The 72,089-nt window shown below is 27.5% G+C and overlaps 4 protein-coding genes and 1 pseudogene across 5 annotated transcripts; 3 read left to right on the forward strand and 2 right to left on the reverse strand.

Moving 5' to 3' along the window:
- Positions 1–9,877: 9,877 nt before the first annotated feature.
- On the forward strand, positions 9,878–10,999 carry LOC145833540 (radial spoke head protein 3 homolog B-like). Its single transcript, XM_082940709.1, has one exon. It carries the CDS (start codon positions 9,878–9,880, stop codon positions 10,997–10,999), a length of 1,122 nt encoding a protein of 373 aa, XP_082796835.1.
- A 1,242-nt stretch (positions 11,000–12,241) lies between these two features.
- LOC145833541 (radial spoke head protein 3 homolog B-like) lies at positions 12,242–13,486 on the forward strand. The gene has a single exon (XM_082940710.1). It carries the CDS (start codon positions 12,242–12,244, stop codon positions 13,484–13,486), a length of 1,245 nt encoding a protein of 414 aa, XP_082796836.1.
- A 349-nt stretch (positions 13,487–13,835) lies between these two features.
- On the forward strand, positions 13,836–15,263 carry LOC145833542 (radial spoke head protein 3 homolog B pseudogene; annotated as a pseudogene).
- Positions 15,264–19,432: 4,169 nt separating this feature from the next.
- Positions 19,433–26,687, reverse strand: LOC145834639 (uncharacterized). 2 transcript variants are annotated; one of them, XM_082942121.1, is made up of 6 exons: positions 26,477–26,687; positions 23,064–23,319; positions 22,461–22,703; positions 21,681–21,764; positions 20,862–20,997; positions 19,433–20,237 (listed from the first exon to the last, which is right to left on the reverse strand). In XM_082942121.1, exons 1-6 carry the CDS (start codon positions 26,656–26,658, stop codon positions 19,729–19,731), a joined length of 1,410 nt encoding a protein of 469 aa, XP_082798247.1. In that variant the 5' UTR covers positions 26,659–26,687; the 3' UTR covers positions 19,433–19,728. The 2 variants fall into 2 exon arrangements, with proteins under 2 accessions (XP_082798247.1, XP_082798246.1); XM_082942120.1 differs by having other exon boundaries at positions 19,433–20,240.
- Positions 26,688–40,783: 14,096 nt separating this feature from the next.
- Positions 40,784–43,074, reverse strand: LOC145833543 (polyadenylate-binding protein 1-like). The gene is made up of 6 exons (XM_082940711.1): positions 42,903–43,074; positions 42,582–42,772; positions 42,214–42,342; positions 41,656–41,790; positions 41,188–41,430; positions 40,784–40,840 (listed from the first exon to the last, which is right to left on the reverse strand). The coding sequence occupies exons 1-6, from the start codon at positions 43,072–43,074 to the stop codon at positions 40,784–40,786; spliced, it is 927 nt and encodes a 308-aa protein (XP_082796837.1).
- Between the last annotated feature and the right edge of the window lie 29,015 nt (positions 43,075–72,089).

The raw sequence follows: 72,089 nt of genomic DNA on the forward strand, positions 1-72,089 counted from the left end.
TTTCCGTTGTATGTTATTTAAGACGACTTTAGTCTTAGAGTCTCCTTATTAAGATAGAACTTTTTGACTTTTTATTTATAGTTTAGTAATTTTAATTTTTAAATAATAGTTTTAGTCTTGAAAGTAAACTATTTAAGAGGAAAGATTACAATTTAAGGTAGTCAACTGGTTTTGGTATTTACTAAATTCATTTTGAAACAACAAGACTAAAATCTAAACTAAAAACGCTTCAGCTTTTTCTTATTGTTTCTTAAAAGTTGACACGCAGGTTTTATGCAAATAAAAAAGATAAAGTCTTAATTAAAAACTACTATTTTTAGTTCACATGACAATTTCTTTAAAAAAATCAAGTTTCTCTTTTCGCACAGTAAAACAAAAAAAAGTTTTATCTAAAAATTTTTACTTTTATTAGCGTTCAGAGTCGCAAAAAACATTTTGTACTATGATCGAATTTCAGAATTAGTAACATACCTAACCAAGCCAAGTTAAGCTAAGTTAATGATCACTTAAAACGCTTGATAAGCAACACTAACCTCTCACATTTTTGAAGTCATATTCTTTTTCATCTCCTCTGTCATTGGCTACACAAGTGTAATTGTCTCCGTAAGTAGTTATCTCAGGTCTTACCTGTAAGTCAATCACTTTGATAGTCATGTTTTATTGTTATTGTTTTAGGTATTTTGGTAATGATAAGTTATTTCTTTACATTTCAGTATTGCTTTTTGATGGTAACTTATTCTCAGCTAGTGGTAGTTGAAATATACTTTAACCAGTTGAATTGCAAACTTCAGTTAGAAAATAAGCATGTTAAAACACTATAGAACTTTAATTTAAAAACCAATATATGCTATAGAAAATGAGTATTTTTTTCCTTGACAGCAGCTAGTTTTTTTTGTAATTTCTATTATTTTTCATTCTATAGCATTTTAAAACTCACAACTTTCAGCTTGCCAATCAAAATGTTTCTCTTCTTCTTGTACCTGCTGGTAATTTCGAAATGGGGGAAGTCCTCCACCTCGAACCCGTTCAAGTACCACGTGACATAGCCCGCGTAGCTGGCTCTGAACTTGCACACGAATGTCAACCTGTCAATTCCCTTCACTCTCCCTGACAGGAGTTTAAGTCCATTGCATCCTAATCATTTTTGATTAAGACGTAAAGTTCCAGAGGTTGTACAGTTTATAATATCTTGCACAACTATTTAACCGTAATCAACTTTTTCTTAAATATTACAAAAAGTTTTAAATCAAATTATTATTTAGTCAAACAAGCGCAAAAGTAAATTAGTTTTATAAATTACATATTAAAAAATCAATCATTTTCATTTCGAGTATTTTTAATAAATTTTTGTTTAAATATAATGAGTAAAACCTTTATTGTACTTGAGCAATTTGAACAAAACACAACACGATAGAAATTTAATCATGTAAACTATATAAAAGAAACAAATAAAAACCTGTGTTACCACATATAAACACCAAAAAAGCTAAAATAAATAGAACTATCTTCATTTTCAGGAATTTTTCTCTTTACTGTTGCAAAATTTTAGCTGTAGAATAAAATTTAGGTTTCTGTTTAAAAAGTTATTTTAAAAGCTTATACCATCGCAAAGTATTTTTTTTAAAGTACAATTAATGATTTAAATAATAATAATGTTGTGTAAACTGTTGCAAAACTAAAAACTTATTAAGTTTTGTTTTCAAATGAGTATAACTAATTGTCGCATTTTTTTCTTTTGCTATATCACATTTAAATAAGTAATGTAATAATTGAAAAACATTAAAATACATAAAAGTATTATTAGTTTAAAGTAAAGACAATTAGCGATTTAACCTTCAATTTTTTTAAGTAGTTTGTTTGGGATTTTATTATGCGAATTTAGCTTAAAGTTTTTCATTAAATAAAAGTAGTAAAGGGTTTTTATTTAATAAAAACTGTGATAGTAAAATATTTTTAAGGAATTTTATTATATAACAAAGGTCGGAAAATTGCGGCAGGAAATGTACTTTTTACCTAAAAACATAATTTTTAAAGCAAAAAAAAAGTCTTGTGTATAGGGCTTACAATTAGGCTTTAATTTATTAATTGTTGATTACTAGTGCTATGGTACTGCTTATTTCATCAAATTTTGATTCAAAATAGTAACTTTTTTTTTGATTCCTTAAAAATTGTTTTAAATAATTATAGCTCACGAAAAACTTTTTTTTTTTAACTGTGCAGCCCGCGAGTAACTAGTTCTAGAAAAACTGGCCCATTAACTACAAAAGGTTGCGACCTCTAGTTTAGGGATATTCAATAACACTTTACAGTTGTTTAGGTTACTATTAGTAGTAGTTTAAAATTTAAAGTATCACCTTACAGCTCCTTACATTAGGAAAAAAACAGCTTTTTGGAAAAAATAAAATAAATATCTTACATTTAGGTATTAGTACTTTTGAAAATTCAAAGAAAACAGTTTTGTCTAATCTAAACTTATGATTAATTTTTTTCAGAGCCGTACACTGTAGGACATAAGAAATAAATCTGTTCACACTAGAAAGTCAACTGTTTTACTACTGAAGTTAATCTAATTATAAACTAGTAGTTTTTGCTAGTTAAAAAGCACTAAGCTAATTACAAACTATCAAAATTATCTTTAAAAGAAATCAGCAGGTATTACACAAATGTAAAAAAAAAATACTGCTCTTTAAGTTTTTTGTTTGTAAAATAGTTTCTACATTCATTAACGTACACAGGTGTAGGCGTTAAAAAAACTATTGACAACTGATTTTCTTTTGAACAAAAATATTTAATTATTATTTACTAGCCAATCAAAGTTTTTATATTGCTCAAAACCATAAAGTTTTGAACTTTAAACTAAGTAGAAAATTTACAAGATTTTGAAAACAACCTTTTTTTACACCAACTGATTCGGCTTTTCGTTCAAACTAAGTTCGCTATTATAAAAATCTAATGTTTACGGAAATTACACAATTAGTTGTTTACTATATACAGCTTTAGAGTAAACTGAATAACATTTAAAAATCAAAGTAAATAACGCTGCAATTTTTATACTTCCTCAAACAGCAATATTATAAAACAAACAGTTTACGGATGAAAACTTGTTTGACTGAAAGTAGCATATAACTAAAAAGTATAATTTGCTTTTTAACAGCACTACTTTTTATGTTTTAAGTGTCTTAGTAAATAAAAGTATATTAAGATTTATCAAGCTAAGCCTCCTTTTTGCAACATTTTTTATTTTACTAAACTTTCTGTGCACAGTAAAGTTTTTTTCCGAGCACACCTTCAGAATTGCTCCGATTAATGATCAGTTGCAAAACTCATAACTTTAAAAAGTACATTAAACTATTTCTAAAATATGGCTCAGTTTTGTTTTTGCATAACTTTTTTGTTTTCCTTTATATTTAAAGTCAGAAACAGCAATGAAAGATTAACATAAAGATTACAAAGCTTTGTATTCAATAATACAATTACCTATCATTGTTCTAATATCTTTACATAGATTCATAGTAAGATTTTAAAGTGTATAGTAGCTTAATGTTAGAAAAATACTTAATTTCACGTTTCTTGTTGTTTGTTCTTAAACAGTAATTATTATTTTTTGATTAATGGTCTGTGTTTTTATAGCTAATGCACTTTTTATATAAGAAAATAGCTAAAATTTTAATCATCTCATTATATTAATATTTTAGAAGATTGTATATTTTAACATTATAGAATGACAATGAAAATCGATTAGTATAATTTTATAATATTTTAATAGTTAAACAAAAAAAGGTACTTTTTATTTATAAATAAAATAAAAAATATCTATATAATATAATGTATTATGTTTTAGAAATACCGTCTGAAAAAACTCTGTAAAATTAAGCTCACTAAGTTTTAAGGCTTGAAGCAGGGATTGGAAAATTGCCTTTAATGCTAAGTTTTGTGGCCTGCGAGGTACTTTTTAGCGGAAAACTTACTTATTAAAAACATAAAAAAGAGACACAAATTGCGCAAGTCTTTTTAAAATATTAAGAAATCGATATATAATACGTGAATAAAAATATCAAAATTATTTTTCTGATTAAAATAATTGATCATTATTTCTTTTTTTACAAATGATATAATACATACTGTTTAAAGGATATTAAACTACGTAAAATTACACAGTTGTATTGAACAAAATATTAAAGTAGAATACCGTACGCACACTAAGAACATAGATTAGTTTTTTGCATATACTATATCTAATAACAAATCAATGATGTATTCACAAGGTAAACCTATTTTAAACCAATTTAGGATAACATTTTAATTAATGTTTTTACTTAAACCATATGTTCATGAACAATAACAAATTATCTGTTTAAACATTTTTATATTAAATGTTTTCTTTTAGTTTGATAGCAATTTCAAATCACGAAAATAAAAGTATTAAGTAAATTAGAAAGTTTATAGATAGAAGTATAGTGCTGTATGAACAAAAAAACATGATATCTTTTTGAATGATTTAGAAAAACTATCTAAAATAAAGGTAAAATCAAATTGAAAAAAAATCACATACGATTAGAAAGAAAAATGTACTAAAAAACTGGTTTTTAAGCATTTGTAAAAACAAAGACAAAAAAAGTAACAAATTATTTTTTAAATAGCTTATAAAAAATTTGCCACAAAATCAAGTGTTGAAAATACCAAGCAACTAACTTAATAATAAAAAGTTGTTATACTGTTCAGGGCTGCCACTTTTAAACATCCTAATTTATTTTAAACTAGGATGAAATAGCCTGATACAGTGAGTTAGTCTTATAAAAAACAATATCTTTAAACTTAGATGATATGTTTTAGATGCTTTTGTCCTAAGTAAGCATCAAGTACTACCAAATACTGATTGAAGTTTACTGAGGACGAAAACATCTTGAAAGTACTTTTAATGTGAAAAAAAAAACTTTGAACACTTTTTTTCATACGAATCTTTTTGTTGATAATATTTTTGTTATATGTAAACAAATCTGACCGTGTCCTTGACTGGTTTTATTAGCAGATTTTTTTATATAGAAACTTTTCCTATCTAAATATTGATAATATTTGTTCTTGAAAAGTATACTTAAAAAAAAAACGTAGAACAATCACAACATTTGAAAATGTTTGAGCTAAGAAATGATTATTGTTTTCAATATATACAGGTACTTTATTTAGTAGTTTAGTTTTAAAAGGACTAGCTTAAGAAGTGCTACTTAATTACAAACTAAAATAGAATTTAAAAAAGTTAAATCAATATTTTTATTTTCAAATTCTTGGACCAGTCAATAATATTTTCATAACATGGACACCTTGAAATCATTCTGTAATTTTTTTCCTTTTAAAGGATATAATGTAGCCATCCTAATTTAGCAACTGATCACAAACTGCAAAGTAAGACTATAAAGAAAAGAAGTATGAAAATCATTTATATATAAAGTTATGATTTACAATTAAAAGAAATCTTAGTCATCAAAATAAAAAGACTAGCTCGAATAAAAAGAAATTCAGAGTAACTTGATGAAAAAGACAACCTTCTTTTATTTAAATTAGAACTAATTATTAAATGAAGAGCCCTTCTGAGCCAAACATTGTTTTGTAATTAGAACTATATTAAATAAAACCCCGAAAAAATTATATATAAAAAATAGAGTTTCAGAATATGGTTTCAGACATTGTAAATTGTAAGTAGTCATAATTTTTCATTAAGGCATTTATTTTTAACTAATTATGTAACTGCATAAAAAAAAAACTCCAACAGTATTTTCTTCCTATCAAATTCTTTAGTTTTAATTGAAGTTATCTTATATTTTATTAATCTATTACTTTTTAAAATGCAACTGCTCAAGACAAAGTGTTTCATAATTGAACTTTGGTGGATTATGATAGTCTGGTATAATTTTGATTACAGATAAACAATAGTAGATAAACAATTAGTATTTCTGTTCAACCGTTGGATTTCAAATTAAATTACCTTGTAAAATTTTGTGATAAAGTGTTTCAAAGTTTTCATCAGGACATAGTTAAGTTGTAAAATTATTTAGTAAAGCGGGGAGCGTTATATTATGACGTAGTTATTGTTTTGGTTTAAAACGCATGTGTAATTTCAAAACTTTTTCAATTGATGAAAAGCGTTAACTATTCAAAAATGCATTTGAAGCATAAAGGCATATAAAATATATTAAATATATCGATTTTAAAGTCAAAAATGTCCCAAACAATAAAATATCACCAAAAAAGTATTATTAAGGTATTACAGTTTACATCGATGGAAAAATTTTGAGGCAAGTTTACTATAAGTTTCTAATTTTCAATTGTATATAAACTTTAAAATATTCTATTGTACCAACTATAATACAGTTTAGAGTTGTTTATATATATAGGTTTTTATTTTATACGAGTAAAAATATTTTTTTGAGTTTTGTAAGGTAAGTAAGCTAATCAGTTTTTTTTATGCAAAAGCTTTGAAATGTAAAATGGTAATGTCCATTACCCACAAATAAAATGGTTTTTAGTCTAAGTATTTCATATTTAAGAATTACATAATAGTTCACTAACAGGCCAAACTATACTTTTTATATTATAAAATACTTATTAATCACAGAACTGAGTTAGTTTGGCTTTCAAAAATGTAATGAAGTTTTTTTCTTATTATAAATGTTCAGAAATGTTGTTTGTAAAACGAGGTTTTTATTAATGAAAATACTAAAGTTGAAAATCAAGTTAAAAAAAAAAAGATAAATATATTCGCCAATTATAAATGAAATGTGTATTACATGACTAAAACATTATGAGAGATCGTACTTTGTAAACAAAGGTAATAAGTTATTTGTTTGATTAATTTTTCTATATGCCAATACTAGTTAGCTTAAGTAAACTTTTTGTATAGTCTTAGTGAAACAAAAACTTAAATTAAGAGTATTTTATTAACCATTGAGTTTAAGTTTGACATTTAAATAAAAAAATTAGCTACTGTCTACTAAATATAACTTTACTTTTTTTATTAAAAAACCTACAAATTATTCTTGAAGATAAATTATTTTAAGTTTAAGTGAACAAAATTAACTTTTTTGAAGTTAATTGTTCAAATTCATATTTTTTTATGGTTACACCTTTTCCTTTAGGTTATATTGTGTTTAAAAATGACTTTTTATTGTTATCATTATATTTTCATATAAAGTTAACATTTATAAACTCTTTTACAAATACTAAAGTACTATGTTTATGTTCAAAATTTTATTAAAGCATTTAAAATAAAATACACTATGACTTTACTATATTAAATTTTTTGTTGTTAAAATAGTTATATTGCTTGTCACAAAACTAATTTACTCTATCACCTTAGAACTTGGAGATTTTTTTAAATAATCTAAAATCTAAGTATTTTTCTCATTTTTTTACATTTATCACTGTAATTTAGTTTCGTAAAATCTAATGGATTTTTTTGCTTCCATATCTACTTGTAGTTGGTTTTCAGTTTTCACTAGACTGCACCGTCCGGCCTTTGACAACAGTTCCCGATACAGAGTACGAAATTTTATTTCTTCTCCTTCTTGAACTCAAAAAATTGAAATTCTCGGAGAGTTTATGTGATAAATAGCGTTTTGAAAGTCAGTATTTAATTTGTACGGAAATTGTTATTTTTGGTCTAGCGGGACTGTCTAGTGCTAACTACAAGATGGTAAAATTTAAACTTGGTTATGATGATAGTAATCGAATGAACATAGTTTGTAAATAAATATGTTGACAAAGTATTTCTAGACCAGGGTTTCCCAAAGTTGGCCATATGGCCCCATTTGGAGCCATTTCATAAATTTCGAGGACATAAGCTGCAAGGGGCCAAATGAGGGCGTGAGTAGAAAAGAGGCCATAGGGATCTATGAGGCCATAACTATAAACTTACACAAGACATTCTGGAGTAGATAATGAACAGAAAAAAGGTCTTGGACGTATTTAGGGTTGTTTATTGAGCAATCTTGTCGGAGGGGCCATAGCTACTTTAATTTCTTCGAAGTTTGGAAAACCTTGTTCTATACTGATAATTATACTATCAAATTTACCTAACGGGTAAAAACATTTCTTATAAAATAAAATAAAACCTTTATCTCATTTTACTTGTAATTCTTTATTGTATCTGTTGTTTAAAGTTATTAGCAGGCATTTGTAAAAGTGTAATAGTTAGTGCTTTAAAGGTTAAATAAAACACAACTGTTTTAAAATTCATAGCATATATCTCATTTTCGATTGTAATTCATAAACTGCAACTAAAAAAGTTTTATAAGATTGCATAGTAAGAAAAATGAACAACTGTTGTTATTTTAAGTTTTAATAAGCTTGCTGCTTAAAGAATTCAATTTAGAACGCAACACTTCACTTAGTTTTTATCATAACACGTTATTATATATCCTTTTGGACAAACTTAGAAACGAACAACATGTTCTGTTCTTAAAATACATTTTTTATAACGTTTAAAAAAAACTTCATAGAAGGGTTCTTCAAACTACGGCCCAATACGTATTTTTAGTTAAAAAAAAACTTTTTCAAAACAGCTATTTCAACACAGAAATAAAATTTTCCTTTTATTGACTTATGATTTTTTTATATATTTATAATATACCACCAGGTATTGTTATCATTGTTTTATTGTAACTTTATGAGATTGACAATTGTCTATAGTAACAATTGTGGTGTACAAAACAGATATTTGCACCTTACTTGAACAAAAAAAAACAAGCTTTTAATTTATCTGTAAATAAGCATTGGTGCTATTTGAAATATTATTTCATTAAATATTGCTTTTAAATGTTCTAAAAGTACGACTTTCAAAGTTATAAAACATTCCCGACTCTTACAGAATGTCTTTTAAATTCATAAGTCTTGTACTACTGTAACAAAATACGTTATTTGTTATCTTCGAGATTTTCGATTTTGATTTAAACTAGTTTACCTTTTAAAAGCATAACGAAAAGAGAACCCTTCCCACAAGTAAGACTAAGTATAATGACAACTGAGATATCATGTTTATTGCAGTTATTTTGAGTATATAAACTTTTTGGATTTCTTGTATTTGTGAGCTATTTTGTACGAAACAATTGTCAGACAATTAAATCCGAATTGCGATAGTATAAATCCCTAGCCATCACCATAACTAAAAAAAGCACGTCGGTAAAAAAAAAAGTTGCTGTGTTCATTTTATAAATTCTTTTTGTCTCTACCATAAAATATTATCAATATATCGTATATGTACTGTAATTTAAATAAAGAGTAGCACTAAAATTATTTGAGCAACAACACCAAAAAATTTTAATGTATTTCTTTTACCTACATTCAATTTTTTTTAATACCTATTACTGTACTAAAAACAAAAGTCTAAAAAACTTTAATGATTGACAATTAATCTTAACACATATGGTTTTGTTGACTATGTTTACTGACAAAAGATTATTTAAATAAAGTAGTGTTATAACTGTGAAAATGTATATATTTTAAAAAGTTGTTAAATTTAAATATACTTTTCGATCAACTTTAATTTTATGTAAAAGTATACTTTTTATTAGCTATAATTTTCATAAATTTAACTATGTTTATTATAATTTTTTAGGAATTTTGAAACATAGTTTTAAAAATTATGACTTCAACAAGTATGAAACATTAATACTTTTTGTAATAAACATTTTTTATTTGAAAGCAGAAATAAACAAGTTGTATGAATTTTAACAAACTTGTTTCAAGTTTAAAACATAAATAAAGTTTTTGATTTTAACTATTAAATATTATGCCATATAAAAATACTTTTTAAAATTAACCTTTAATGAGTAACCACCCTTAGTTTTTTAATGGCAGAACATTTTATAAGACAAAAAGCAAACAAATGGCAACTCAGGTGACTCAACGCAAGAAGCCGCTGTACACGTTCAAAAGCAAACCCACCGCCGCAAGGAACCACTGGAAGCGGTACAGGGAAAACCAATCTGACGAAATCTACGACAACATCATGCACGACCGGCACATCGTGCGCGGGTCCAACTGGTCCAGGTACATGGCGGTGCCCGGGAGTCCAAGCTCCAGGGAGCAGCACTTGACCTACGCCAAAAAGCACGCCAGGGAGGAGCGGGAAATGTTTTTGCAGGTGCAGCAGACCATTGAGGGCCGGCACATTAGCGGCACGACGCAGACGTTGTGCGACTTGGTGCCGATAGACAATCCCGTTGATATAGATGACTACCCGAGGAGGGAGCGCGAGGACAGGCCCCCGTCGCCAAAGTACGTTCCCAGGCTGAGCAACAAAAGCAAGCACACGCAGGTGGAAGCCGGCGACCTTTTCGTGTTCGACGTTGAGGCGAGGCCGATCGTTGAAGTGGTGGTAGGGAAGGTGGTCGATCAGTCCGTGATTGAGCTGATGGAAGAAGAGGAAGTCAAGGTTCTCAGGGAGCAGGAGCAGAGGTTCAACTACTTGCGCAACTGTGAGACAACAGCCAAGCAAGCGCTCGAAGCCCAGCACAAGAGGCTAAATGAGGAAAAAGCAAGAAGGTTCAAGCAAGAGCGGGAGGCCAAGGAAAGAGAAAATGAGCTAGCTGGTACGAAATTAGTCAGATCAGGACAAGAAGATTTTGCAGAAAATATGGAAAGGTCCACATATGAAAAGCTTACAAATGCATATTTTTGTGATCGGCTTAGACATGATATTGAAACGAATTTCTTGCCCTTTTTGTCAAATCAAACTTCTAAAACTCTGACAGTAACCGAACAAGCAAGACGTGTTCTGGACATAATAATTAGAGACGTAGTAGAAAGACGGATGCGTGGAGATTTATTCGGTTATCATGACGCATTAACTTACTCAGATTTATCTTCCAATTGTCTTGAAGACTTTGAGTCTTATGGTAGCTTTGAAAGTGAAGATTTCCGCGGTGGCGAAATTTTAGATGCACCATCACAACATGACTATGTGAATGAAAACACTTCTCACCGTAAACAGAATGTCAAATTTTAAACATTGAACTACAAAAAAGGTAAAATAACTTATGATTGCTGCACTTTGCACTGCATGTAGTATTAGCACATAAGATGTAAAATTGTACAAATTTTTATAAATCATCGAAAGCAAGTAAGAACAATTAAGGAAACAAAACACTATTTTCATGTAGTTTTTATCAAAGTTCAAGCAGTATTAGTATTATCTTTTTAGTTTTTCTATATTATAAAACTTTATTAACTTTTTATTCTATTTTACGTCTAATTTTTCTTTTAAATATTTCAACAAATTTGATACAACCAGTAAAAAAAATAAACAAAAAACTAATACAAAAAGAAAAATGTCTTTGCTGGTTTTTTGTCAAGTTAGAACAGCATTTATTTTATACCTTTTATAAGTTTTACTAAAATTTTAATTTGATTTTAACTTTTTATGGTTATTTTTTTCTAAAACTGACTCATTTAATTTTTTTAGATTTTTAAAACCTCAAATTAATGTAGCATGCAACTGGTATATACATAACCAGAAACAAATCAGTATGCTTGTTCGTTACTTAGTCAAAGATCATTTACAAGCCTTAGTCATGAGAAACATATTTAGACAGCTAAACTAATATCTTTGGAAAGTAAGCACCAAAGCTACGTGTCCCTTAAAAATGTAGTTGGATAGACAACTTTCAATTACAAACACTGGAAGTTAAAATAATAAAGGGCACACTAAGGTACCACGGAAGGGGAGATGTAGAGTTAGCTGACTTATTTAGTTCATGAAAAAGAAATTGCTCGGCTGCAGCCAGGTTAAAGCTTAATAGTCTAAAATGTATGCCTTTTTTCAAAAGAAAATCAAAATCAATCAAGTGCAGCGAGCCTTTATGTGTTTAGATTTAACAAGAGCAAAAAAATACAAGTTTTTAGATTTTGGAAGTACGTGTCACGCAGAGCTGCATATATTTTAGAACAATGGTGTAACAAGAATATGTTTTCGCTGACAAAACTGAAAATCAAATCAAATAAGAGGTAGAAATAAGAACAGTTTAATAATTTTGCTGTTGATAATTTTCCAAAGTGTGCAATAGTATTTTAGCTTGTTCTAAATTTTCCATGCATTTCTTTTAAACGTTTGTTTTTCTTTAGGTTTTTTTGTTTATTTAAGTACATTGGATTTTGTTCTTTAAACTCTAATATTACTTAAAAAAATATTTTTTACAGAGAAACAGCTTATAATGCTTTAAAAGTAAGAATAGCACACTATTTTAACACAATGCCTTCTAGAATAAAAAAAGGAGGTTTAACAGGGTCGGACATTTACAAGTTCGCCAGCAAACCTTCCCTGATCGACTTCGCCGAGAAACCGAATAAGAAAATGTTCTACTACGGCAGCCTGATAGCCGACCAGAGGGTGAGGAGGGGAATCACCTGTTCAAAGAACCCTGTAAAATGCAAGCAGAGCAAGCCAGAGGTCAAGCCTTCGCCTTTCAGCAAGTACAGGTACCGCAGCTTGCTGAGGCCGCTGAAGAGGTCGCTTGGAAGCCCGGAAGTCTTCAAGCCGCGCTACGAAGTGGACACCGCGCTGTACCTGGTCGATCACGACGACGTGCCGGAAACGACGGAAGGCTTCACTTCGGTGGATGAGTTCGTCCGGGCCAAGGAGAGCGCGTACACGCCAAGAAAAACCGGCCAGGACAAGCACAGTCAAGTGTACGGCGGCGACCTTTTCTTGTTCAAACGCGAAGTCATGCCCGTCATCAGGGTCGTCGTGGGAAAAGTCATGGAGCAAGCGGAAAACGAAGTCGTCGAAGAAGAGGTGTTGTCCGGACTTCGGAGCCGGCAACGGCAGCTGGAAGAGATAAGAAACGCAGAGGTGGAAGACGAAAGGAAGCTTGAAAAGTTGGCAAAAATGCAAAACAAAGAAAAGAAGCTGATGATTGCGCGCAGAGAAAAGCAGCTTGCAGAACAAAGAGAAGCCGCAGACAGAATAGCCGCTCTCGCCTTTTCTCAAAAATTCCTTGGAAGCTTGGTTCCGTCTGCACTGAAAGTTTTGAAACTTCAAGGTTATCTCTACGATCCGATTCAGCACGATATTGAAAAGGGTTTCATGGCTGAGTTGATGAAAGATTACGACAAACTCGATAACTTAACAAATAAAAACAAGCTGAGTAAGAAAGATATTTCAAGGTCCGAAAGCAACGCGATCATCAGCAAGACTTTCGACACAAGCTCATATCTTTCAAGGATAGTTCTCGATAAGATGATCAGAGAAAAAGTCGAAGAAAAACTGGAAGCTTATATGAAATGCCCTGCCCTCGTTTCATTTGAAAACGACTTCTCCAACAAATGTTCTTTGGAAATTCCAACGATCGAGGAAAATTTAGTAAGTCCTTCGCAACCTTCAGGGCTAAACCAAAAGGGCAACTTGTACAACCTGTCCAATATGAAAATTGACTCTTCGGCTCACAACCTCGATGCTGAACGTAACACAACCAAAGAAGAGACTAAAGAAGGATAATTAAATAAAAAAATCAAAAAACTGACATAAAACATTTACAGTAAATACTTATTTATTTTAATTAAATCAAGGTAAGCGTTTTTGTGCTAAGTACATATATCATTAAACAGTCGTTGTAAGTTTGTCTAACATTGTTTGTAGTTCGCTTTTTTCAGTATAATAATAAACAAGTGAAAAATTTAAATTTACCTTCAAAGTACAGTATAACTTTGTTCATCTTTTCATACAGAGCTCTTACGCTAAAAGTTTTTTTTTATAACTTAATCATTTTTTTTACAATACTTAAAACTAACTGCTTTAACAGAAAATAACTTTTATTTTCCAGCAGGCAAACTTGTTCATAAAAACCATGGTATCAGTTGAAACTTCGCCAAACAGCCGCAGATACACCTTTCGTAGCAAACCGTGCGTTGCCAACAGCAGCGGACCCTTAGACAGATACCGACTGAACTTTGACGAGGCACCCAAGTGGCATGGCAACATCATGCACGACAGACGCGTCGTCAGGGGCAACACGTACACGACCGAGAGCATCCCCGTGGAAGCGAGGGACAACCCGATTGAGCTGCAGCGACGACAGGAAGCGAGGAGGCGAGAAATATCGAGGAAGAGGGCGCTGAAGGGGATGAGGCTCGGAACTCCTCCGCCGGTCGCGGGCAGGAAACACGCTTTCATTCAGACCGAAAAAGTCTTTGACTGCATGAACAGTTTGATAGAAGAAAAAGAGGCTGACACGCAGACGGATCAGTCGCTCGACAAACCGCCGTCCCCGCTGTTCGTGCGCGCCATAAGCGGAGTGGACAAATCGACGCAAATAAAAGACGGAGATTTGTTCCGTTTCGACGAGGAAGTTCAGCCGGTGTTGCAAGTCATGGCTGTGAAGATCAGGGAGCAGGCGATCATAGAAGTGCTGGAAGAGGAAGAGCTCGCCTTGTTGAGACAGCAGCAGCGAGAGTTTGAGGAGTTCAGAAATGCGGGTTTGGTCGAGGAGCAGCGGCTGGAAGAACAGGACAGGAGGCTCAGAGAGGAAAAGGAGAGGCGAATAAAGCAGGAGCACAAAGTCATCAAGAAGAGAAAGGACGCTGAAGACAAGATAGCGGCGCGCGTTTTCGCTAAAAACTACGCGCAAAGTTTGGTGCCGTCGGTCATGGACGACTTGAAATCAAAAGGCTTCTTCAACGACCGGGTGTCGCGTGATATTGTCAAAGAGTTCATGCCAAAGCTCGTCGACGACGTTGCCGGAGACCTCAGTTCAAAACTGTCGCACTTAAGTGAGCCACGCGATGTTATTTCCAAAACGTCTGGAACTGAAAGGAGCCAGCTAAGCAGGTTGTTGCTGGATACTATTTTACTGGGAGTGATCAACGCAAAGCACAGAGATTACGATTCTGGCGTAAAAGAGTTAAAGGTCCCTGAACTGACGTTTCAGTTCAACGTCGAAATGGCTTCGGTCGGTGATGAAAACTCGGTTACGACAGTCGAGTCAGTGCACGAAGTTCTGCAGAGAAACAAAACGATTTCGCATGAGGAAGAGGGAAGCGCGAAAAAGACCGAACACCGAAAGAGCGAGAACCAGAAGACGAAGATTTCTTTTGAAATTGACGAGGAGCTGCTGTCGCAGAGCAGCGAGAAATCGATCGTATTCGACGGGAAGCCGGATCAGCAGACGGGGGATGAATACGGGGATACGTACGAGGAAGTGCACGTTTACGAGGATCCGAAAGATGCCATCGGAACCATCAGCGAGGTGCCGGAGGAAGAAGACGAAGACAAATAAAAGTTGAGGGTTTTTAACAGTTCTTGTACTTGAAGTTTTATTACAATATTAAGATATTACTAGTTACTACTAAACAACATTTTTTTTTTGTTTATGCTATAGTATTGCATCAATTAAACTACTGGGTGTTATTACATAGTTTTAAAAAAGTATTTAAAATTTTTGTGACAACATTAACAAAATCAATGAATAAGAAGTACATTAAAATTAAAGCTTATACATTAATACATAAAAAATTAAGAAATGTAAAATTTATCTTTTATATTTTCTAACCCTATACATTTTTTCTTTTATGCAAAGTTTCTTTATTTTTGCCTTTCTGTTATTCATGGTTGAAATTATTAATTTAGTGAAAAACAAAAATAAAAAATTAGTTGCTTTTAAATTCTTTTTAGTGACAATTTTAGTAACTAAAAGACAATTAAAAGAGAATTTATAATTTGTATTCAAGCTGTACTTAAATAGAATTTTAATAAAGTTTATATTATTCAAGCTAAGAATAAATTTTATTTTTTACATAAAAATTTCAATTAAAAGACTTTATAAAAAACTAGGAGTTAGTAAATAAAGAAGTGTAGAAATAATAAATATTTTAAAGTTTTTTATTTATTTTGTAAGACTTCAAAAATTAAGCTTATATAAGTAAATAATAGGTTTTAGTTGTTTTAAAAAACGTGTAAACTAACATTAAAAAATACTTAACTTTATTTTATTAATTGTTAACTAAAATTTATCTATATAGCGCAATAAAACAGTAAATGAAAGTTTTTGATTTTTTTATAAAGTTTTGGTTATCCGACTAAATTTGTACATAGTATAGTACTAATAGTTTTTTTTTTACAAAATTGATCAAATGCTTGACTTTAAATATATTAACGTGTTTTTTTGTATGCATTTAAATTTAAAAAACTATGTTGTCGTGTTAACACTTAAAGTAGAAAATTTTATAATGGCTCTTTATATACAATAAAAAAATATTTAAATTCATTTTTTACTCATATTAAAGATAATCTTACTTTAAATTCTAACACTTATTAACAAAAAAAAAAGTAAATGATTTAATGTATCATCTTCAATTATATACGGGGTGCTTAAAGTAGGATCTGGAGCTTACTTTCGCAAAAATTTTAATTTATCAAAAATGCTTCTGCAATGTTGTACTAAATATAAAATTATGTTTTAACTTATTATTATGTTCTAGCTTAGCCGTGGATAATTTTTGTAGTCGGTAGGCTAGGTTAACCAGAAAAAGTGTTTCTTGATTTAATTGTATTATTGAAAAATTTCGCACACAAGGTAATTTTCAAATATATACCTAATAAAAATTATCTTTCCTATTAACAACCCAGTTGAAGTGTGTTGATTCGTTGACACACAGAAACATATGTTGGTAGAATAAAGGAAGATTACTGTATAATTTGTTTTTAATAAAAATTATCATCATAAGCAAAACTAGAAAAAAAAGTCACTTAAGGTAAGGATTGCTTAGGTCGAAGTGCCGGGGCAATTCAACTAAACTCACAAATAAATTAATTGTTTAACTTATTTCGACAAAATACTAGTTCTGTTTGACCTTTTATTTTATCTAACGTAAGCTTTTAATTACCAATAAAGTGTACCTAATACCCTTTTCTGCTTATTAATTTCCAATCCCAGAATATACAGTGTGAGTTTTGAAATTCGGTTTATCGGACCAGATTAACAAGCTCAAGGGCCGGTTTTAATTGAAACTTTTTAAATATTTACGATCCGTGCGTTTACCACCCCTAAAATAAGGTCGCAGGGGAGGTAAAATTTCTTTTACAAAAAGTAACATCACGGCTTATTCGGAAGCTATGGTGACTTTTGTATTTAACGTAATAACTCTAACTAGTGTTTAAAATTAAGCCAAAAGTTTTGAGTAAATACATGTTGACCACACTTTTTTTTTTACTTTTGTAGCTTTGATTGTTGAAATGACAATAAGAGGTCTCTACTATATAAAAGGATAACGACAGATTTCTTCAACAGTTATTTTATATAGTAATTATTAAAATGTTGAAAAATCACTAAAAATATACCTGTTATTTGAATTTTAATCTAGAGACATCAATTTTTTAATTTAAAAGCTTAAAAAAATTGAAAAGTTGGATTATTTTGATATCAAAAAATATAAATTTTAGTCACACCGATACAGAACATTGGATAAAGTGCACTGAGGTTAATTAAGTAACAAATGAAACTTTATAGTTAAAACTGAAAACAGTATTGGTGTGATATGAATAGAAGGACGCTAAAGACTATGAATAAGTTAAAATGCATTACTGAACTAATGTTCAAAATAATGTTTGAGTACCAAGTACACGATTTAAACCTACTTTCGGACTTTTCATTTAAGGCTTTTGTAAGTTCTAGAGCTATTAGAAATTATTTATAAATTATATCTAAACTCTTACAATTTACTTATTTTATTATTTGTAAAATTGTATAATACAGTTGTATTGTTTTGTCAGAGCTTGATGGTTTGGTTGGAGCTTGTGTTTTCTAAGGGAGCGTATTGTCACAAATTTAGTTTAATTATCATTTAAGTTGTAGACGTTTTGTTTCTGCAAAAAAATCTTTGCTCATGTTGTATACAAATAATTGGGTTTGGCCGAATCTTATTATGCATCTGCAACTTTTTTTTGAAAAAATATCCAGATCTTAGCAAAAAATCAAGATATGTAAGATCCCTAATTATTTTTATCTTGGTAAGAATTGCTATTTGTACTAAACTGTATCAGGTGTTAGTGACTATTACTTTTAACTGAAGCTAATAATACATAATTCAAACTGGTTTTCATACAAAAATTATTTAATTAAGTAACTAATAACGACAGTTTAATTTTTGAACTTATAAAAACGTAAAACAATTCTGTAATAATAGATAATCACTAACTAATATATTTTCTATAAGTTCTTTAATTACAATCTTTAAAAAATAAATTATTACAAGATCCAAGAGTATATAAAATTAGGTACATTGGATTACTTTCAAGTAAAACTAAATACAAAGATTTTTTCATAACCTTTTCTTAGCAAGAACAAAATTCAAGGAAGTGGCCACCCTGTAAATACAGTCGTTTTTATCATAGATGTTGATGTTTGAAGACTAAGCATACAGACAGGGTTGCCTAATGATTTTGGCAAGTTTTCTCTAGGTTTAAAAATTTCCTTCAGGCTTTTAAAAGTACACATTTTTGGGTTTATTTTTAGTTTAAGCTAAAAAACTAGAAACTACCTGTGTTAAGCTGTATAATAACATTGAAAAGTTACTGTAAAACTTAAATGTGTTTTTTAATAAAAATTTTATTGATGATGACAAATATTTTTTTATCGATATGATAGATTTTTGTGTCAAATCAAATTTTACTATTAAGCATTTTTAAGTTGATAAAAAATCCAGGTTTTGTTTCAAAATTTCTCAGATTCCAGGTTTTTTAGCCTAAATTATCAAATTCCAGGTTTTTTGGCAACCTTGATACAGAACTACTGTTTTTAATTTATAAAACTTTATGTTTAAAAGCAAATTTTAGTGTTTTAATGAAAACATGTTAAAATAGCTATAGACTTTGAAATAAATAAAAACTTTTGTCCTAATCAACTTAGTTTAAAACGAAAATAAATTTAAATTAGTACCTTTTATAAATTTAACCTTTAGTTTAGATTTAAGGAATTGGTTTCAAACATTCATTCTTATTTGTAAATTTGAAATATATACTTTTTTCAAAATAGATGAAGGAATAAGAATTCAAATTTTATAACACGTTGTAAATTTGACTGAAAAATAAAACTGAATTTTTTTTAAATAACTTTAACTGAAAAAATTCTGGTTTTCATACTTTATTTAAAAAATAGTTATCTTAAAATTTTTAATACTGTCTACTAGTATCAGTTAACATTTTAAACTGAGTTTTTATGTTAGTTTAAAAAAAAGATTTAATATTTATTGAAAAATGTTTAAAAAATTTTGGTAATACTTTGCAAGTAAATTAACTTTGACTAATAAAAAGTTAACAAAATAACTTTTTCATGACTTTTCGATTTATAGAATGCAAAGAAGTTCAGAACAGACATTTTTGAAATGTTTATACATAATCGTATGAAACTTCTAAAACATAAAGAAACTAGAATTCAAACAGTCAAAACAGAAAATTAATGATTATTATAAACGCTGTGACTTGAAAAATTTAAAACATTTTTGATCACTGCAAAAAAATCAAAACACGATAAAATTGCAAAAAAAAAAGTCGTTATTCAAACAGTCAAAAGAACTTAAAAATATATTGATTACACAAACATTTTTACAGGTTTTAAATGCAAAATTTAAACAAACGTTTTACTTTTAAACAAACGAACATCTAAGTTTAAATGAAACAACAAACACGAAAGCAGCAAAATGTTTTCAAGGTACTATGCACTGCACACTCACTCATCAAAAATTCTATCAACTTTTGACCATCTTTTTCTTTCTACCTCTTTTTTTGCCGGGGACCTTCTTCATTGGTTTCTCAACAACCGCAGAGGTTCCTTCATTTGGGGATCCGGTCTTTGCAACGGGGACGTTTGAGCTTTCTGCAGCGACAGAGCTGACAGCAGGAGCGTTAGAAACTGAAACAGTATATTTTTCTTTTTCTCTTTTAGGCTTTCTCCCGCGCTTTTTCGGCGGGCCTTTCACAGCAGCTACTTTTTTTCCTTTTTTCTTTCGTGCAACGGGCTCGAGCAGGGGACCGGCGCTCGGAGTGGGGGCGGGCAAAGGAACGTCAGAAGCTTTCCTGTTGGGGTTCATAAACTTGTTGAAAACTACCATTGAGGGACGCGTGTCTTCCGGTCCTATTCCGTCGACCACAATGTGCTGGTCGGCGTTGCTCTGGACGGCGATGGCGTCCCCGGACATCTGATGCTCCTGGATGAGCTGGTCGATGTCCCGCAGGGTCTGGTCGATGTGGATTTGTTCTGCTGAAAAGCAATTCGTTACGTCAAAATGATAGGATGACGTTGTAAAGCAGCTTAAGAATTTATACGTTTATTTGAAAATTAGGAAAAAAAGATGAAATACAGTTTTGCGAAAGTTGAACTAAAACTAATTAAAGCTTTTTATCAGATTATACTTCCCTACTTTTTGTAAAGAAAGTCTTTCTTTGAATTTGCATTAACAATTTAATACATTCAAACGTTTTTAAGTGTTTATAAAAAAAACTTTGAAACTTAAGTCTTATCCAAATACCTGAAAAAACTGTCTATGAGAAATAAATATTAAACATTCTAAAACATAAATGCGTTTGGTGCCTTAAGGGAGAAAAAACAATAAATATTTCATAAAAATAAATACTATCAATCAAACAATTAATTACCACGTTTTTTAAAATCATGTTATCTTTTTTTTTTGTTATTTCTGGATATAAAAACTAATCTACCCTGGTTTGAGGATGGTGTTTTTTTAATTAGCCTAAATGTATTTATTATTTATTTTTATTTTGTAATAATACTTTAACTTCTTCTCGCAAAAAAAAACACAATTTTGCAGCGTCAAAAATAATAAAAATTTTAATCAAACAAAACTGTTTACACAGCACCAACCTGCATGCTTATGTAGTTCATCCCTGTTAAGAGCGTCAAAACTGCTAGACGATAGTGAATTTCCATTTTTCTTTGGAAGTGCGTCGCACCCTTGCTTCTTCACCAAGTTGAACTCGTCCAGCGATTTCTCGTCGATCTGTAACATTTTCCCCCAATTTACAAGCCTTTTCTATACTTTTATGCATTTTTATTAAATATTTTTTATGCAATATTTCATATTTGGAATACAAGTGCATCCTTTGCCACAGGTTTTCAAAACTTTTTATGAAGCTTAAGTGTTAATTTAAAAGTCATTCTTATTTTATGAAACTTAAGAAATTTTTTAAAACAAACTTTTTATATCTTTTTTTATTTTAGTCATAAAATTTTAATACTTTTTTGTAATTGTTCCTTCAAATTGTTCTATCATTACAAGAAATATTTCTTAAATTTTTAAAGTAAATTGTTTCAAAATGATAGATTTTAGATTATTTTTTAATTCTAAGAAAGTCAGCTATAAAAAAGTTTTTGTACGACTGTTTTGGAAAGATTTTCGATGACAACTAGAACTCAAAAAATAAATAAACTTTTAGACTTTATAAAAACTATGCTGTGGTATATACTTTAAGCTTTCAACTAGAATCAAAGATAGTTTTTGTAAAAAAATATATGATCCCCTATAGCTTTAACTAAAGTCAAGATATGCTTTGTTTACCAAAACTCAAAAATAATTTTGTAACAAAATTTACAAAAATAATACGTAATTCAAGTGTACTTCAAAAAAATTTGGAAAAAGTGCATTTGTAATAAGATAACTTTTTTTATGAAGTCTTAACAAACCATATCAAGAGAACTTCGTATTGTTTCAATTTGTGATGGATTAGTGCAATTTTTCATCAATTCTTCCTTTAGTTGTGGTTTGTGCTAAAAAAAAATACTCTAAATTAACTTGACGAAACATAACTGTTTTAATTACTAGTATAACTCGACTTATGTGAATTATTATTAACTAAACTAAATATTAACAAAGTTAACGTAATTTTTAAATATGTGAAACTAACAAAATCTTTATTTTGTTTAAGCTAGTCTACAAAAAATTTATACTTCATTAATTACTTTTAGTTTAACAATAGTAAATAAATAAAAAATCTATTTTTAATTGTATAGTACAAATAAAAAAGAGTTATTATTATACAAACATACCTTCATAGATACAAAATTGCATTTTATATCATTACAAATAAATAAAGACTAAATAAAATTTATAACAACAAAAATAGTTATAAAACGTTCAAAAAATTATAGTCTCAGTTAATCTTTTAAATTTTTATATTTTTAAAATGAATTTTTAAAAGAAGACTTACATAAAAAATTTGTAGTTAGAAAATAATTTCACCAAAAATATTCTATCAAAGTTTTAAATGAAATGCTAAGCGAGGGTTGACAATTAAAAAAATCTGAACATTTTATAAATGTTTCTATGTTTCTTTATTTAATGTCACCCCGGAACAATTTTGTGAACCACAACTGGATTAAAAAGGCTGCGAAGAATCGGCACCCACATCAAAAGCTGATTTTCCAAACACTTTTATGAGTTAACGAGCATCAATATCTAACAACCTCAATGTACTTCTTCTGAGCTTCGTTCAACTCATCGACCAGGTCGTCGGCGTTGAGGTAGTTGTGCAGCGACTCGCCAACGAGGAACTCGAACATGTTCTGCTTCTTGCCCAGCTCCTTCCGGTACTGCAGCTCCAGCTCCTGCTGGTACTCCAGGTCGAAGTCGTCGTAGTTCTCGTCGTACACGTCCTTGTTGATGTCGTAGTGGCTGTCGGCTACAATCTGAAACGTGTGTTCCACATCCTGAGAAATAAATCACTTGAAATAGTTTTATACAACACTTTTCACGGGTTTTTACTATTTACATACTAGCAAGGTTCTTGGTAGACTTTCTGATCTTTTTTTAGAATGTTATCATTCTCAGAGTCATCAAATGTTGTTAGTCTAATGAATAAAAACAAGTTGATAAAAAAAACTCTTGCTGATAAACTCAAGAAATAAAAGTCAATCAAGTTAATTTAAAGTTTAAAAAACTTTTGAATTATCGAATTCAAAAAAAAACTCAATATTTACTAGTAATCTAAACCCAAAAGATTTGGAAAAAAGCAACAAAAATCATTAATACAACAGACTAACAGCTTTTTTTAATTTAACATCAAAAACCTTCATAAGGCGGAATATGTAGACAACGTCGAGGTGATCGGACTCTTTCAACTCTTCGCAGAACGCGCACAAGACCTTCCACTGCTTGATGCTCACCCTGACGCAGACCTTGGGGCGAGCCATCTGAGTGCACCACAGGCCGTACACGAGGTACACGCAGCCGACTCTGACCGGGAGCGTGTAAGGAGTGAAAAGGTGGGGCAGAACCAGCCTCCACGCTTCCTCCATGAACTCTATCGCTTCCCTGTTGCCCTGCCTGCGAAGTGGTTGTTGGTTTTGTGAAAAGTTAACGCGTGATTGAAAAGTGGTGAAACGTTTGGTTCAAAGTAGTTTCCCTGGATAGATGTTTGCCAAAAAACTTTTTAGCAATAAGTGATCACAGACAATATCAGATAATATGATATCTTATATGACTTATATGATATCAATCACAGATTGTATCAATAAGAATTTAAAAGCTTTAACTTTGACTCAGTTTTGAACATCAGTTAGACTAATAAAAATTTCTCTAACAAATTATGAAAAAACAAGCTTTCTTCTACAAATTTAAATCTCCTAATCATTGATTTCAATTTTAAATGCTCTGTTATTATTTCTATTAGAAACTTGATAATAAATTTGGTTAAAATTTGACACTAAAAATATTTCTAGATCAAAATTTCTATCTTGAATTTGGATACACATTCTTTTCAAAAAACCTTTAGAACTTTGATTTTAACGCTCTTTTAAAAAAAATAACTAACCTTATAGTTTGTAAAGTTTAATTAAATGTATGAATGTAATTATTTGAGTGAAAGTAATTTTTTAACTATGATATTTTTCTTTGCCTTTAACAAACTATACTGTTCAAGTTACTGAGCTTAAACTTTTAGTACTTTGGTTATGGCTTAGTGCAACAACATTTATATTGATATAATATAGTTATTTACATAAAAATTAGCTTATAATTTAAATTACTAATACTTAGTACCTTAATATAAGTTGTGTATAAAACATATACCAAACTACATGTTTATTCGATTAACGCTTGTATAATATGATAAAAATAAGATTTAAGAATAGTTATTTATATCAGTATTTTATGGTAAATTAAATACTTATCATCTGCCAATTATAAAACTCGATCAAAAGCAAAGTACCAATGCTTGCACAAATTTTATAATATTAGACAATCGAAAAAAGGCATGAAAAATTAAATACAAAACATACAAGCTAATCCAAAGTTAAAAAATTAAGAATAATAAAGATTAAAATTTCAAACAAAATCTATGAGTTTATTTTAGAAAACTAAACTAAATAGATTTCCTTTTTTTCTCTTTTAAACAAATAGGTTTTACAAAAAATATTTAATAAGTGTATTCCAATTGTACCATTTAAAACTAAACAACATTCATCAAACATTTGTTTAAACCAGAGGTTGGCAGGTCTGAAGACTTTTTTTAATAAGTTTAAAACTATATATTTTTACCAGTTTCTTTTTAGTATTTATGGGATAGATTAATCTTTAATAATAACACTACCTATTAAAACAGTTTAAAAAAATTAAACAGCATAGAGGTTTCGTTTTGCTATTTCCAATTTAAACTCTGTTGCAATACGGCTTATGTAGTCACAGGGTTTAATTTAGTTTTTACTTTCAAAAAGTAATAATTTTAACATTATCCTGAGTTCATTAGTATACCCAAACAAAGTTTTTGACTTTATACACCATCATCTTTAAGCAATTGTGCTGTACAATGTATACTTTAATTTACATATGATGGGGATGGGACACATATGCACATTGATCAATTTTGCACTAAAGTTAAAAAATAATAATAAAATAAAAATTACGGACCAAGGGTAAGGGATATTTATAAAATAAAAAACCAACGGTAAGGGGTAACAGTGATGGTGATAAAAAATAAGTTTGAGTTTTAAAAAATAAAAATATATATAGAATAAAAAAAGTTCCCATCTGTGCAAAATTGCTTTTGTACAAAAATGACCTTCCTGCAAAAGTGACTCCTGTGCAAAAGTGTCCCTTAAAGAATTTTTGACACCTACACACATATAATAAATGTGTACTTAATGAGTACTGAGGTTTAAATTTTCTTAAACATATGCATAATCTGTTTTGCCCTATTTTTTATACAGTTTATTATCAACTAAGCTGTCGACTTAAAGCTAATTAAGTAGAGAACTTTTGAATTGTTTGATTTAAAATAAATTAAAATACAATATTTATACTATGACTGGTAAGCTTCAATATTTCATGCACTTTTAACAACAATAAAACCTTAAAAAAAAATTTTATATTTAAAAAAGTTTAAATTTGATTACTAATAACCACTGATTTGGTTTATGTATATACAATTTTTAATATAAAACAAACACTGATTTTACAAATATGATTAAAATTTCTGATGGAATGTTTTATGCATAATCATTAAGTTTGAAACATATTTGTAAAATCAGTGTTTGTTTTATAGTAAATATGTTGCTCTGTTTATTTTATCAAATAACAAAAACTTTTTAATAAATAGATAAATAAAAATAAATATAATAAGTTTTAATAAAAGATAAGAATTAATAAAAGATTTAATAAATAAATAAATATAATAAGTTTTAATAAAAGATTCCTTTATCTAAATATGATATATTTACTTTAAGTTTAATTAACTAAATGCAGAATGAAAATATATGCTTCCACAATTCTTAATGTTCAAAAGATGCAGTGATAAGATAAGTGACAAAAGATAAGATAAGTGACAAAAGTATATGAACATGTTTCATATTAAGTTAAAATTAGCCACAATTTCTTACCTAGCAAATAAAATCTACAATCATTCAATTTATTATATAAAGCTGTTTTTAGCAAAACGACATTGTAGAAACAAAGATGAACTAAAAAACTAGTGTAATTAAATTATACACTGTAAAATTTACAACAATCAATATTAAAACAACAGCTAGCTAAAAATACCAAAAAATAAGCGCAACTAAATCATTAAAACTTATTTCTTACATAACAAAAATTAGCCAGAGTATTTTAAAACTCATCAAAACAATTGAAACTAGCCTGAGATTTAAAAAAAGTTCTAATTAGCCTGAGTATTTGGCAATAATATAATTATTAAATTAAGCACTACTTAATATAAGGAAAATTATTTTTTTAAGAACTTATTTTAAGTCCATTAAGTCAAATCTAAAAATATTAATCAAAAACTTCCTGCAATTTAAAGTTTTTGGCTTAAAAAACAAAAAAGTATATAACTTTGGGCAAAACTAATTACATTTTAAAAGCTGAACAAAATATAAATACTATAATTATATATTAATATACTTATAAATTTTTCTTTTTCTAAAATTAAATTTGAAAAAATAGAACTAAATAAAAACACTAAGACTTTTATCAGTAAAAAACAACAAACCTGCCCATATGAATGCAAGAAAAGTTCAAACCCTGCCACAATGACAAAAAGCACTGGTATCTCAAGTTGTTTCCATTGTTAAAATCATTTAGAATTCTTTTCACATCATCTAAAAATCCATGACAGGGATACAATATTTTTTTGATCTGCTGACACCGCCTCTTATTTATGTAAGAATTCATGTGTTACATTTAATTTTTGGTTTTTTCTCTAGAACCCTTTATTATACAATTGTGTTATACAAAAAATTTAATCAGTATTAGTTTTGTAAACTCATAAGAAAATTGATATATTATTTTTTATAACTAGCTTACTTATTGAACAAAAAAAAGTTAAACTAAATATTTATGAAAGTTATTCTTTAATTATTTATTCGTAATCTATGAATAATTTTCTGTTGTGCAGAGTAAATATATTTCTTGTATTTAGTAAACAAACCAAATAATATTGTTTAAAATTCTTCATAATCTATATGTATAATTTTATAAAAAGAATAACACATGGTATCCGTAATTACTGTTTTAACCTTGATAAACTTAATTTAAAGGATTGAATAAATTTTACTTGATCTTTTTTTTTTACAAGTTAAGTGTTGACATTTTTAGGCAAAAAAAGAAGCCTTAGTTAACAAACACTAATTAAATTATTTAAAAAATTCTAAAAAAAAAACAATCAATATGAGCCAAAAACAGAAAACTATGATGTATAAGTAATTAATATCTAAAAATAAAATATGACTTAATTAAAACAGTTTCAAGGAAAAAAAAACTCAACAAAACTAATCTAATTCTCAAGAAAAAAATTAAACTAACTTAAGTTTACTACAAAATACTACAAACAAGTCTAAATCAGCCTGAGATTAAATAAATTTAAACTAGTTATCCTGAAAACAGGCCTGAGATTTTTTTTTTTTGCCTTAATTTAATGTTTGTATTTTTATACCACTTAAATACTTTTAAAAATTTTCTTATTAAGCTGACTCAGGTTTAACGGCAGTTTTTTGCTGAAGTCAGAGATGTTTAGAATTTTCCCAAAACTTAATCTCTTTTCATGACTTTTGAATCAGTTTGTTTACTTTTTTTTCAGATATTAATGATTTCTTTTTCCTTGTGATATAATTAAGTGGTCAAGCTTTAAAAGCATCATTTTTCAGTTGTTTGCTCCTACTGCTAAATCAGTCTTATATTATCTGCTATTTTCAAATATATACTTAGTACTTAGTATACTTAGTACTGATAACCTGTAAACCAGAAATTTGTTTATTTAATGCTTTATTTTCTAGCTCATTCATAGTTGCTAAAGATTTTTTGATTATTTTTTTTTCGTTTTTTAAACTTTTTCCTTGTTTTTAAAAGTACAGTAACTTGCCTCTTAGGAACTCACTTCAAACAAAGCGCAAAATTTTGTACCCAATGATACCTAAGAACTTCTTATCTTCATTTATCTAAATCAAGACTAATGAAAACATTTTAGAAGCCACATAAGTTTACTGATGACTATTGAACCAAAATCTTATCTAAATTGTTATAATAATTATCAATTTGTATTAGACTATCTCATTTTAATTTATTATATTATAATTAATAATCATCTTAATTATAATATTAATTATAATATAATATAATACTTTTTACATTCTTTTTACATTTATGTTTCATTAATGGGGTATGTAAATGTTAATAGCACTGTTCATTATTTTTATTTATTTAAGTTTTGTATATATTTTAATTTCAAATATATTTTATTCCAACATTTAAATCATTAAGCAAATTTTAACTGCAGTGTTTTTTATTTTCTTAAATAAACACCTGTAGAACATTTATCTTCAATATTAGATTTGAACTTGCAATCCATAACTTTTTGTCTGGTTCCTTTATTTTTTGTTTAAGTTTTGTTTAAATTTATTACACTATAATTAATATTAAATATAACACCTTTGTTTTACTACTTTTAGGTTTGTTTTTCTAATTCAAAAGTAAATAAAAAAACAATTTGAATACAGCGTTTTTCAGCATAAAAGTGCCACTCAAACCGCAGGAAATGCGTACGTAAGTGACAGGTTACTGTACAAGTCACTTTTGACCATTTTTAGTATGAAATTTAGTTTAAGGAAAAGAATTATCTTAAATAGGAAGATAAATATTATTTAGTAATATCAAATATCTTTTGAAATTATAGTAAATACTTCTTATTTCTTTCATGATATAAATTTCATTACTAAACTTGTAAATTTTTTAAAACTTCAGGTTTCTCTAGTTTATTTGATTATTTTTGTTGAAATTTCTAGTTTTTTAGTTTAAAATATCATGTTACTTTGTCTATAATTTCAAATTCCAAAATTCTACGTTGTTTTTCATATTGCACAGCTTCAGCAGTATATATCTTTTTTACTATTGTAGCTACATCAGTAATTTTAACTTAGTTATAAAGAATGTAGTTTCATTAAAAAAAATCATACTTAACATACATTGGGGTTTATTATTGTGGCATGGCCCCTTTTAAAAGAGTTAAGATTTTAGCAGGTTTTTATTAATTCCATATATTCTGTATCAAAAATAAATACACAAGTAAATTAAAAATGCAACTTCATATTTATTCTTTTTTTTTCATATTTCCTTTAAAGATAAGGCTAGAACATTTCTTTAATGGTAGAAACACAGCATAGGTGTCAAATTTGTACATGCGGACTAAATTGCACAAGGGGACTAAATTGCACAAAGACACTGTTGCACAATCAGACAATTTTGCACAAATTGAATTTTTTATATTTTTATTTATTTTAATTTTTTCAAATTAATTTTGTTGCTGTATTCATTCTATTTAACTATCACTTTTACCCCTAACCCTCAGTAACTTTAATTTTTTTTAATTTTTTACCATCACTGTTACCCCTAACCCCTGGTCAGTAGCTTTTTGTTTTTTTAATTAATCTAATTCATTCATTTTTCTTGCTTTTTAAAATAATAGTTGTTACTAGTTTTTTTTTATTATCACTGTTACCCCTTACCCTTGGTCAGTAACTTTTTTTTGTTATTTTATTAATTTATTTATTTTTTTACATAAATATGTTTTTTTTTCTCGTGCAAGAATGACCTTCCGTGCAAATTTGTTGTTGTGCAATTTTGTTCCCTTGTGCAAATTTGTCTTTGTGCAGTTTTGACCTGTTCCCAGAAAAACATCAGTCTAACTCTTCTCTCTTTTACTATAACATTTTTTTTTAATAAAATTAAGTCTAACATTACTACCGGCCCAAATAACTAGATAACAAAAACTAAAAAATATAAAAACTATTTACTTTAATTGAAAACAAAGTTGCTTTGTTGAAAACATATAAAGAAAAAAACTGTCATAATTATCCTGAGTTTTTTCAAATCATTAAAAAGGTGTTTTAACTTTTCAAATTAATAAAAACCAAGTTCTTTAACAAAATTGGTTATAAAATAACACATACTAAAATTGTTAGTAATTCTACTAATTCTTATCAAAAAATCTACGAAGCTGTACAAGACTTTTTGAAAATCCTGAAACTATCATGAGTTTCCTAAAAAAAACTATCCTGAGTCAGCCTGAGATAAAAAAATTCTAAATATGTTGAGTCATCCTGAGCTGTCCTGAGTCATGTAAGATTTAAAAAAACTTCAAAATATTCTGAGTGCAGGGTTACCAAAGGTTTTTTGAAAAAAAGTTCTTAGAATTTTAACCTTCTTCAAAGTTTTAGAAGAATAAGTTTTGGATTAATTTCCAGTGTAAAATTAACTTTAAGGTAAAAACACTATTATTAACATTAAAGCAACATAGATAAGATACTGTAAAGCTAATTAAAAAGTTTTTTTAATATTTTTTTAATGTATATCTTTTTATATACAGAGTTGTCACTGGTTTTTGAGAAACTTCTTTCAGGTTTTCTGAATTTCTTTCAAGATTTTAGTTACATGTTTTTTTGGTCTATTTTTAGTTCAAATTCAAGTTTAATGTAAAAAACTGTGTCAAATAGTATAACAACATTAAGAACATACTGTAATGCTACTTTAACTGAGTATTTTAATTAAAAAAGTTTTTGAAGATGACAATAAATTCTATCTATAAGAATTTTTTTTCTATAAAACCAAAATTTTACTACTTAACATGTAAAAGTTGTTTAAAATTTTAAGTTTTTTTAGTGATTTTTGTTCAAAAATTCTGTTTTTTTTATAATTCTTTTTAAGTATTTTTTGAAAAACATTTTTTTATGCTTTGAACTATTTGTGTGAGAGATAAAAAAATTATGTTATTGGTGGTGGTGTGAATATTAATTTGCTAAAATGTGACCGGCGTACTCTTGATTATTTAAACTGCATTTCTAGTGTAGGTGTAAAACAATTTGTTAACTCTCCAACAATTCTGCTGATTTTTCTTCTAATTAATTAATTGACGATTTGTACTCTAACTTTGATTGCAAAATTCTGAATGTTGGTGTGGTGAACTATAATGTCTCCAATCATATGCCTGTTGTGTGTTATTTGTGAAAAGCCTAAAACTGTAACTTTTAACCAGAAATATGTTCAAGATTTTAGTTCATTTGATGTTATGTTGGGGTGTTTTAAAATAGATTAAAATGAAATTGCAAAATATGAGGTTGTATGCAGAATGTTGTGAAGGTGTGAATAAATGCTGGGATGAGTTTGAAGCTATTTTTAGTGGAACAGTTCATCATCATGCTCCAATCAAAGTATTAAATAAAAAAGAACAACAAGCTAAACCGTGGTTAACAAAGGGTATAATTAATTCAATTAATGGTAAAAACTTAATGTTTAAATTTGCATAAAAGATAAACAAAAAAATTTCTGTTTCATTTAAAAAATATATAAATTTACTTAATAGAGTTATAGAATTAGCTAAAGGAATTTTTTAAAATATTAAGTTAAGTATAATAAAGGTAACAGTAAAAAGTTATGGAAAATTATAAATAATAATGTCTCCACTAAATCTACTTCAAGCTGTAAAATAAATGGTTTGCTTGACAAGAGGGGTAAGATTGTGTGCGACCTGAAAAGAATAACTGATTTAATGAATAAAAATATTGTTAATATAGCTGACAAGTTGTTAAATGAGAGAAAGAATGATTTTCTTTTAAATCTGGAGTTTTGTTTTAGTTCAGTATGTAATGATTTTGTATTTAAAGAATTAACTAATAGTGAAATTGAGATATACATTAGTTATATGAGACCAAATAAAAGTGTGCGACCTGATGTGCCAAGTATACGATTTCTAAAACTAAGTGCAAAAGTTATTGCTCCTTATTTATGTAAACTGTTTAACAAATGTGTAGAGTATGGTGTGTTTCCCGTCTAGCTTAAATATGCTGAAGTGGTACCAATTTACAAGTCTAGTAAAAAAAAATATATCAATAACTATAGACCTATTTCCCTTTTATCTCCTTTTTCAAAAGTTTTTTAGTCCTTAGTGTGTGAGAGGTTGAACAATTTTTTCTTGCCAAATGATGTTTTTCATAAAAAGCAGTATGGTTTTAGGAAAAATAGTACAACTGAGCTGGCTGTGAATCAGATTGTGGATGAGTTGACTGAGGCTGGTGAGAAAAAGTTAGTTAATTGTTCTGTTTTTTTTAGATTTAGCAAAAACATTCAATACGGTTAATCATGAAATAATTTTTCCAAAACTAAAAGGTTTAAAGTTAAAGGATATATGGTTTATTTACTACAAAGCTATTTAAAAAATAAAATCCAATTGACTGTTATCAATAATGTTGTGTCTGAAATTGTGAATGTTGGTATACCGCAAGGTTCTTGTTTGGATCCTTTGTTGTTTCTTGTGTATATAAATGATATTTTTTCTTATTTGCTGATGATGCCTGCTTAAGCTACCAATATAGTGATCCTACTTGTGTGAACAGTGTTATTAATGAAGAGCTGAGAAAAGTCAATGTATGGTTGTGTGCTAATAAACTTTTTATTAACTATTCTAAAACAAAATTCTTGCTTTTTAACAATACTTCTAAAAAACTTGATTTTAAAGTAAATATACATGAATTTGCTATTGAACAGACGGAAAGTATAAAATATTTAGGTGTGATTTTGGATAAAAACTGAATTGGAAGGCTCAATTAAGATCTCTCAAATCAAAGCTGTCAAAAAGTTGTTATATGTTGTCAAAATTGAGGTACTAATTGGATGTGAGTACACTTAAAATGGTGTATTAAAGTTTGTTTTATCCGCATATTCAATTTCCTATACCTGCTTGGGGGGGTGCTGCTGAATGATATTTGAAACAAATTGTTACTATGCAAAAAAGGATTTGATTCCAACAAACCCACTGTTTGTGAAAACTGGTCTGTTGAAATTAAATGATGTGTTTAAATAGCAAGTTTTTAAATTGATGCAGAATAGTATGACTGGATTTGATGTTGAGCATAAAAGTTTTACTTTTGCTAGTTCTCTTCACACAATACAATTTTTTCTAAAAAAAATAATTTCATAACTGAAAGACCTAGAACAAGACTTGGCCTAATCTCCTTTAGATATTTGGGTCTGAGGTTTAGGTCTATTGTCCCAGAAAATTAAAAAAACTACAAAAAAATAAGTTTAAATGTGGTTATAAAAGTTTTCTATTTACTTGCTACAAGAAGTGAAACTGGAGTGCTTATAATCATATGCCTGAGTATATTGTTTTATTGTCTTATTTTTTTTGTGTATTAGTTTATAAACTAGATTAATGGTGGGCATATTTTTCACTAAAAATAACATTGGATCTTATATGTAAGCTTGAAGTACAAACTACAAGTCAATTTTTATATAATTAAAAAAAAAAATAACTTTTGAAATATTGTAATTTTTATAAAATTTTCTGATACAAACGTATGGACCGCAAGTTTTTAGGGTCAATTTTCTCAGAAATTTAAAAAATGACTAAAAATCTCTCTTCTTCATTTTTAGAGCTAGAGACCTCAAACTTTCAGGAATTGTTCCTTTTATAATTTAATAAACTTTGAATGCTGGACTTTTAAAAATATTAATTACAAAAATTTTAGATTAAAAAAAAACAAAAAATAGGTAGTTTTTTTTTCTATTTTTTTTTTTCAAAGTTAAAAAAAATCCTGCATTCAATCTTTTTAAATTTAATAACATACTTTCTTTAAAAAATTGAAGAAGATTGGTTGAAAAATGAAGGAGGAGATAGATTTTTAGTGAATTGTTTTTTTTTTGCGTTTTTAGTTGGCACCTTCTATAAGCAACCTATTGAGGTCACCGACTTTGATCGGTCATATCTCAAAAATTTAATTGAACTTTTTCAAGCGGTTAAAAATGTCTGATAGCTCAGATGAAAATCTATAAAATAAGTTCAACTTGTAAAAATCAAAGGTAAATTCTTTAATTGATAAATTTAAGGATAGGGCAAGTGGAGTAACACATGATGAGATCAAACTCACTCAGTTGACCTTTAAAAAATGTTTATTGTTGCAGAGGAGAGAGTGTGTTCTCTGATGTTTCTCTACCTTAAAAAAAAGAAAAAAATGCTAGGTTCATTTTTGCCTAAATTGTAAAACTCACGTTTTTAAGTTTTTTGGCAAAACTGTAAGTGTCCTGACCCTGAGTATCCTGAGTGTGTGGTAAAAATAATCATACCTTAGTGACATTTCATTTGCCAAATATCCATGAGGTTAAAATCTCAACACTAAAAACCAGAAAATTTGGGAAATCATGACAAACCCCAAAGCAATACATGCAAAGATACAACAAAAAAAAATCAACATGATTTCTTAGTTATAACTACACTATTTCAGTCTTTACAAAATGACTTAACTATTCAAGATTCAAATAGTATAGTTTTTTAATATTTTTGGTCTATGTGATATAAAAGTTTTATTTTCTTCAACTCCAAATAATTTTCTTAAATTTAATCAACTGAATTTTTTTCTATTTTGAATTTTTTTATGCTATTTACCAGTTTCAAATAAAAACCACCAAATGCATTACAAGTAGAATAAAACAAATTGAAAAGTAGCTTTCTATCGCATTTTTAAAAAACCTCTTGTCAGTGACCGACAGTATTTTAAAACCAATCATAAAAATTAAACTAGTTTAATAAAAATCTAAAACTTAGCTATATATAAAAATTCTTTAAAAAAACATGTCAAACAGATAATAAACAACACTTAAATAGGACTTTATTTTACCTTATATTAATTACTAATTTTTTCTTTTAAAATTAGTCTTGTCTTATAAAAGTACCATTTTTGTATTTCATAAAATCGTACAAGATATTATCTAGGGAGATAAATAGTAACATAAAGTATTTGTTACTTTATTTCTCGTTATTTAATACGTTTTATAAAATGCACAATTATTGTTTTTAATGTCTATTGTTTAATTTTATGATTCAAACAATTTTTAGAATGAATTTAACGTAGACTTATGCTAGAAATATATTTGAAAACTTAAAAATTGTTAAATTGTAGTTTAACTTTTTTTTTTTGATTTTTTTTTGTGTTTATTGTATTTTATTTAATAAGTAAGCAGAGAGCTAAGCTGCTGTATTTTTTTATTTTAACCCATTAATTTGTTTTATTCAAATATTAAAGCTTTTTCGTCTATTTTCGATAACTGTGGTGATGTTTGTTTTACTTGGTCATTAGAGAAAAATAGTTTTTTAATTTTATGAGACATTGGTTGTTGTTTTTTTCTCAACTTAATATTACATAAATTCAAACATTTTAGTTTAAATCACCTTTTGCTAAGTATATAAACTTCAATAGTTCTTCAATAGCTTATCATGTTTACACTATCAAAATAACTAGTGTAAACATGATAAGCTATTGTGAGACTAAATGGTGAACAAAAACAGTTAAAAAAAACTAAATCTATAAGTATACACATCAACGAAGAAATATGTAAAAATTTGTGAAAATTGTAAAAAAATTAATGTCAATTTTAAATTAAAAAAATTGCAAGCACTTTAGAGTATCCCAAAGTGGGCAGTACCTCTCTTAGGAACGGTTGTGGCTATTAGGAACAACAAATAGAAGGGCGAAAAATTAAGTGGGTATTTAACTAATAAAGGGGAGGTATCTAAGAAGGGTATCACTTTTGCACGATAAGAAACTTTTTCACAAAAAAAAAAAACACTATTGCGCGAAGTCAATTTTGCACGAGAAGTCACTTTAGCCCGGCGTTACTTTTACGTGTGTCCATTCTGACCCTGACCCTAGCTAAAACTTTTACTAAATCTCTCACTCTAACCCTGACCGTGCAAAATTGTCTTCGTGCAAAACTAACCCGTAGTACGGGAGCAGTACCCTTTATCAGCTAAAGAATGAGAATTATTTATGAAACTTTAGGAGTAGAGAGTAGAGACTACCTTAAACTCGTATTACTAAAACATCAAAGTGAACGTGTTAACTTAAATACTTTTAATACACTGTGTAAACTAGAGGATTTTGTATTAATAAAGTATTTCTTTCATTTATTGATGTTGATCGTTATGCAACTAGAAATAAAATATCAAGTAATATATAGCGTTTATCTTAAAATAAAAAAATTGAATGCGTTTTATTTTAAAACTGCATTAGATATACATATTGTTTAAGGCAAAACTGTAATTAATTTAATAGATTGTTTTTAAATTAAATAAAAAATTGTTTTTCCACATCTTCATTTATTGAAGTCCACTTTATTTGTGAATACTATTCTTTTTAATAATTAAAATTTTTGTTTTTATTTTTGAAGACAATTTGATGTGAAAAATATCTAGTTTTTTATTATAATGTGGTGCTAATTAATTGTTATTTGGGTTAAAAAACTAAGTTATTTGATTTTCGGGTTTTTTAAGTAGTTTGTTTTTTGAAATTAAGCAAATAGTATTTCTTCTTAAAGTTTTAAAAAGAATATATATTCTTTTAAGACTTTATTGTGCAATCTAAGTTTCGGTCAAAGACCTCGTCAGTGCTTAAATAAAAAATCTAAAAATATATGTAACAGTCATAGAAAATAGTATTTCAACATTTTAAATAAAAACAATATTTTTGCTTTAAAACAAATTTTAATCATAAGGTTGAATTTTTGGCAAAGTAGAAATTTTAGTTATGTTTGGAAATCAATATAACAATAAAAATAATAATGATAAAAACCTATATATAGGCTTTTTTATCTAGTGAGTTTTCAAAATAAAAATTGCATAAACAAAAAAGTAATTAGTAGTGGTAAAAGAGCTTTAAGTTGAGATACATTTTAATTTAGATAATTTTAGACGTGACGTAACTATCGAAAACTTAAAGAACTATATGCTTGAAGTAATTATGAAAACTTGAAAGTTTGCTTGAATGCTTTTTATAAAAACGTTTATTTTTAAGAAAATAATAGCTACATAAAGATTTTTTAAAAGCATGCATAAACTCCATATTACGAACAACTTAAGATATAAGTTTTGAAGTGCATAATAAAGTCTTGAATAAACAATTATATTGTTTCTTCTCTAGTAGTTGAGATCTCTTCATTTGTATTTAAAAAATCAAAACATATAATAAGTTTTGTGTAGTATAACATAGTCTATTTAACTACTAGATATATATTATTATCGATTTATTATTGTCATTACATTAACATGGGTGCACGACTATTCAAATTCGAAAAACTCAAATTCAGACAGTTCAAGTGCTGACAATTCAAGTTCTTTAAGAAAAATTAAAGGACCAAAAATAAAATAACTTTTATTTAAAATAAATAAAACATCTATTGTTAATATCTAAAATAATTTTTATTTTTTGCAAATTTTTTAATATATCTTGAAATATATTTTAAATTGTGCAAAGAAGAACTACAGATGTAAAAGTTTAGCTTACGTTTTTCGTAACTTGCGAAAAACAACCCGGCTACCAAATGATCTCCATGTTTTCAACGGTTTTTTTTGGTTATATTAATAAGCATTGATAAAACAAAGATTTTATGTTATAATTATTATAATGTAGCTTTTAGTTTTGAGTTAGTAATTTTGCAACATTAAAAAACTCAAATTAAAAAGATTTTAAATTACATCACTTGTCACTGATAATACTTGTTATTATAAAAAAAAAACAGAGTATGTAGATTATATTGTTAAAATAAGCAATTATGCAAACCATTTGATAATTTTTTCAACTCAACAGTCAAAATTACATCAATTATTTTTTTAGTTTCAAACATGAGCTCGTAGATAAATTGCTCAACAAAACAAGAATGAAACAATTTTTGATTGAATTTTCAACTTAAAAGGTTTATCAAGCAACATTTAGACAACACCGTCAATCCCAAACACGTCATTACCCACAACCCTGCTTCAACAACAACATCAGGATGAGGGGATTGTAGAAAACAATAGACTAGTTCAACCTGCAAGTCATCAATCAGCACAAGGCGGGCTGCGACGCGGAGATGACCATGAGGCGGCACTTTCACTGGTTGACAACAGGAGAGCGGGACCACTTCTCGGGGTGTGGAAGAACAGTACGGCGGTGAACAATGTGTATTCTTTTCAAATTTGTTTTATTCAACACCAGTATTTCACTTGATTTAACGAATAAAACTTCAAAAAGTGTTTACCTTATTTTGTTTAAATGTGTTTAAACTGTTTAGGATTGTTGTCATATTCTTTTATTATTTTTAGTAGATTTAATTCTACAATTTAATAAATCATTTTGATGTTACCTTAAAATGGTAATATTATAATGCTTTGAAGAAGAAAAATTATATAATATATTATACTTGTATTTCCTAGATATTGATTTGTTGGGACTTCTACGAACTGTTTTGGAATACTGCACATCATGTCTTCTTTCAATAAAAACAAAACAGCGTGTTGGTCTTCTATGTGTTTTATTTATTCAAAGTAAGTGTTTCTCTGAAACCATACATAACGTATTATTTAAAACTACTTCATTTTACTAGTTAGGATAGTTTTTAGTTTTAATGTTATAGGGAAAATGTATTATCTAAGAACTTTGATTAAAATGTTTTATCTTCCATATTTAAATGTTAAACAGTTCAATTTTAAAATAGCCTATTTTTGTCATATTTATTTAATTTTATAAAGTAAATAAACCAAATTTTACTTTTAAATTAAAGCTTTTTATGGATATATTCAATTCAAATATACAATAATGAAACAAACATCGTAATCTAACTGCTGTTAAAGTAAAAAGAAACCTTCCTTAATTGCACTGAATTCTTTAAATGTAGAAATTGTTTAATCTATACAAACAACACATTCATTTCATAAACTATACTTAACAAATTGTACAATGCACATTTAAAAAATACAAGTTTAATTTGAACAGCATAAATTATAATTGCAGCTATAAGGATAAAATTTACTTTTAAATATGTAATGATAATAAAAAGAATTAGCTTCATGGATTGTACAATTTTTCATCCACAAATTTGTAATTCTATTATTTAGACACTAGAAAATTTTTGTATATAAAGTAAAATTGTAATGTATAACTTTCACCTATAAGAAGTAAAAAAGTTTTCTAGTAGCAAAGAATAAACCAATTTCAATAATTTTTAAAGTTTATCTTTGGTACAACCAATAATAATCTTAGAAAGTATGGATTTCTTTAACAATAAACTTTATAAATTTGCAATTTCGATAAATTTTGTTTTGATAATATCAGAATAAAATTAAAGTGAATATTTTTAGATAAAAAGCTGCTGAATTTTCAATGTCACTTAACTGTCTTAAGCTTATATATTTATATGCACTTAACTATCAAGATATACTTGACCAAATACACTTACCTACCGATTAGGTACGCACTGCCGATTGAGTACGTAGTTTTTAGCCAAAAATTATTATTTTGAAATAAAAAAAAAACTTATAAGTAGTAATACAAATATAACAAAAGTATAATGTTTTAATACAAGTTGTAGTGTAATAAATTTACAAACGAAAACTAAAGGAAGAAAAAATTTATGGGACTTACAAATTGTATATCAAATCTATTATCTAGAACCAAAACATATACAGTTGATTTAATTAATAAAAATAAAGAACCTGTAAGATGCTTTAAAAAAAATATATATGTTAGTGTAGCTTGTGATTTAAATAGTACGCACTTTTGGTAACCCACTGCCGGTTAGGTACGCACTTTTGGTAACCCACTGCCAGTTAGGTACGCACTTTTGGTAACCCATTGTCGGTTAGGTACGCACTTTTGCGCTATGTTCAAAACGGCAGGTTACTGTAGTTTTAGTTTCTTTTTTTTTATTAACTTTTTCATTAAATCGATAATTGTTCGGCAAAATAGTTACAAGGATTTACTATTGATAGGTTGAAATATATCTAGATGCTCCTTTATGGCGAGTCAATATACCAGGAAGTCTTTCGCGGAGCAGACATTTAAAAAACTGTCTTTCGGGACTACGTTAAAAAAATGTATTACAAAATGCAAGTAAATGATAACTTAGTTACTTATTACTTTGTACGTGTAAGTATGTTTTAACTTTAAAAAACTGCTTAATTTAAAAATAGAGACTTAAGAACTAGTATAAACTTGATTTAATATTCTATTTTTACCAGGTTTTGATGGGAAAAATTCCAACCTCGTTAAAAATTAGTCAACTAGTGAACTTTGCTCTAAAATTTTATTACTTAGTATTAAAACTAATTTAACTGTGCACTATAAAATAATTTTAAATTAATCTTAGTTTATTTGCTCTCACCAAGTATTCTTCGCCTTCGGGCTATTTAATAGCCACTCCTATTTAATACGAACGACATTAATTAACTCTATTCAAATTTTAAGAAAAACCACAATAAAAACTGAATATTTTCGATTTAATGTAAATATTAAGCTGAGTTGTAGCTACTAATAGATTTTGCATTCTCGTGTGAACGTACTATGTACGATGTCATTAACCTCTTAAAATCTTCCCTGGATTACGAATTTCAATTTTCAATTTTAATACAAATATAGAATTATTATGTTATGCTAATTTTAAACAAAACCAACGTGTCTTTATTTAAGTTTATTCAAAACAAATTTGACATGCGAGAAATTAAAAACTCAAGCAAGTAACTTTAAACTTAAAAATTTTAGAACGAAACATAAACTTTAGAAAAGATACTAAAAACTTACGGGTAGAGAAACGTGTTGAGTCATCCAAAATTTTGAAAATAACGCACACATAATTTCAAGAAAAAAAACTAATTGCTTATGTATTAAGTTGAACTGGATAGATACAATATTTATGAATACAGTCTTGTATTTAAATGTTCTTTAAAAAAAAAGAAACTAATTTGATAAAAATTTTGCTAATAACTGCTACACAACTATTCAATTTATTTCGGAAAGAAATTTGGTGAGCTGTAGGACTGTGCTTCTTGAGGATGTGATACCTGTGATTTTGTAAATAGTTGTTTGTTCTATAATTTTGTTCTTTAACTTAATCTTATAACTTTAGGAATGAAGAGTTTAAAACTTGATGGCTTAGTTTCAAATATACTAAACATTTTATAAACCTATATCGGAGGCCCGTAGTTTACAAAATAAGGAAAGAATCCGGTGTTGTTGTAGTAACTGTTTGCAGCAGCTGCTAGATATGGGTTGAATCGCGCTGTCTGAAACTGAATAAAAAGTATAAAACAAATTAACAAATATTATGTACATAACTTACAAAATAACTAAAAAATATTTATGTTTAACAACATAAGCACGCATTTTTAACTTTTTTTTTATATTTAACCTTCGGATCTTGTAGAAAAAAGTGTGGTTGGCACAAGTTTCCGTTTGCAATAATCCGTGGCGGCTGTGGAATGAAATTCTCAGGCTTCTTGTTAATTTTTCCTCTTGCATACTTCACATCTATCTTTGTTCTGCCATTTTGACACCCTTTCATAACAGCTATGGCAGTTTCGGCGATTTTACGGTTGGGTAGTGTGATGAATCCGTAGGCGTGGTTTTTGTTGGTCTCGTGGTTTAGACATATCTGAAAAGCATAATTCTCACTAAATTAACTATGTTTTAGATTTTCCTAAACTAGTTTTTGAGGAGTTAAACTATTTAAAATTCAAAGACATAATTAGTTGTTATTTAGTTTAACTTCTAACTTGCAAAATGACTAATGTTTCAATAAAAATTTAATGATATTCATTTCACGTTGTTTACTTTTTGACTAAGTGACTTTAACAACCCATGCAACAATTTATCTTACCTTAGCATTTATGACAGTTCCGAAAGGCTCAAAGTTTTTAACAAGGTCATCTAAATTATTGTATCCATGTACAAAAAGTTCAACTGGATCCAGGTTAGGCAATCCGAGCTGTTCACTCTTACTTTTACCATTGTTCTAAATATTTAAGTAATATGTAATGCAAATTATTTAACTTTACAATTATTGACCTTGATAAAATATCATTAAAAAAAATGAAGTGTAATGTTTAACTTAATTATGCTATAACATAACTTACAGAGAGTACTTTTTTATCATCAGTTATCTGAAGTGATTTAAACTCTTTATTGATTTTATTAACTTCATTTGGTTTATTGACATTTTTTTCTTTTTGTGGGACAAGATTCGATTTTTTTTGAAAATTAGAGACAATTACCTACAGTTAAAAAATACAATTAGCTTTAAAATAAAACTAAGTATACAAAGCTTGTTTCAGTTATTGGTTTAAATCCGTCATTAGATCACAAAATTATTAATTATTAAATATATCTCTAGAGTTTAAAAAACTCTAGCTTATTTTTATTTTGATAAAATACTAACTTTTATATTTTTGACTTTCACATTTTGTTCTTTAAGAACCTTTTCTTTCACATTTAAATCTTTATAAGTCACAGCTGCATAACCAGGACAGAAAATTTCTTCGGAATCCTGGTCTTTTAACAGTCTTACCTAAGTTAATTTCATTAAAATTTTTTAAAAACCACAAAGTTAGATACATAGTTTACTTAAATATCATCTAAGTAAGCTAGTTACGCAAGTTAAAAACTGAAGGGATAAAACAACAACTGTCTAGAATATTAATTAGCAGTTAGTTTTTTAGTCAAGTTAATGTTTACAAGTCTTTAAAAATTCCTATCTACTTTTAATAATCCTTATTAGCAATAGAAAACACATAGCACTTAACAAACCTCACAAAACAACAAGTCGCCATGTTTTTTGAAAGAATCATACAAATCTTTTTCAGCAGAACAGCTTGGTATTTTGTTAATGAATAGTGTGTTGGAGCCGTACTCAGTAAAAAACTTTTCTTTTTCAACCAGCATAACATATATTTTGGTACCAAAAACTTCTGCCCCGTCTAACGCCCGAGCCATCTCAGCTTAAAATGTTCAATAGTAAATAAGTATAAGTCAACACACATGTTGTTAAAAAGTTTTGTTTAGTAAAAATACCGGGCATAATATAGTTTTATTCCATCATTATATATTACACAAAGTTTAATAACTAACCACTGTGATGATGTTTATAACGTAGATAAGCATATTCTTTGTTGTTTGAATCTGTTGTCCGTGTGATGTAGAGTATTCCACCGTATCTTCCAAACGTTGAAATCATTAGAGGTTTTCTTAAGGTAAAACCCTTAATTTTCAACAATCCTCTAGCGTATTCTTTTGCTAGCATTTTAGATATAATTTTTTCAACAAGAATCTGCCTGAGGTTAAAATTGTGTGAAGTTTGAGTGTATCAAATGAAGTTGAATTTAAATTATAAAATAAAACTAATTTATCTATTAAATTTCTGTTTGTAATCTTCATATCTTTCAGATCTCAAACAACAGTGTACTACTAACTGTTTTCAAATGACTTTTAAATATCAAAGTTGTTTATAATGTGAGTTTAATAATATTTAATTATCTTTAAAGTTTCAAATTTTTATACAAATTTTACAAAACTTCACTCGAATGATAAGAAACGTTTCAAAGAAGTACTCATTAGTTTTTAGAAGAATAAAATTAAAAATAGTTTATGTACCTGTCTATGTTCTTGTTCTATGTTTGCAAAACTTTAAGAAGTTATTTATAAAACGAGTATGTCAAAATTTTAAGCTTGAGTTATACAACTACAATTCCACAAATTACACAAGCTTACTTAATAATCCATCTCCCTCATTAACATGATTTGTAAAAGAAGTTACAAGAAAACTCACATAAGATTTAAAGCATAAAAAAAATGTTAGGCCTGTTCTGATATCAAATTTAAAAAATCAAAATGATTAACGCTAATTTTAATTGACTTATCCTTTATCTACAAGTCAGTAACACTGAGTTCCCAATGGTATATAAATATAAATAATTGTAGTATATAATATAAATATGTTACTAAATAATGTGTGTAATTAGTAATTAAAATTATAGCTTAACTAGCATGTAATTTGGTGATTACGTTATAATTCAATTATGACTGCATAAAGTCGATCTGAATAACAATTCAACATTGATAAAATTAAAATGTAATATAGTTTTGTTGTTAAAAGTAAACACGTACATAATACATAGAGAAAGTATGCTTATTGTTCAGTTCTTATTTATTTATTTTTGCGCTTTATATATTCTGTGTAAAATTTTATTTCATATCAAAAGTAGTCTAGAAAGTTTTTAGTTTCAACAAAATTAATTATTAAAATGATAGCGTGTAGTGACCTAAGATCAATAAACTTTTCTTACGGTATTTTAAGTTGAAAATTTTTATGGGAACTGTATAAAAGCATACTTTGAGTATCTAAGTACCTTTACGTGATGCTTGCGGCGCTTTCAAGTAAAGACAATACAAAGTTTTACGCTTAAATTACTGTTTTTTATTACTTTAATAAGACATGTTATTTAATGATTTTGTAAAAGGTATAAGACTAGATGCACTTTAGTTATGCATTAAATTAAGAGTATTAAACTTTAGTTTTATAATTAAACAAGTCGATAAGGTTTTATAAATAATTTTGGTTATTTAATTTTTTTGTAAAAAAAAAAAAAAACTAATGTTGCGAATATAGACTAGTTTATAAGTTAGTGCGTTTATTTGTTACAATTAATATAAAAAATTATCTTATATTTATCGATTAAAAATAGGATTTTCTGTAAAATCACAATACTTATTAGTTTTGACAAAAAAAACTAATTAGATTTGATTAAAATGGTATTATTGTTTATGAAAAGTCAAATACTATATAAAAAAGTTAGATCAAGTTGCATGCTTTCTAAATATTATGATAAAAAAGTTAAAATACAATTCAGTTTCTTAATAATTTGTAACATTAAAAACTGTGTTGTTGATTTTTGCTAAATAAAGGCTTCATGATAAAGTGTTAGTAGTTGCTTTAATAACAATATTTTTTTCATGATTTTTATATATTTTTTAGAATAGTTAATTTAATGCATTGACAAGATCTCTGAGCGAAAGTTGGTATGTAAGTAAACTAGTTTTAATGTTAAAAGTACTACAAAATTAAAATATTAATACAGTTAGGTAAATTTAAGTTTTATTCATATTTTCTCAATTTTTTTGATAATACGTGCAATTTGAGTTACTTTTAGATATAAAAAAAATTCTTTTTGGTTAATATAATGCAAATTTCTTTTCATTAGTTTATAGAAGGAAAAATGCATGTTTAAAAAAACATTTATCCCTGAAATACTTTTATGAATACTAAATTATAAAGAAAGAACCTCTCTAACCAATTAAAAGTTATACTTTTTAATACATGCATATAACATGTTTTAATTTTAGTAGCAATTTAATTTTAAAAATTTAATTTATACTTGATACAAAATGCATTTAATTTTAGTATAAAACTCCACTGTCTAGCACAGAGGTCGGCAGGCAATTGGCTTCGCGGGCCAAATTTTAAGTTTTTAAATTTTCCGCGGGCCGCAGCTTTAGTTTTATTCAGTTTTTACTTTCAATCGGTTTTAGTCTCATTTAGTTACTTATAGAGGTTTGGCCTGGCCTATTTAAAATGTATTTTCTTAGAGTTTTAAATTAATATTTAATAAAATATTTTTTTCCTAATACTATTTCTATCATTAACTATAAATTTATTTAACTAAAACAACAATTTTGTTATTTTAACAACCAAACTCTTTAACAATAAAATAAGCAATATATCAGACGTTTGTGTTTGAAAAAAGATTACACGATACACATCAATAAAAGATCAACTACAAACACAGTGATGCAATAAAACAATTATAAAAATTTGATATCCATTTCCTCTTCTAGTTAAGTTTCATAAAGTGTTGGTTTTTCTCTTCCTTCCAATCTTCTGAATTTTCGAGATAGCCATTCCACGTAGTTACTTACAACCAACTCTCTCTGACATTTGTAAAAAACTAAGCTCAAAAAACAGATATGGATTTTTTGTACACTTTTTATATAATCTACATTTATTTATTTAGTTTTATTTTTCATTTTAAGTTGTTGAATATTGTCTTTATATATTCAATACATTGCACAGTATATATTTAAGGTTTCAGTTATTTTGTTAATTTAACTAAAACATAAAGAAAACTTATCTTATTAATTTCATTTTAAACAACGCAAGTTTTTCTTTTAAAACCCTTCAATACTTTTATAATCTGTTTAAATTTTTCTGGGTTGCAATTTTTTAAAACAAAAAAGTTACAATCAAGTATATCAAACCAGTCACTGTTTTTTAAGGATAAAAAAATATAAAGCCAAAACTGAAAAACTTTGCCTTTTAAACAAAATAATTTATAAATTTAAAAAAAAATTATAGTTTTAGTTAACTGATTTTAATTTCTTCTAATTTTTTTTTTTGCAAATTTCAATATAGTGATAAAAAAATCACGAATAAAACATTTATATAATCGCATATCAAAGCAAAGACCTAAGTTATAAAAAATTGACATGTTAGTAAAACACTGTAATGTTTGTACAATATTTGTAGACATAAAAATCTTTATATTAAATAAAACTACTTTTTAAATCAATTTATTAAAGAAGTCGCCTCACTTTATTATACAACGTTGAAAAACTTTACTAAATTTAATAACAAACCAATATGTTAAAACAATTCAAGTTTAAACACAATATAATAAATAGTATTAGTTCATCACGTTAAGGGTGAACCGAAATTACTATAAATTAAACTAAGGATGGGCAACATTTTTAGTCGGCGGCCAGATATAGAAACTTTTAGCACATGGTGGGCCGGAACATTTTGATTTCGTTTAAATCATGATATTTCATCATTTATACAAATCATTTTGACAAAGTACTAGTTTTACCTGTCTTTTTTTTACTATATCTACTGGAAGTTTAAGTTCTTTCGTAAACTGTATTTTTGTTTTTTAAGTTACAAAGGGTAAAGTGTGACTATTGTTGATTAACAAAAAAAATCAATTACCGTTTCAAATTTTAAATAACCTAACGTAAGATTTAGATTGTTTTCGGGCCGGGATTACATGCTTGTGGGCAGCATTTTTACAAGCGAGCCAAAAATCCCTTTTTTTCTTATAGCAATGAGAAGACAACAACAAATATTTAAATACTTACAATATTTTGAAATTATTTTGTTTTTTTTTTATTATTGTTGGTTTTTTATATGCTAAAACGAGAGATCTTAGATAGTTCTTGCAAAAATAGGATCTGGCTAGACCCGGATAGTAATAAATAAGACAATATTTAATTTAACCTATAAGCGTTTTAAATAATCTTATTATTAATTTTAAAGTAGCTAATTAAACAATAGTTAACTTATAAATATGTATCATATATTATTTAACAGCTATTATGAATTTCTAAACTACAAAAAAACAATGTTAATATAATGAACTGTAAACGAACTGTAAACAATGCTTAAAACATGATCAGTTTTTTTGAAAAAAAATATTTTAACTTCACATATTTATTTTTATATTAAAAATAGTTTTAATTTTATATACTACTTAACTGTAAACAATGCTCAAAACATGATCAGTTTTTTTGAAAAAAAATATTTTAACTTCACATATTTATTTTTATATTAAAAATAGTTTTAATTTTATATACTACTTAACACCACACATATTCAAGAAAATAAATCACGTAAAGGTAAACTATTTAAAATTTATGAAATAGAAAGCGAAGAGCGTTTTCAAAAAATATTGTGAAACAATACAATGACGACAGCCTGAAATCAAGTCAATGTAAATGTCAAAAGTCTCACAAGGGGACGTACCTTAAACAAGCCTAGCAACGCTTTTGTTTTCTTAAAATAGTAATTTAAATATCTTATTTCTATTCGTAAAAAACTACAGGCGAAATTATTTTAAACCAAACATGCAATTAAAAAAATGTAAAGGCTGGAGGAAACTAAAAATTTTAAATTTTTATATATTTCCAAGTGTTTTTATCTCTCTGCTCCTTTACGTAGTCAACCAACTGCTTCGAAAGCTTCTCGCAAAATCTAACTGTAGCTTGCAACTCCTTCGTAGTGCGATGATCGTTCAGCTGGTGAACCTCCCTTTCCAAAAACGCGCTCAATCTTTCCACTTTGCATTGCAATTGTCCCTGGTTGCTCTCAAAGACATTTTTCGAAGTTGAGTCGTCAGTAAGGTAGTAGGCGAACACGTAAGAACACATGAGAGTGTTGCGACACTCCTTCAACACGTTGCACGCTCGATCTATGAAAAGTCGTTGGTCCCAACTTGCAGGTGTGACATTTGTCTCAACAGGACGGTCGTCTTCTTCTTCATCAGTCTTTTTGATTTTTTCACTCAACTGTTGCGCGTTTTGGTATCTTTCATATACGCTCTCAATTGTGATCTTGCTTTCAATCTCAAGACTTTTCTTGTGTCCGGCGTAGAACTCTTGGTACCTCAAATAACGGTCGAGAGCTCTCCTACTTTCTGCAATTCTATTGTCTTCTGGTACTTTTTGTTTGCATATGTGTTCAACTTTACATTCTTCCATGCACAACCAACACATCTCGTGCTTGCACTTGGAACAAGTCATGTGGTTGCATCCCCCGTTCTTTTCGATCTGAGCGTGGCAGTTCGGACACTTTTTGGTGTTGGCTCCTATCCAGTTTGAAGTTTCGCTGTCGTCATTGCACTTTTTTATCCACTTTTTAAGCATGTCGCAATCCAAGGGGTCGTGCCAAATCCCTTGACAGTTAAAGCAGCTTCTGTGTCCCTTGGAGCATTCTACGTTGTAATCGGTGTGAAACTTTTTACACCTGAATGCTATTTCACAGTCAGTTCCGGGACACCAGGCTGTGTTTTTGTTGTTGTCTATGTAAGACTGACCAAACAATCGCAAGAATTTTTTTTGGGATTCTTCGTTTGCTAAGACGTTTAAAATATCATCGAAACTTAGAAGCTGTTCGCAATGCTCTCCAGGGCATTTAATATCAACAATCCTATTATCTATGTTTTCAAGGATTGAATCCTTCAAGCACCCTTTACAAATGTAGTGGCTGAATGCGAGGTTTGCTCTGTCATCTTCACGAAGATCATCCGTACAAACTTCACACTCCAAAGTGGTGGAGCCAGTTTTGACAGATTGGCGTTTAAGTGAAAACGTTTCATTTCTATTACTTATACGAGTTCTACTTCTTTTTCTCTCTGTATTTAGCGCTTCAAGTGCTTTATCAACATCCCATTGGTTGTTTTGAAGCCGACACCTGGCCTCCGGTTCACTGAGATCACCTGCTTTAGAAATGAAGTGTTGAACTTCAGATTTTGCGCTTTCAAGAATGGCGTTTTGGTTTTTTAGTTCTTCAACGACTGAATCTTTGGGTTTTTCATTGACGACTTCCGTTTCACCTTCAATGTCGCTGTAGTTTGGGTCGGAATCACTCATTTGATCAAACGAATCATCTGAATCAGAGCCGTTTTGGTTTTTTAGTTCTTCAACGACTGAATCTTTGGGTTTTTCATTGACGACTTCCGTTTCACCTTCAATGTCGCTGTAGTTTTGGTCGGAATCACTCATTTGATCAAACGAATCATCTGAATCAGAACCGTTTTGGTTTTTTAGTTCTTCAACGACTGAACCTTTAGGCTCCTGCTTGACAACTTTAGTTACTTCACTTTCACTGTTGCTGTAGTTTTGGTCGGAATCACTCATTTGACCGAATGAATCATCCGAATCAGAACCGTTTTGGTTTTTTAGTTCTTCAACGACTGAATCTTTGGGCTCCTTGTTGGTGACTTCCATTTCACCTTCACTATCACTGTCGCTCAAGTTGAAGTCGGAATCACTCATTTGATCGTATGAATTATCCGAATCAGAACTGTTTTGGTTTTTTAGTTCTCCAACGACTGAATCTTTGGGCTCCTCGTTGGCGACTTCCATTTCACCTTCACTATCACTGTCGCTCAAGTTGAAGTCGGAATCACTCATGTGACCGAATGATTCATCTGAATCAGAATCGTGAGACATTATTTTTTTACTAAATAAATTAAAACTGAAATTATTGAAACTCAACATCAACGTAGACATTCCTAATATTTTTAAAATCTACTTAACTTTATTAAAGTAAAGTTTATGATATACTAAGTCATTAATTATTCAGTCGCTACAGAGTTATACTACATATCTAGTGACTAGGAATCAGTTTTAACCAAACTATGTTAACACTCCTTTGAGTTCTTTTAAATGTTAAAGATGTTTAACAGAAGAAACTAAATAAAATATTTTTAATTTTACAATTTATGCTGTTAATCTGCTAGTTACAACTAATTTGAAAGATTACATTATGCCAATTATATATGTTCTAAAACAAATTTAAAAACTTATGATTGAAGGTTATAGTTAGACTAATTAAAGAACAATTAAAATCACTTAATAATACATGGTTTTTTTTTGTAATCTCCTTGTCATATTTCATTTTGTTACCCTATAAAGCAAAATTTTCAGCCTTGAATATAGCTAGTGTATGTTGCAAGTATTTGAAACCATTATTATATTTAAAAGCAGGTTTAAATGCAGAGAAAAAACCTGGATTTCTTAATGTAAAAACTATTGAACAAAAAGGTTAAAAAACATCTTAAACTGATAATTTATTTTAAATAGCCTGTACTTTCATATAAACTTCTGCTTTTACTTTTGCTTACAATTTGCTGTTTCCCAAAAACTTTTATTTACTCAAACATTTAATATTTATATACTTTGTTAACAATTTTTGTATTTAAGATCAATTGCTTTTTTTTTGTATTTTGTTAAATAGTTATTACTTATGAATTTTCTTGAATAGATACAAAACCCTACTGTACTTTTTAAAGCATTTCAAACTGTTACAATATTAAATACTTTCATATGTTGGCAACACAGCCAAACTAACTTTTAAATAAATTGTCTGTAATTGATTATTTCAAACTACTGTGTCTTTAAAATTGTCTTTATAAAAAACTACAAATCTTATTTATAGCTTTGTTTTGTTAGTTAACACTGGATCTTTTCTATAAAAAAGTAAACAAAAATAAATGTAGTAAGTTGTACCATTTAAAACTTATTGTTATAAGTATGTAAATCATAATTTAATGTTTGAAGTTTAGTTTAGTTTTATATTAGTACCATAACTTAAAAATAATAATTTTTCACTAATAATTTAAAAAATTCCAGCCAAATAAATAAATTAAATTTACTTTACCAATTATCTTCTTGTTACATTGGCTAACTTTAAACATTAATTCAAAATTTTTTGAAATTAAAAAAGAATTTAATCGAAACATATCAATAATGTAAGTTAAGAATGTTAATGTAGCATAAATTTTTAACAAAAGCTATTTGTTGTATAATGAATAAACATTATATGCTTATTTAGTCAGTTGTTACTGTAAGTTAGTTATAATTCTTTTAATAACACTCTTAATTAAATAAGTTTGCATTTAATCAAAATTAAGCATTGATAATGAATTGAGAAGTAATATTTTTGATTTTAGTTATTATAATTTTGTTCACAGTCGAATTTGACAATTATAAGGCATAGTTATTTATTTTTTAATTTTAGGGTATAGCGTTTCTAATTTAATTCATTCTATTTTTTTAAATATGAGTTAATTAAAGGACTTAATAAGTATTAAGTTTCTTAATAAAACACTTTAGCAAATAATGTTACAAATAAAATATTTTAAGATGTACTTATAAGTCCTGGACAAGACGTTAAAAGGTATCCGTGGTGTACGACTACGATAACCGAAAGATTCTTCGTGCACCAAGTCCTAGGACCAAATATTTTAAGCGTATTTTTTGACGTTTAATAAACTATATATAGTTGTTATTTTTTACATTCATAATTACTTTTAGTTTTTTATATTAAAACTCTTTGATTGCACCATGAGTATCTAATTGTATAAAAAAGTAATTTAATAAAACATTAATATGTTAATAAAATTTAATTTGATTTACAACTATAATAAACGGTAAACTATGTGTATATATTTTGAATATAATTTCAAAGTTTTTGTTTGTATTATTGTTAGGACATCTATTTCTAAAATATTAAAATAAACAAATTCATATTATGTTTTGTTTTCAAATAACAACTTTCTAATGTATATGTAATAAATATTTTTCAGTTGAATAAGTAAAAAGAAAACAATGCTACTGAGTATAATTATCGTCAGAAGTTTAGCTAAAACAGTTATAATCTGTATATAAATATTATAGAACTTTAAGAAATACAAACAATTTACTTGAAAAACTTTAAACAGATTAGAACAAGATACAACCATATCTTTTAACTTGTTGAATTTAAACATATTGAATGCAATGCCAGCAACATATTGTGGGTGTTAATTATAAAACTGTCTTTTCATTTGACAATATTTTTGTTTGTTAAAGGTAAACTTATTTACACAAAATAAAACACTTTTTTACTAGCATAAATTAGAGGTTGCATTTAAATAAAACTTTAATAAAAATATTAAAATTTATGTTATAATTTTATAGTTTATTAAATATCGAAAAAAGCGATAAAAATCTTGGTCCTAGGACTTGGTGGGCAAAAAACCTTTCTGTTTTCAAATCTGTATAATATCTTATATCCGTATTATAAGTGATATATCTTATTGCAGGGGTCAGCAGGCAGTTGGTGCTCGCGGGCCAAATTTCAAGTTTTCAAAATCTTTGCGGGCCACAGTTTTAGTTTTAGTGATATTTGAATAATCTTTAAGCTTTTGTTTTGGTCACACCAGTGATAGTTTTGCTTTTATTCACTTAATTACTTTAAATCACTTTTAGCTACACATAGAATGCCTATTTAATATATAAATATCTTTAAATAATAGAGTTTACATTGTTTAATATACTTAAGTCTTAATAAAATATGTGCTTTTTTAAATACTTAATAACTTAAACTTAATAAAATACTTTTATTATTTTACTTACAACCTAACTCTCTATAAACACAGAGCTTCAAAAACATTTATGGGTCACTTTCATATATTTTTTATATTATGAACCACCTTTTGATATCAAAAAATTTTAACTTTATAAAATATGTTTTGCGTCTTAAATAGTTTGCACTCTTTAGAAAATTCATTAATTAGTTAGTTAAATAAAATTAATACCTATTTATACTGTATATAAGCTAAATCAAATTTTTTAGCATAATTAATGCTGGAACACTTTAATAAAATACCTTATTAGTAATTAATTAGTCTTTTAAACGGTTGTCACTTTAAAAGCAAACATTTCTGAATTATACCAAAAGTTTACTAAAAGTTGAAATAGCTAAAATCTTTCTGTTAATCAAGCTTAAATACAATACTATAATTATTATTTAATTATTATAAATATTATTATATTATTATTTATAAATTATTATAAATAAATATAAGTATTATAAAATAGCACAATAAGTAAATAGACAAAAAATTACAATAAGTAAACTACAATACAGTCATAAAAACTATTCTGAGAATTCGAAGATTTAGCCTGAGTTTTATAAACATTTCTTAAACAGCTTTGCCCTAGTCAAAATTACAAAAAAAAATAGCCTGATTGTTTTGCAACCCTGTTAGAAATAAAGTTCAAAAAATACAGAAATACCGAAGTTTATTAACAGTGAATTAATTATATATGTAAAAAAAATATTGTAATTCAGATTGAATAGACAACTAAGTTTTCAAACAATTTTAACAAATTTATAAAATTTATTAAGCTATTAATGAATTAGAAAAACCTATTTTTTACTGAGCATTATAGCAATTATTTATCTGCAATGAAAATATTGCATTTTAAAAGAGCAAATGTGAATTATAAGACGAGCTATAAGAACTATAATACGTTAGTTTGGAGTTATTGCAATAAAGGAAAAAATTACAAATCGCTTAAGTCAGTTTCAACAATGCATATAATTATTTTTAGCAACTACAGACTGATCTGAAAAAAACTGTTTAGGCAAGTTATAAAAATGCAAAAGTTATTACTATAAAAAAATACCGCTGAGAGTTAAGAACTTATTTAAATAATTTGTGTTTGCGTTAGCAAAATATTTTTGTTTATTTTTTAAATATCAACAAAAAGTCGTGTTTACGAAATTACTGAAGATTATAAAGACGCATAAATCAAATTAGGACTTAAATCTATCTGTTAAGATGCGAGAACTGATACAACAGATATTGCTAATTCTAGAATTTATATTACAGGTGTTTTTACTAATTTCGACATTTTAGAAGAATTTCTAGGTTTAGTTTCAGTACAAAGCACAACAACAGGTAACGACATTTTAAAAGCAAAGGTACAATGCACCAATATAAAGTTTTCAAAAGTACAACGTTTTGCTTCTATTTTTAGTATATAATTAAGTTAAAGGTTAAAAAAACTGTCTTAAATAGTATAATTTAAAAAATACTGTTAAGATACTTTAAATGTGTTTTTAAATAAAAAATATTTATGTAGTAGATTTTTTGTGTCAAATCGAACTTTCATTGCTTTACATATAAATATTAATTAAAATTCCAGGTTTTTTCGATAATTCTCAAATTCATGGTTTTTTCAGATTTTTTAAGCATAAATTGTCAAATTCAAAGCTTTTCCGAGATTTTTCGTCAACACTAATTGTTCACACTTATATGTATACAATTGTTATAAATAATCATTCAATTATATCAGCTGAAAGACTTAAAATTAAAAATATATTTTAATTTAAACCAGCACTGTTTATGAACAAAACATACATCATACATTTAATTTACCATTCTTTAAAGCAAAAAAGTCAATCCGAGTGACCAAAACTAGTCTGATATTTTAGAATACAAAAAACGATTCAAATTAATATTAAAAAATGACTAAATTGGCCTAAGATTTCAAGTTTTGAAATAGTCATAGTCTGAGTATGTGGCAATTTGTTTGTGTATCTGATCGAATTTGAACTATTTTTATTAAAAATGTACAAACTTAATTAATTACCATTTCTCAATCCAGTTTGTATTAAATAGGTATGTAGTTCCAGAAAAAAGCAACTGTTTACATTAGTATGCAACGCATAAAAATTAACTTATTTTACTAAAAAACATGGTTTGAAAAAACAAAAAGTATACCTAACAAAAACTTTTTTAATTTATGTCATATATATTGTTTTAAATATGTCTGTACACACTTTGATATAACATGCAGAAAAAATAATCATGCATAAACTAAACTTTATCTCGTTAAGTATTAAGTAAAAAGCGGTTTAAAATATGAGCATCTTTGTTCATTGGTGTGCATAGGAATTAATTTAAAATTCAAATAAAACTTCTAAAAAATAAAAAGTGTCAAAATCAAAACAAATTAACCTTATTTCTTCTTCTTATTATTATTATTATTGTTGTTATTATTATTATTATTTTATTTTTTTTATGTTATTTATAACGTTTTTGTATAAACTAGAATATAAAATCAAAAAATAAAACATCTGTAATGGAAACTTAGGTATAATAAACGTGTTAAAAAAAACTGTAAAGAAATGACATTTTAGTTCTTTACTATGCATTACTTTTGTACAAAACGAAAAACATTTGAATGTAGTTTTTACCAAATAGGTATTATATATCTTATTAGTTCAAAGGATTTTTTACACTCCTTTTACAGAAAATAATTTGCTGTTTTAACAAGAAAGTTATTATAAAATTGAGAAAAATAAACTTGGTAGAACGCTAACCTGTCTTTTTCACATTTTTAAGCTAAATCATTAAAGTCTTTTAATTGTTTTAAAATGTTATACAGGAACTTAAAACTAAATTTATCAAACAAATTTGACTTAAAATATATTTTTGCTCAGCGGGCCACATTTACATGCTCGCGGGCCGCAAAATTTTCTTTCGCGGGCTGCATTCCATTCAAAAAAATAACGTGCTCGCGGGCCGCAGATTTACCCTTTGCGGGCCGCAGTTTGCCGACCCCTGGTCTAGCACAAATAAAATGTAATTTTTGTTAAGCAGCTAGTTACATTGAAAGTTACTTAAACAAAGTTGTCTGTCAGCTGGATAAAACTTGATAAAAATTTTTAGATTTTAGAAAAAAGTTTAAAGTTATGAAAAAAGTAAGTAATGAAAAACTAAACTCATAGATTGTTTTATTTTATTATATCAAATTAAATTAAACGTCTGATGAAAATACTGTTATTTAAGAAGCTGATTACGAAATAATATTGTACTTAGTTAAATAAAACACTATCATTACATAAGTAAGTTTAAAGTATTAATATAGTAAATTAACAAACAAAGTTTTTAATTTGTAGAACTAGTTATTTAATCAAAAACACGAAAGTAAATAAAACAGTTCATAGTATGTTAAGAAAGTTTCAAGCTTTAAAGAAAATTATTCTAATTTTTTGTTCCTTAAATGATTAAAATATATTTAATAGTTTGTTTTATTTAGAAAAAACAAGCTTTAAAAAAAATTCTCAAATATATTATAAGTGTATACTAAACCAAAAAGTCTATATGGTCCAATAAAGCTCACTCTTTCAAACGCTAGCTTCCTAAATATATTTGAAATAGTGTTATAAAAACTTATAAGTAGACTTTAAACTTAATAGAGTAGTTTTAATAATTGGGTATTTTAGTTTTAAATAAGAACAAATTTAGCTAATTCTACACTATTTTATAACTTATGACTATAATATCTGCTTTCAAAATATCTAAATGCTATCTAGTAAACGTTTACTGTGAAAAAATTTTATTAGCCGAATTAAACAACAATTTTTTATTTTAAATATAAACGTAGTGTATAAAAGGTGTAAATATTTTTAAAAATTCGTAAATACAGAACAAAAAAAGTTAATTTCTACGATTGTTACAAAATATTTTTCATTTATCGTATTCAAAAATAAAACTAATTTTTATATATTCTAAATTCAAGTTTAAAAGTTAGGTAGCTTGAATTTTTTTTTGAAGTTTAAAAAAAAGTATTAATTCATATTTCTTAAAAAGTTTTCTAATAAAATAAAGATAAATAAAATTAGTTTTTACTTTTACGTTTGCAACACAATTTAAACTATTAAAATGTAGTATAAATATTAAAACTTCATCTTTTAAAAATGCTGTCTTTATATTCTTACTGTTTTTAATTATGATTATAAAAAGTAAAAAAATCTTTTTTTTTTAAATTAATTGTTATAAGTTTCCTGTTACTGTATCTATTATAGGCTGAAATACTGCAATGGAAGTTTAGGAAGAAATTTCTGTTAGTACTCTTTTAACCTTTAAATAAAATATTTAAAATTACGTCTTAGTATATTTTATGATAAAACTTAACACGTCTTACTATTTCTAAATGATTTAAATATTTTAAAACGTTTAAAAAACAACTAATTTTTTTTCTTGTTATTTAAAATGACAATCACGATGTAAATTTTGATTTATATAATGTTTGATCTGAATTTAACTGTAAAAAAAATGTTTAAATTTTTATTTCTAAAAATTTATTTTTTCTTTAGATTAGTTATAAATTAGGCAAGGATTTTTATAAACATGGTATTCAAATGATATATTCTCGTCATTTTTATAAACTTGTAAAATTAATATAGAAAATTATTTACTTAGCTTTGCAGTTTTTATTATGGAACATTAAAATTGAAACTTTTTTAAAAACTTATTTATTAAAACTTTAAATAAAAATAAGTAAACTATTAGCTAAACAGGCGCCTTTAAACTGCAACTGACGAATTTTCTATTTTAAGTATTAATGCTAAAGAACTTTATATGTTTCTTAAACTTAATATGTTTCTCTCTTAGCCTAGTTTGAAATAATTTTCTAACTAATGTGATAAGTTTAGTCTTAAACAAAACCTGCTTAATAATAAAATTCGAATACTGCCGGATGCTAAGTTTTTGGATCTGGTAGATCACTGGAACTAAGATTGACAAACAGAATGATGTAAAAGTTGTAGTTAAAAATATTTAAATAAATGCTTGTAAATTTTTTTTATTTTCTACAAAAGTACAAGTAAAGTAAAATTGTCTTGGTTGTGCTTTCACATACCTTTGACTTCAAATATTGTTATTTGAACTGTTCAGGTTTCCGTTTCCTAAAAAACTCTAAACTCTGTAGAAACAGATTATCATTTTAACATAGAGGAAACGTATATCAGTTTCAATAAAGCAAGAACTTTGTAAATTGCTACAAATGTTATACTTTACATAGTTATCCAAACTATTATCTAAACAATAAGTTTGTTTTTTGACACAGTTCATTGCAAATTAATTTTCATAAAACTTATTTTAATTTTAAAAATAAGTTTTATAGAAATTTATTTATTAATGCAACATAATAATGAATTTTGAAAATATTCAAAGCAAATTTTATTTAAATTAAATATCATATTTTAAAAGTTTTAAGTCAGGTACTTAAAGACGATAAACTGTAGTAATAATAACAAAACTAATTATACTTAAATGTTTTATAAAAATCGGAAAGTTTTCATGTAAGTTTTTAAATAACATTAAGTTTATAAAACTACTTCATTTTAAAAGTTAAGTCAGACCTTTGATTTAAACGTTAAGCTATAAAAACCAAAATCTATCGACTACTCAGTTTGATTGATGTTTGAAACTTATTATTTATTTCCTTTAGTTAAAAGTTTTTTCAGATGAAAGTGTAATAAATAAGCCTTTAAATAACTTTAAAATGCAGACACCATTTTTAAATGTAGTTTTTTCTATTTACATAAGTTCTTAAGATAGTTAGCTAAGATTTAAACATTTAATATTTAAACTAATTTTTGATACGCTTTAGGTAACAACTAACTTAAAACATTTCAAGTAAACTTGAAGCATTTCAAGATTTATCCACAATTCTAATATTTGTCAGCAAACTTTTACCAGTCTGAAAAGCTTTAAAGAATATACAAATTTTACTTATGACACAATAAAAATGTAAACAAACTAAACACATAAAAAAGTAAATGCAATTAGCTTAAAAATATGTACAATGAATAAGTAACGTCTTAAAATTATAAAATCATTAACTAAAATATAATTTATTATACTAACATAAAAAACTATAGTAAGCTAGTTAAATGTGTACAAATTTCAATATATACAAATTATTTTACTTAAACTAATTTAAGCTAATATTGTGGTAGGTTTTTGATCTGATTATCTTCATAGAAAATGGCTGACAGAAAGATTGAAATCTTCAATTTTGAAGTTCGTATGCATAATATTAGTAATAATGATAATTATAATGACACATTTCTGGTACAAGGAAGGACGATGATTGCCGATTTGATGACTATGGCACTTGATAGTTATAATGCAAGTAGAAATTCCGCAGCATCTCTTCATCCTGATTCTCCGTTCATCTTATCAGCGGATGGGTCTCGCTTTCCACCTAAAGCAGGGGTCGGCAGCCTTATATAAGTAGCGGGCCAACTTTTTTTTAAAAATTTGCTCGCGGGCCGTACTGTACAGAAAAAAGTCTTCGCGGGCCGCAGTTTTTAGAAATATATTGTAATAATTAATACAAAAATACTATTTTAAACAAAAAAGTGTAACAAAAATAGCTATAAAAGAGCACTAATAATGCGTATTTACTTAAATTAAACCCTAGTTGCAATTTTTTACCACCAAAATTATTTTTTGTATTGATTTAAAAAAGTATGCTTTTAGCTGAAATGTACCTCGCGGGCCACGGATTTTGTTTTCGAGGGCCGCTTTTGGCCCGCGGGCCGCAGTTTGCCGACCCCTGACCTAAAGGATCAATTGTTGCAGTCATGCAAACTTGTAAGGCGCTTGATGAGCATTGCAAGAGAGAAACCAAAAAGTTATTATACCCGTGTTTATGCTCAATTAATCGCTGAAGAGAAGAAGTAATAAAGTATTCAGTTGCTGTACTATATTGTGTTGGTTGTGTAACTAATTTTTGTTGGCTAAATGCTTTTTTTTTTTGTTTATTTAAAGCTCAGTTTGAAGTTTTGTAATTCGTTACTAAACAAATATTACAGCTAATTATGGTTTTTGTATTTAACTCAGATTAGTAGCTTAGACATTTTATCAATGAAAGTGCATGGAAGTAATAGCCGTAAATTAAAATTCAACTATTAAACTATGAAAAATACATGTAAAAATTTAAGCTGTTTAAAAGTTAAATCCGTATTATCAGTTTTCTTTGAAAACTAGTAATGTCAGTTGAACAAAAATCTATAAGAAAAATTCGCGATTGTTGAAATAGCCTGTTGGACATCGACGTGAAAATTTTATTATTTTGCTTGAATAGGTCCAACGTCAAACTTTATAACTTCATTTTAAAACTGTTTTCTTTTATTAACAACTCTAAAAATGATATAACCACTTTGGTTTTTGAAACATTGTTTCAGACAAATAATCGCAACCGCTAGTTAACGCATTTTACTTTATTCCTTGTAGAATAAGTTATAAATCTCGACTCCCTATATATCATGCTTCATCATGCAATGATCATGTATCTTGCTTTGGTCATGCGGAAAATTTTATGCAATCTAGATGTTTACAAGCAGCCGAGCTAACGAGAGAACAGTTCTCACCGACTTTAGGTCAAAAAGAACGCAGCTCACGTCACTTCGCACTTTGAGCGTAAGCCGCTGTCTTGGAAAAGCTAGCTAATTTTGGCAAAACGTATTTGTTTGTTTTGTCTAGAACATTTACTTAGCACTTTACTTCATAACTTCGTATATTTTATATCTTGTTAAATATGCATTTTGTATACCTACTCGAGCAGCGTCAACGGGGCGTACAACTCTATTTGAGTTGTTTACGTTGTAATATATTAATGAACCCGATAGTATATTATCTAATACGATATTTCTCGAAGCCTTCAACTAGGTTTAAGTTGCTGACGTGCAATAAAGCTTGTATTTTACAAACATCGGAGCGCATAACTCGATTTGACAGTTTAGCGTGCCGTACAGCTAAGCCCACGCATACAGTGGCGTTCTAGCTCCAGAAGTAGATTTCAGTTTGAGTCAATTCAAATTTTTAAATTAATAATCAGCGCAATTTAATTCTCTTAGTTTTTTTTTTTGTCAATTACTTAATCATTTTTTACCGGTTTACAGGAGAAATAATTTTATATTAAGAAGTTATTAATTCCTTAAAAACTTTTATGAATACCCTATTACATAGAAAGCAGCCCTCTACATAACTAAAATTTAATGTTTTTAAATACAGGCATATAAATATAAAATAAATCTTCTAGCATTTTGTTTTCGTGTAAAAATCCACTGTTTAATACAAGTAAGTGGAATTTTTTTAAGCATCTAGTTACATTGAATATTACTTAATCAAAATTGTCTGTCAACAGTATAAAACTTGAAAATTTCTAAAATATTAAAAAAATAATAATGGAAAACTTAAAAATAAAAACTAATATATTGTTTTATTATATCAAACCAAATTAGATTAACTGTATGTTGAAAATACTCTTATTTAAGAAGCTGATTACGAAATAATATTGTACATAATAAAATGAAATACTAAAACTACATAAGTAAGCTGAAATATTTATGTACTTAATCAACAAACTGTTTAAAATGTTATTACAAAAACCTGAACAAGAATGTTAGTTGGTTGAGAATAAGAAGCTATATAAAAATGGTTTATTTTTCGAACTTAGCAAAGTTTTAATATTTAATGAAAATTAATACATTTTTAAAACATTTAAAGAAATTAAGTAATTCTATTTTAATTTTTTTCTATTTGAAACATACCAACTTTAAAACACTATTTCTCATAGTTACTATAAGTGTTTGCTAATTTTTAAAGCCTGTATGGTGAAATATAACTACATAAAAATGCTCTGTTTCAAAAGCTTGCTTCTTAAACACATACAAAATTATCTCTTAACTTATGTTTATCTAATGTGATTACTTTAGGCCTAGACAAAACGTAGAGAGCATGTGAGACGAGAGAAACTAAAAAGTCTGTTTGTATGGTTGCACGCTTATTTGACCACTGAAGAAAAGTAGTAAAGAAGTGTTCTTTTAATGTATGTATGTTTGGTTGGTAGTTTTCCTGTGTTTTATTTATCATATGATTTTTTTAAACTCAGCTCAATGTTTTATACATAGTTAATGAATCACTACTATAGCAAACTGTAGTGCTTTTATTTAATGTAAAACACTAACTTATCAAGTAATTTGACTTTTTCTTGGATAATTAAACGAGCTATTGATAATCATAGATTTATAAGAAAACAGTATTTTATTTCAAAATCAAGTCATTACGTACAATATATAAGTATAAGAGCGTTATCCTTTGACTAATAAAATAGTCTTGTTATTAAGAACAAAAAAACATATATACACGTTTTAATATATATACAAACTTTAGGTAAATAATGGTTTAAACGAGTTAAGACCGCCTTTTAAATGATGTAATAAACTAATTAAGTACCTTAATAATTTATAAGTTTTGTTCCAAACTATCTTACAATTATTAAGTAGTTGTCTACTACATTTTAAATATAGTAAACTGTGTTTATGTTTCTTCTTTCTTCCCGTTAGTTGATATTAGTTTTCATAATATTATCTGTATTAGATTAAAACATAAATCTAACATGGTTGACCTATTTAAAATAAAGTTTTTGACGTATGAACTTAGAAAATATACCTTAATAAAGGAAAAAGTTATTAAGTAATAATTATATTAATCTAATAAACGTATTGAATGATCTAATAAAGAATCAAGAAGAGATCTATCATATTATAGTACACGGCCGGTTAATATCTTTTCGGATTCGAATCCGGACGGATATTAAGTTGTAAAAAGAATCCGGATCCAGCCGCATCCGGCTGTATCTTAATGTTATGGATCCGGTAGTTCACTGAATGTAATTTGTTCATTTATTTTTCTGCCTAAAAAAGGCAAAGAGCTGGTTTGACGGTTTTATAACTTATACAAGATATTCTGAAATCTATGATGAAGAGCAAAATATAAAAAAAAGATCTTAGGCGTATTTTAATGTATTTTTTAAATTTACACTATTACGAAACTTATTTTAGATATTTTGGAAGATATGACAAAAAAAAAATGTCAGGCGTACTTTGGAATCTTTTTGGAAATTTGCAATTGCAGGAATATTTAAGAGGTTTATCGGGTCTGACCGTATCAAAACTTCAAAATGAAATTAGGATCCAATCACGGCCGTATCCTATTTCATAATAAAATTTGAATCCGGCCGGATACTAACTTTTAGGATCTGGTAGATCAATGGAATTAAGATTAACAAACATAATGGTATAAAAGGTTTTAGTTAAAAAAATTTAAATAAAAGATTGTTTAAAGCATTTTTATAATCTCCAAAAATATAATTAAAGTAAAATTTTCTTTTGTGTGTGCTTTAACATACTTTCGAATTCAAATGTTGGGGTAGCTGTTAAGTATGCACGAGGGGACTAATTTGCACGAAGACACTTTTGCTCGAAGGGTTAATTTTGCAAAAAGAGAATTTTGCACGAGCAGACAATTTTGCACGAAGACTTTTTTGCACGGGATAATTTATTATCATTATTTTTTTTTTAATATCACTGTTACCTCTAACCATGACCATCGGTCGGTCAGTGTTTTTTTAAATCTATTTTATTTTATTTTTACTAACACTCTATCCCCTAACCCTTACCCTCGGTCAGTAATTTTTTTTAAATTAAATTATTTTTTAGTTTTTTTATGATTTTTGTTTTATTTTTTTTTTTTGTATTTTTTTACTTTCATGCAAAAATGTAACTCGTGCAAAATTGACCCTTGGTGCAAAATCGTCTTCGTGTAATTTTGTGCACTCGTCAATTTCGTTCTCGTGCAATTTAGTAACCTCGTGTAATTTTGTCTTTGTGCAATTTAAACCCGTTCCCCAAATATAGCTTTTTGGACTGGGTATTCGTTCCCTAATAAATTGTAAACTTCGTGGAAATAGACTATTACTTTAAGATAGAGCAAACGTATATCAGTTTCCATAAAGCAAGTAGTACGTAAGTTGCTATACATGTTATATTTCACATAGTTAACTTTATTAATATCAAACTATTTACTAACTACTTTTTTTGATATAGTTTATTACAAAATTAATTTTTTTTTAATTTTTTATATAAAGTTTATGTCAAAAATAATTACACTAAAGTATTTCTAGATAAAGTATAATATTTCTAAGTAAGTTATTCTATAAAATATTATTAAAAAAAATAAAACTAACTTGTTTAAAAAGTAAAGTCAGACCCTTGGTTTAAACTTCAAGCTATAAAATTCAAAATCTATCAAGAAATCAGTTTGATTGGTGTTTTAAACTTATTATTTATTTCCATTAGTTAAAAGTTTTTTAGATGAAAGTGTATTTAAATAAGCCTTTAAATACCATTAAAATGCAGACACTATTTTTAATGTACTATTTATTGCTATCTACATTAGTTCTAAAGATACTTAGCTAAATTTTAAACATTTTAGTATTGTAACTTATTTTCTGATATGCTTTAGGTTACCACTAACTTAAAACAATTTAGTAACCAAAATGTTTCAAGTCTATAAGTACACTTGAAGCATTTTAAGATTTATCAATAATTTTTACATTTGTCAGCAAATTTATACCAGTCAGAAAAGCTTTATAGAATCTTCAATTGGTACTTTTGACAAAATAAAAGTGTATATAAACTTTTAAAACATAATAAACAGTAATTGTAATCAGCTTAAAGAAATATACAATAAATAAGTAACGTGTTAAAGTTATAAAATGATAAGTTAAAAAATAATTTCATTATACCAATAGAAAACTGAAGCAAGCTATTTGAAAGTGTATGTAATCGATAACTGAAACAAATTGTTTTAATTCAGCTAATATTGTGGTAGGTTTTTGATCTGTTTACTAGCTTGTTACTCATTGAAAATGGCTGAATACTCCAGTATTGATGTTCGTATGCACAACTGTAGCGATGGAGATGATTTTAGTCACTTATTTCCCGTACAAGGAAGTACGCTGATTGCCGATTTGATGACTATGGCACTTGATAGTTATAATGCAAGTAGAAATTCCGCAGCATCTCTTCATCCTGATTCTCCGTTCATCTTATCAGCGGATGGGTCTCGTTATCCACGTAAAGGATCAATTGTTGCAGTCATGCAAACTTGTGGTGCGCTTCAGGAGCATGTGAGACGAGAGAAACCAAAAAGTCTGTCTGTCCGTGTTCATGCTCGCTTGATCGCCGAAGAAAAAAAGTAAAGAAACATTCAGTTATAGTATCTAATTTGGGTTGGTTGTGTTACTAAGTTTTGTCGGTTAATTTTTTTTATTTAGTTTGTTGAAAGCTCAGTTTGAAGTTTTTTAACTCGTTAATAAATAAATACTCTAGCTAATTATTGATTTTATATATAGTTCAGATTAGTAGCTTAGAAATTTTTCTAATGTAAGCATATGCAAATATTAGCCTAAAATAAAAAGCCAAGCTAAGAAAAAATTCATGTAAAACTTATAGCTACCATAAAATTTAATCCGCGTTATCAAATGTCTTTGATAACTAGTCCTGTCAATTGAATAAAAATATGTAAGAAAAATTCGCGATTATTAAAAAACTTATACATTAGTCTGTTGCAAATCGAGGTGAAAATTTTGTTATTTTTGCTTTGATAGCTTAAATAGCGAACCTAGTAATTTCGTTTTAAAATTTCTTTTATTAATAACTCTAAAACCGATATAAACACTTTAACTTTTAAAAACATTTTCTCGAACCAGTTATAACAACCTCTAGTTAATGCATTTTGCTTCAGTCCATGTAGAATTATTTATCCCGCTATATGTCATGCTTCATTCATCCTGCAATGATAATGCATTCGTGGTCTTCAAATATTATATTTTCGTGATTTTTAAATAATTTTGAAATTTTAATAGAATATTATTTATTAGCTTTGCAGTTTTTACTGTGGAAATTAAAATAAAAGCTTTTTAAAAAAATATTGAAATTTATTTAAACTGTATTTAACTTTGAATACAGTTTAAATTTAAACTAAAACATACTATCTTCGAACTCCAATATCTAGAAAATAGATAGCATATTAATACTAATGATCATTAGAAGTTACGCTGGTAAAAAAATATATATTAAAAGTCAATAATTTTAGTGTAAAACAACTAAAATGAATTTTTGTATTTTAATAAATAAAAAGAGCTTGCTTTTTAAAATGGTTATTTGCTTTGAAGACTAAAAGTGGTTAAGAAATTATCTAAGTTCAGTACAAATGTAAGTAAATAAAAATAACTTAGTTTATAATGATAATATAAAACTCACTGAAAAAATACCCCTAACGCTGTAATTTTGCAATAGTATTAGAGATGCTGAATTACCACTGCTAATCTTTGGAAAATAGGTATCGTTGGAAAAAGTAGATCGGGCAACTGATACGTTTGCAAGGGTCGGCTGTAGTTGTAAGGTTTTCGAAACTTTTTTCCTCAATAACATTATACGAAGGAGGTAAAGCGATAATACAGCGATATATTAAGAACATTTACACCCTTTTTCCTAACCCACCTTACGTAAAAATATAGAAAAGAAATTAAAAAAAGAGTTTTATTTATTAAAATTTAAAATAAAAATAAGTAAATATTAACCAATCAGTCATTTTTGGTCCGCAGCTGACGTATTTTCTCTTAAGAGTATCGATACTAGCGTATTTTCAATGTTACAATCTTTATATGTTTCTCTTTCAGCCAAGTCTGAAATGATCTTGTAAACTTTAGCTAATGTTTATCTAATGTGATTAGTTTAGTCCTAGACAAAACCTAGAGAGCATGTGAGACGAGAGAAACTAAAATGTCTGTCTGTCTGTTTGCACGCTTATTTGACAACTGAAGAAAAAAGTTAAGAAATGTCCTATTACTGTATGTATGTTGGGTTTATTGTTTTTCTAAGTTTTGTTTGATTTTTGTAAAACTCGGCTTAATGTTTTATACATTTTCAATGAATCACTTCTCAGGCAAACTGTAGTGCTTTTGTTAGATATATAACACTAGCTTATTAAGTAGTTTGATTTTTTCTCTGGTACTTAAACGAGCCATTGATAACCACAGATTTATAAGCAAATAATATTTATTTCTCAATTAAGTCAGTACGTACAGTGCAGAAGTATAACAGCGTTATCAGTTGACTTTTAGGTAAGTCTTGTTATTTGAAAAAAAAAATCATACACTTTTTAATATATATACAAACTCTAGGTAAAAAGTGGTTGTTAAATGAGTTAAGACAGTCTTTTAAATGATGTAATATAAATTATTAAGTATCCTAAAGATTTATAAGTTTTGTTCCAAACTATCTTACAAATATTTAGTTGTTGTCTAGTACATTGTACTTTATTTCTGTTCTTCTTGTTTCCCGTAATTTGATGTTAATTTTCCATAGAATTGTATCTGTATTTGATACAAACCTAAATCTAACATGGTTGATATACCTAAAAATAAAGTTTTTGAAGTTTAAACTTAAAAATACATATGTACCTTTATAAGGAAATAAGTTATAAAGTACTAATGAAATTGATCTATTAAGTGAATTGAATGATCTAGCAAAGAATCAAGAAGTGTTCTATCAGATCATAGTGTTCGTATACGGCCGGATAAGATCTTTTCGGATTCGAATCCACCTGGATATTAAGTTGTAAAAAGTATCCGGATCCAGCCGCATCCGGCTGAATCTTAATGTTATGAATCCGGTAGTTTACTGAATATACTTTGTTCATTTATGCTTCTGCTTAAAAAGGTGAAGGACATATTTGACTGTTATATAACTTTGACTATACATTTTGAACTTTATGATGAAGAGCAAAAAAAAAAAGTCTTAGGCGTATTTTAAGGTAATTTTAAGTACTCACTACAGATAACGAGAAAAAATGAAACTTACTATAGATATTTTGAAGTTCATGATAAAAATAAATAAAAAGTGTTAGGCGTATTTTGGAATAGTTTTTGAACTTACAATTGCAAAAATTTCAGAGATTTATCGGATCTGAACAAATCAAAAATTCAAAACGAAATTTTGAATCAGATACGACCGGATCCTTTTTCGTAATGAGATTCGAATCCGGCTGGATACTAAACTTTTGGATCCGGTAAATCACTGAAATAAGGATTTAAAAACAGAATGATATAAAAAATTCTAGTTAAAAATATCTATATAAATACTTGTAACATTTTTTTAAATTCTACGAAAATATAATTAAAGTAAAGTTGTCTTGTGTGTGCTTTCACATACCTTTGACTTCAAATATTGTTATTTAAACTTTTAGGTCTCCGTTTCCTAAAAAACTGTCAATACCGTGGAAACAGATTATTATTTTAACATAGAGGAAAGCGTGTTTCAGTTTCAATATAGAAAGAACTTTGTAAATTGCTATAAATGTTCTATTTCACATAGTTTAAATGAAGGCTGAATTCTTCAATATTGATGTTCGCATGCACAATTGTAGTAATGATGATAATTATAATGACACATTTCTCGTACAAGGAAGGACTCTGATTGCCGATTTGAAGACTATGGCACTTGATAGTTATAATGCAAGTAGAAATTCCACAGCATCTCTTCATCCTGACTCTCCGTTCATCTTATCATCAGATGGGTCTCGCTTTCCACCTAAAGGATCGACTGTTGCAGTCATGCAAACTTGTAAGGAGCTTGATGAACATGGGAGAAGAGAGATTCCAAAAAGTTATTATACCCGTGTTTATGCTCAATTAATCGCTGAAGAAAAGAAGTAATAAAGTATTCAGTTGCTGTACTATATTGTGTTGGTCAAATGTTTTTTTTTGTTTACTGAAAGCTCAGTTTGAAGTTATGAAATTCGTTAATAAATTAACATTATAGCAAATTATTGTTTTTTTGTATGACTCATATTAGTTGCTTAGATATTTTTTCAATGAAAGTACATGCAAATAATAGACGTTAACTAAAATTCCATAATTAAACTATGTAAAAATACACGTAAAACTTTAAGCTATTAAAAAGTTAAATCCGTATTATCAGTTTTCTTTGAAAACTAGTCATGTCAGTTGAACAAAAATCTATTAGAAAAATTCGCGATTGTTGTAATAGCCCGTTGGACATCGACGTGAAAATTTTATTATTTTGCTTGAATAGGTCCAATGTCGAACTATATGACTTTATTTTAAAATGTTTTTATTAACAACTCTAAAAGTAGTATAACTACTTAAGTTTTAAAAAATTGTTTCAAACAAATAATCGCAGTCGCTAGTTGACGCATTTTACTTTATTCCTTGTAAAAAAAATTATAGATCTCGACTTTCTATATATCATGCTTCATCATGCAATGATCATGTATTTTACTTTAGTAATGCGGAAAATTTTATTCAATCTAGATGTATACAAGCAGCCAAGCTAACGAGAGAACAGTTCTTACTAACTTTAGGTCAAAAAGAACGCAGCTCACGTCACTTCGCACTTTGAGCGTAAGCCGCTGTCTTGGAAAAGTATTTATTTGTTTTGCCTAGAACATTTACTTAGCACTTTACTTCATAACTTCGTATATTTTATATCTTGTTAAATATGCGTTTTGAATACCTACTTGATCAGCGTCAACGGGACGTACAACTCGATTTGACTGTTTACGTCATAAACTGCTTTATTACGCGAGAGTGAATTATCTAACACGATATTTCTCTAAGCCTTTAACTAGGTTTAAGTTGCTGACGTGCCATAAAGCTTGTATTTTACAAACATCGGAGCGCATAACTCGATTTGACAATTTAGCGTGTCGTACACCTAAGCTTACGCATACAAAGGCGTTCTAGCTGTACCTCCAGAAGTAGATTTCAGTTTGAATCAATTTAATTTTTTTAATTAATAATCAGCGCAACTTAAGTTATTTTTAGATAATTTTTTTTGTTAATTACTTAATCGTTTTTTATCGGTTTACAGGAGAAATAATTGTATATTAAGAAGTTATTAATTCCTTAAATACTTTTATGAATACCCTATTACATAAAAAGCAGCCCTCTAGATAACTAAAATTTAATGTTTTAAATACAGGCATATAAATATAAAACAGTATTTTAGCATTTTGTTATAGTGTAAAAATCCACTGTTTAACACAAGTAAGTGGAATTTTTTTTTAAGCAGCTAGTTACATTGAATATTACTAAAACAAAATTGTCAACAGTATAAAACTTGAAAAACTCTAAAATATTAAAAAAATAATAATGGAAAACTAAAAAAGAAAAAATTCATATATTGTTTTATATATCAAACCAAATTAGATTAATTGTATGTTGAAAATACTCTTATTTAAGAAGCTGATTACGAAATAATATTGTATATAATAAAATGAAATACTTAAACTACATAAGTAAGCTGAAATATTTATGTACTTAGTCAACAAACTGTTTAAAATGTATTTACAAAAACCTGAACTAGAACGTAAGTTGGTTGAGAATAAGAAGCTATATAAAAATGGTTTATTTTTCAAACTTAGCAAAGTTTTAAAATTAAATGAAAATTAATACATTTTTAAAACATTTAAATAAATTAAGTAATTTTATTTTTAATTTTTTCAATTTTGAAACCTACCAACTTAAAAAACACTATTTCTCATAGTTACTATAAGTGTTTGCTAACTTTAAAAGCCTGTATGGTGAAATATAACTACATAAAAATGCTCTGTTTCAAAAGCTTGCTTTAAAAACACATACAAAATTATCTCTTAACTTATGTTTATCTAATGTGATTACTTTATTCCTAGACAAAACCTAGAGAGCATGTGAGACGAGAGAAACTAAAAAGTCTGTTTGTATGGTTGCACGCTTATTTTACCACTGAAGAAAAATAGTAAACAAGTATTTTTTTAATGTATGTATGTTGGGTTGGTTGTTTTCCTAAGTTTTAAACCTCACATGACTTTTTTAAACTCAGCTCAATGTTTTATACATAGTTAATGAATCACTACTCTAGCAAACTGTAGTGCTTTTATTTAATGTATACCACTAGCTTATTAAGTAATTTGGCTTTTTCTTGGATAATTAAACGAGCCATTAATAACCATAGATTTATAAGCAAACAGTGTTTTTTTTCAAAATCAAGTCATTACGTACAATATATAAGTATAACAGCGTTATCCGTTGACTTAGAAAATAGACTTTTTATTAAAAAAAAACATATATACACGTTTTAATATATATATAAAATCTAGGTAAATAATGGTTTTAATGAGTTAGGACCGCCTTTTAAATGATGTAAAAAACTTATTAAGTACCTTAAAGACTTTCAAGTTTTGTTCCAAACTATCTTACAATTATTAAGTAGTTGTCTACTACATTTTAAATTTAGTTAACTAAGTTTATGTTTCTTCTTTCTTCCCGTTTGTTGATATTAGATTTCATAATACTATCTGTATTAGATATAAACATAAATCTAACATGGTTGATCTATTTAAAATAAAGTTTTGACGTATGAACGTAGAAAATATACCTTAATAAATGAAAAAGTTATTAAGAAATAATGATATTAATCTAATAAACGTATTAAATGATCTAATAAAGAATCAAGAAGAGATCTATCGGATCTAGTAAACGGCCGGTTAATATCTTTTCGGATTCGAATCCGGACAGATATTAAGTTGTAAAAAGTATTCGGATGCGGCCGCATCTAGCTGAATCTTAATGTTATGGATCCGGTAGTTCACTGAATGTACTTTGTGCATTTATTTTTCTGCCTAAAAAAGCCAAAGAGCTGGTTTGACGGTTTATTAATTTATACAAGATATTCTGAATTTTATGATGAAAAGCAAAATATTAAAAAAAGATCTTAGGCGTATTTAAATGTATTTTTTAAATTTACACTATATATTACGAAACTTATTATAGATATTTTGGAAAATATGACAAAAATAAAAAACAAGTGTCAGGCGTATTTTGGAATCTTTTTGAAATTTGCAATTGCAAGAATATTTAAGAGATTTATCGGGTCTGACCGGATCAAAACTTCAAAATGAAATTAGGATCCAATCACGGCCGGATCCTATTTCATAATAAAATTTGAATCCGGCCGGATACTAATTTTTAGGATCTGGTAGATCACTGGAATTAAGATTAACAAACAGAATGGTATAAAAGTTTGTAGTTAAAAAAAAATAAATAAAAGATTGTTTAAAACATTTTTTTAATCTCCAAAAATATAATCAAAGTAAAATTGTCTTTTGTGTGTGCTTTAACATACTTTCGAATTCAAATAATGGGGTAGCTGTCAAGTATGCACGA

The sequence above is a fragment of the Thalia democratica genome, chromosome 4, assembly GCF_965202585.1.
Source record: "Thalia democratica chromosome 4, ktThaDemo2.hap1.1, whole genome shotgun sequence".
NCBI classification, from domain to species: domain Eukaryota; kingdom Metazoa; phylum Chordata; class Thaliacea; order Salpida; family Salpidae; genus Thalia; species Thalia democratica.

Coding starts and splice junctions, on each gene's coding strand:
- LOC145833540 (XM_082940709.1), top strand. CDS start 9,878: ATGGCAACTCAGGTGACTCAACGCAAGAAGCCGCTGTACACGTTCAAA.
- LOC145833541 (XM_082940710.1), top strand. CDS start 12,242: ATGCCTTCTAGAATAAAAAAAGGAGGTTTAACAGGGTCGGACATTTAC.
- LOC145834639 (XM_082942120.1), bottom strand. CDS start 26,658: ATGAATTCTTACATAAATAAGAGGCGGTGTCAGCAGATCAAAAAAATA. Junction 23,320..26,476: donor TCTTGCATTCATATGGGCAG/GTTTGTTGTTTT, acceptor ACCACTTCGCAG/GCAGGGCAACAGGGAAGCGA. Junction 20,998..21,680: donor TACGAAGTTCTCTTGATATG/GTTTGTTAAGAC, acceptor AAAATGTTACAG/ATCGACGAGAAATCGCTGGA.
- LOC145833543 (XM_082940711.1), bottom strand. CDS start 43,074: ATGCTAGCAAAAGAATACGCTAGAGGATTGTTGAAAATTAAGGGTTTT. Junction 42,773..42,902: donor TTATAAACATCATCACAGTG/GTTAGTTATTAA, acceptor GAACATTTTAAG/CTGAGATGGCTCGGGCGTTA. Junction 40,841..41,187: donor TTTTTCTACAAGATCCGAAG/GTTAAATATAAA, acceptor ACAAAATCACAG/GTATCACATCCTCAAGAAGC.